Source organism: Xiphias gladius, chromosome 18 (genome assembly GCF_016859285.1).
Source record: "Xiphias gladius isolate SHS-SW01 ecotype Sanya breed wild chromosome 18, ASM1685928v1, whole genome shotgun sequence".
Taxonomy (NCBI): Eukaryota; Metazoa; Chordata; class Actinopteri; order Istiophoriformes; family Xiphiidae; genus Xiphias; species Xiphias gladius.
In genome coordinates, this window is record NC_053417.1 from 11824642 (window position 1) to 11896730 (window position 72089).

Here is a 72089-nt window from a genome sequence, read left to right on the forward strand (position 1 = left end):
GAAGAGCAAAAATAAGCTACTGTATATCTGTAACCAACTATAACACACAATAATGGCGATTATTAGGAGCAGGTATAATTGTTCGATGTATTTGTCAACAACCTTAACTCCTCCTGAGACACATCTGTAATTGATGTATAAACAGTATTCAGTATAAGATATATAATCTATTAAAATATCTCCATGTGTTATATAAATATTAAGTATATATTTATTTTTTTTTAATATTTATTTGTTCTCTTTATTGATTAAGTATTTATTCATTTATTCACCCTCCATAACTGAGCAAATTCCATCTAAACATAAAGGTCATGAGATGAGGCTAAAAACTCCAGAAGAAATCTAGTAAGTGGACCTTGAGCCTTGAGTTAAGTTTTTTTTTTTTGGGGGGGTGGTCAAACTCCACGTTTCCACGTTCAAGAACAAAACTTCAAGCTCAACATGTCTCCATGAGTGGGAAAACTCAGAAACACACTGCTAGAGTTGTTCATGTGTGTAATCATACTGTATAAAACACCGTGCATTAATTGTTTATACACCAGTTACGGTTTCATGGCTACAATGATCGCGGACAAATACATTGACGACGACACACACTGTGTATATTATTTAATTTTTGCTGCTGACGTTTTTATATTATAAATGTGACACGGGGGCACCGGCGTACAGTGGTACCAGCCCAGCCTTATGGCCACTCCTACTACTCACACCACACACTTAGGGGAAGGTATTTTATTTTTAAGTCTAAGTCCTGGATTTTTTTTTTTTTTTGATTGTGCTAAATATGTCGTGTAATGTAAAACCCTCCCTGTCAGCCAGTCTGTAATTGACCATTTATCGGACAGTGTGTGTGTGTGTGTCCTCGCCGGCAGAGGGTGCATTCCTCGGGCTTTTTATGAATCGATGCTGCTGCTGCTGCTGCTGCTGCTGCTGCTCGTGTAGGGGCGGAGTTTTATTTATTTATTTTTTTCTTCCTGCTGTTTTGTCGACGCGCAGGCGTTCGGGCATCAGGCAGAAGAGGGCAGCAGGCAGGCAGGGTCCGTCTCATCCCGACAGGATCACAGCAACGGCATCCTCATCACCCTCCATCCATCCACCCAGACAAGGACAAAACGAACCACAAAACCAACAAACAAACAAAACAAAAACAAAAAAACAACACACGGCGACAGGACAATCTTTCCGGAAAAATAAAAGGGCTGACATCGCATCGAAAGCGGCAAAAAAATGCTGGCATGTACAGAAATGATCACCATGTGTCTTCAATCAGCCAAGCACGAACACTCGAGACAGCAGCAGAAGCTTGACCACAACCAAAACCAAGGCATCGCTCTGTTTCACGATGTAAGTACACGCTGGCGTCGCGGCGCCTTGTGGCTTCACGAGTCCCCCTCCTGCACATTTCTTTTCCGGGGTTTTTTTTTTTTTAAGCAGGATCGCGTCCACGTTTGGACGCGTCTTAGGGGGCTCGTCTCGCGGGGGGGTACACAGGGCGAGCGGTTCGCCGTCCTCAGGCTTCGCGTCGGGTCACTCGCTTGATGTGCAGCCGCCCCGTTATGTAAGACCGGTGAGCGCGTGAACAACAACAGAGAATGACGGTCGTCCGACCAAACCGGCGTGTCGGTGCGCTTACGATGCGGTTGCCTTAAATCGGGCTGCGTGTGCATGGGGTCATGACATTGGTGGCGCCCCAGGTGAAACGTGCATGTTTGTCTGTAGCAAACACGCTATGGTGTAGACCCACGTCTTTAGCGAGCAGCCTTCCTTCCACGAAGCTCTAAACGGAAAATACAAAAATAGAAAGATCCAAAGTTTTGAATTATTTATCCGAGATATTGCTCACACGGTCGACAGAGTGTCGGATTTACGTGCACAGAAATGTTCTCTAACTCAGCTGCCTGGTTCTCTTTCGTTTTGCAACAGTATGAAAACACCTCTGTGTAGAAGACGGCGATACTAATGTGTACATGCAGGATTATATTGACTTGTATTTTAAAACGAAGCCTTATGCTTGGAACCTTTATGGCTGCTTTGCCTCTGGTTTACTGGGGGCACTCCAAAAACTACAACAGAGAATAAGATTCTCTGGTTCCCTAGGGCAGATCTTTGGCCAGCAAAAGGAAACATTAGACTGCAAAAAGAGCACATTTGGTTTGAACTGCAGTTAGCATCCGTTCTCTTCAGCTTGATGCTGCATTTCCTCACTGAACCTATTGCAGTGGCTAATGGGTGGTCATTTATTCTTTAATAACCGCAGAAATGTAGAGTGTGATCTCGCTGGACGGCAGCTAATTCGACCTTTCACAGCCCCTTCCCAGTACAAAGAGCAAGGAATCATTTCTCTTTCATTCCTCTTTCTTCCCTAACAACTAAATCATGCTTGTGCTCCGGTCATATCTGCAGTATTTTACAGAACACTGAGTTTCATTTGTGGTTTTCTGCTTCTGCACAGACTCATTACTGCTCACTTAGACTTGAGGAAGCTTTTTTTGGTGTGTTTTTTTGTCTCCCTCGCTCTAAAAAAGAGTTTTTGTCGATTTATGTAATTAGATGATCTAAAAGACTCATTGTGCGGTTTAACAGACTCACATTTGTGCGAAGGCTGTTAGCCTTTATATCCCTGAGAGGCATTTTGCTGCTGTTTTTGAGAGAATAATTTGTTTCAGAGACTGATGGGAAACAGGGTTTTCATATGGTGTTGTTTCATACATGGCTGGGATGCTGTAGATGTCCTCAGAGTGTCAGTTACCCCTCATCCTGTAGTGTTATTGTGTTCAATAAGACTCAGTATGGCATATTATCAGGCCCCAGGGACTGTCTGAGATATAAAATACAACCGAGCAGCATCCATATAACTAACATTGGTTTTAGAAGGTCTTCATCAGCTCTGTGGGATGACAGCACCTCCATCGACTCCACCGACCTCCCACTTAGCAGCACAAAGGAGAAATAAAGGCCAGTAAATCTCCTACTCAGGTTTCTCCAGAGCCGATGTTTATTGCTCTCAATTTGTTTCCTACATTTTATGGAGCAGCTCCCTGTTGGCTTCCTCTGATGCCTTTTAGACGGGATGCTTGCATCAGCACTCCTACGGCTCAGGCAGATCTTACAGTGACAGTAGAGCCTCCACGTTTCATCCCATCACCTGCATTCAAAAGTCATGATTCCTGCTGGTCAGTCCAGAGGTGTAAAAAGACCATACTGGTTATTTTGCATGGTTTAGCCAATTCACTACAAACTCACTTATACTTAGATTACAGCTAACCTTTCTACGTTTTGTGTTTTTTTGTTTTGGGCCCAACCAATACATCAGGTCCAACATTTTGGAAATTTTATCTTATAACAGAGATTTTTGCTAGCTTGAGCTAGCAAAAATCGTTCGTTGTATGATGTTCCATCATAGTGAACATCAAGTCTGCATTCATTTTTGTCAATGTTACATTATTGTTTTCAAATGAATCTGCCCTTAAACTAAACCACACAGTAATAGTGTAACTGTGAAATCAATTCATTTAGACTTTATCTTTCACTGACTCTGCCAATTGATTTTTATCCCGTATAGAAAGGAATGTAAAAGAAATTGACGTCTACAATTGTAGGAAACATGTAAAATGTCTAAAGCTGTTCACTATGTGTTTAATACATACAGTACATGTATACATGATTTGCAAATATATGGTCCTTTAAGTTTACTCTGGTTTGGACCATAAAGACAGACATTTTTACAGGTTCCTTAGAAATTCAGTGCAATATTTTGTTCTCTGTACATTTGTTCAGCACTACTACTTCTTGTATAGATTTTCTGTGAGTCATAGTAGATAAAAAAAAGTAGATAAAAAATAGGATGTAAGCAGAGCATGTTCAGGCCTTCACACTACGCTGTGCTTGAAAGGTGACAGCTGGATGAGAGTGCACCACTCCACTCTGATGATACAGTTAATCAGCCAGCAACTGGACTCTATTGGTCCACACATGGTGAAAAAAACAAAACAAAACGCTGAAACGAAAGAGGTGCCACTCTAATCTCGCACACAACACCCCACACTCTCCAAACGGATCTGACCTCTAATAGGTTCGGTGTTACATGGTGATGAAGCTTTTTTTTATATTAGTAATGATTTTATTACAGTGCTCACAGCTTAAATGAAAGGGCAGGAAAAGGGTCGTCGCTTTCTGCTTGTGCAGGTTTTGCACGAAACCTTGTGAAATAATTTCAAGCAGCATGATTGTTCTCAATGCCCGGAGAGGAAAAAAAAAATAAAAGCTATCATTCCAAAGCTCCTCTTGGGTGCACATAAATGTCAGCATTTCATTTCCTGAGATGTCCCATGTCTCCTTTGTTATTGAAATATGGAAATTACAGCTCCTCTCCTTTAACATTTGTGTTGCATTGTATCTTTATATTATAGCTAAACATGTAAATTTTCTGTTACCACATCAAGATACTGTATTTCCTCCTAATTGCACAAAATTTTAAATATTGTTGCTGGGGTTTTTTTTTTTTTTTTAATTTTCTGGTGTTTTTTTTTGTCATTAATGCAAGTGCTTCAGACCTAAAAACCTAAACATGAACTTCCTCTCTTATTGCAGATATTCCGCCGGGCAGACAAAAATGGTGAGTAAGAAAAATACATAGCTAATTGGATTATACAGCTAATTAAAACTCAATTAAAAGTCTTTGAAGGAGTTACACACACAAATGAGATGCATCAGTGGAAAAAAAGGCACAACTTTGAGGGCTCTGTTCAAACAGGCAGCCTGTTTTTGCTCTGAGGGGATTTATGTGACCCTCTCAGAACTTATAGTTTTGTTTTATTGCCATCTTTGAGAGATCCAGATAGAAAGGATATAAATGACCAAGGTCAGGTGCAGCTGCATGTTTTTGGTTTTGTGATGTGACTGGATTTTACAGGACTAATTCCTCCGGTGCAGCAGCTCATCTCAGTGATAGCCAGTTTTATATAGCAAATATTGCAACATAAGTATACACAAGTTTGTAGTATACATACATACATACAAATATTTTTTATTTCTGTATCATGCCAATACATTTGGCCCATCCTACTTGGGATTACAAGACACCCTATTTTACAAAACATACATCTGCTTCCTGTATTGCATATACAGAACATGTGGGGGAAAAAGAAATACACAAAAAATAATAAAAGACAATGCGAAAAAATCCCAAGTGAACTATTTGCATAAAGAACTGTTACACATCTATGAACTGACTGGATAAACAGGTTTTTTTCTCTCCTCCCAGGCTTCCTCCAGATACCTGGCTAATTTATATGTTTTACATGTGAACAGCCAACTCAGTCTTTGTGCATCATCCGTATTTAGAAAATTAATATCTTTTTTTACCGTACTAAACGGAATGTGAGGAATGTGCATGTCTTACATAAGAACAGGAGTAATGATGCAACATGTGCTGCCATGAGCAGGGGTTGCCTGAGGTGCCTCGCACCTCTGAAATGTATCTGAAATGTGGACAATTCAGATACAAAAAAACTCATTAGTTTGTCCCCCGGCACTCACATAAAGCTTCTATTTTTGACTCTCTGAAGAAAGAAGGAGGATAAAGCCAGAGAAGAGCTCTGTCGCATGTTTGTGGTAGCTATCGTGTATTTGCAGTCGAGCTCTGCTTGTTCTCGCCTTCACGCATTCTCTGAGTCGTGCACCCGAGAGGAAGTGCCTCCTTCCAATCAGCGCTGAGTGGGCTGCCATGATATGCCTCGAGCACTGCGGATTTACCACATAATGAGGGCTAAACTCCTTTCCTCCACGCTATTGTAATGAGGAATTACATTTTTTAAAAGCAAAAAACAAAAACAAACAAAAACAAAACAATTGTATGAGTAAGAGAATAGCCTGGAGCTGAGATTAGTTTCTAATATATTTATGTTGCTGCACGCTTTTTTCAGACAGACACACAAGGATTCACAATGTAACAAGATGTCTTCGTTTAGTCTTATAACACAGATATGTATGGTTTTACTTGACCTAGTTTCATCATTGTTGCTTTGTTCTTATTGTATATTTAAAGAAAACAAGCTGTTAACAAACTGGTATAAAACATAACAAGGAAAAATTTAATATGAAAGAATATGTTTTGGAGAGGTGATGTCTAAGCGCACACAGTGGTTTTGCTTTTTCTCTCTAGACACTCAGATAATAAGAATCGCTGTCACATATTTGTTCACTTGCAGTTTTTTTTTTAATTAATGCTGTATTCAGTGGTGTAGCAGAGAGGATTGTAGACCACAGCTGAATTCTCACAGGAAGCAGTGATGTAGAAAAGTGCTGCAGCTCTGGATGGAGGACAGTAACATTATCAGTTGTTTGTGAAATGCAGATATTCAGCCGTAATTTATCCCTTAAATGTTTTGGCAGCAAAATTTTTTAATTCAATTAGTCCAAACTACGGTTTCAACTAATGATTCGTTTCATTATCGAATAATCAGCTGATTATTGTCTAGATCAATCAATTGATTGTTCAGTCTATAAAATGTTAAAAAATAGTGAAAATGCTATTTTCGGTTTCTCTAAGCCCACAGGGATGCCTTCGATTTGCTTGTATATTCTGACCAACAGTCCAAAGCCTAAAGATATTCAATTTACTCCCATATAGGACAAGGAAAAGCAGCAAATCCTCGCGTTCGAGAAACCGACACCCGGGTACATTTTTAAAATCAAAATAGTTGCAGATTATCACTCGAATAATTGTTGCAGCTCACCTGGGATTTGGGGCAACGTGTACAGACAGTACTTTCATTTCGAAACAGAATATACTGCACAATGCTAATAAAAACAACTTAAAATTGAAATTTTTCTCTGTACGAGAAAAACTCTCTGAGTACTTTTTGTCTATATTTGCTCTTAAATCTATTCTTATCTCTCATATTCTCCTGAATTGCACTGTTGGGCTTTATCAATTGTTGCTGCTGCTTCAATTTTAGCACTTTTAGCTATAGGATACCGTCAAGGAAAAGTGTTCCTGGAAAGACATGAGCTTTAGCACAAGGACAGATTTTCATTTAGGTCACAGTTAGAGCTGCAGTTTTATTCAGTGTGAAGTGAGACAATTAAAGCCATTAAGCTGCCGTGCTCCTGTCGTGAGGTACTAATTTATCATGCATCTGAACAAACACAAACTTCCCTGCAGAGGTTTCATATTGACAGTTGTTAGTCATAAATCCCAGGATAAATTTGAACAGAACTGGAATATTCTTTAATTAAATCTCACTTTCTGAGCTGAATGCTGATGACAGTGACCAGCTCTTTTCGTCACACAATACCAAAAAAACGACATAAATTTTGGCTAATGGCATCGATAAAGAGACACATTGACGAGTCAGCGTGTAACATCATATTGCAACACGTTGTTAAAGTAGACTAGACCACTTCACAATGTGGAAAAGCCCTGCACAAGGCAGGGAATAAGAAGTGCACAGTTTTTAATCACTTTGAGTACAAATTAACATTCAGATTGCTTGCAGTGTGTACCAGTGAAACAAAGTGGAGGAGTGGAGGGAAATGTGTAGTCTGCTCTTATAGTAGCAAGCTGTGTTTTTATATGTAAGATAATTATAAAAGTTCACAAGATCTGTACATATGTACTGGTATAGTTATTATTTCTGCGGCCAATCATTTTTTTCATCCTTTTTTTCTTAAATGACGTAAAACTTGAAGGAAATCTTCACATTTCAGAAACTGGAAACAACAAATGTTTGACAAGTTTGCCTGATAAATGACTGAAATGGTAGTTCAATTATTGTCGATCCACTAATCCCACTAGTCCTCCAACATAAATTACAAAACAGGCATTTTGCCAACACCCCCCCCCCCCAAACAATCCATATGAGCATTTGTGATCTGGTGTCTCCATGGTTAAGGTTTGGCTAAGTTTTGCTAACTGCAAGCCATAAAAGCGTCACTCTAATTCAGTCTGTGCTCTTAAAAGACAACAGTCATTATTGCCATGGCCACAAGAATCAAGAAAACCTAAACATGAATCATTTTGAAGTGTTTGACCAAACAACCAATGCTGTAGTTTTTTTCAGGACAGTCTTACTGATTGATAATCGACTGATTGTTTCAATACTGATCGTGGTGTAGTGCCAACAATGTTTATTTCTGCACATTGTAATTGAATGATGAAATTGGTAAGATATCCTCGGGGCACAATTCACACTGGAAAGATTACTGTCCTTTAGCTTTTCAGACAAACACTGCAACTGCAGCTCTGCTCCCAGAGAAACAGTGAACACTTGCATAATCTGCCATCTGAGCTGCACTGTAACTTGCTTCTGGGGTGTCTAATCGGGTGTGAATCTACATTAAATCATCTCTGATGGAGAAGGCTGGAGAATGAGTCAGAGGTGCAACAGGCTGTGTTTACTCCTACACCATGTGGAAAGAAGATTTTTTTAAGGGGAAGTTTGAGAAAGGAATTATGATTTGTCCTCCTCTACTAGCTTCATCTCCCAGCCGAGGTCTTAGGTGGCCAGACCACAACAAATGTTCAGTAAACACACAGATTTTCATCTTAATGTAATGATGAGTGATAAATTAACAGCTAAATAATGTAAAACACTTTCCACTTTAATGTTAATTTATGTAGTAGATACAGAATATAACTTGCTGAAATCAGGAGAAAATCTCTTCTGAAAACTTATCAATGTGCTAACAAGCTTTTGCCGCAAAATGCATCATGTCCAGAGCCATCCACAGTGTGAGCTGGTAACAAGTCGCAATTACTCTTACCAACTGACAGAGGACAGGATTTACCGTCGGCTCAGGCCTGTCAATCAGAGCGCTGTTGTCTGGCAGGGATCTGAGAGCAGGGTCTCAAAAGGTTTCAGCTTGAAACAGTGGGTAAATTATTTTTAATAAGTAACTCGTTTCAAAAGAAAATGTTTTGCTCAATTAGGAAATTATTACAACTAATCATTTGTTGTAGTAATGGAGTCTGGTGAGGGTCAATAACATTCCAAGTTTAATTTAGTTCTATGTGAGTGTAGTTTATTGCCTCAAGTTCTGTCCTTGACAAAAGCTTTAAAGCCAAATAAAGACAGAAGATTTCACGACTATGCCGGCTGATGTGAATAATTTCATTTGCAGCAGCACTTTTGAGCTCATCACTGGAATTAATTTAGTGTCGTGAAGCCAAATTAGCCTTAAATTTTACTAGTGTGTCTCCTTTCAGATGACGGGAAGCTGTCTATGGAGGAGTTCCAGTCGTACTTCACTGATGGTATCCTCACCGATGAGCAGATGCAGGAGCTGTATTACTCCATCGACAGGCAGCAGACAGAGTAAGCTCATCTTCCTTCTGGATATCCTCCAACCCTGCGCTGCCATCTGTAGCCCCTCCTGCTCTACTGCTGCCTGGCAGTGAGATGTCAATGCCTCACTTCAGTGCAGATTATGTCAATATTCCATAGAGAGCCTTAAATCTGGCATGAAAGCCCCTGAGTTTGCACACTGATGAGCACAAATAAGATTGTTAAGTATGTTTATATTTGCCTGTGCCACTGGCTCACAATTAAACTCGAAAAAATTTTATTAGAATAAGAATCATTTGTTAATGTGGGCATTCTTTGCTGTGTCTGTGGGCCCAACAGTGATGAAATAAAAATTACATATCATTTTGTGCTGTTGGCATCACTGAAGTACCAACCAATCACAGTGAAGAATGACCTCTCAGGTGTTAGAGCTTTAGCTACGCAATTAAATGTGCATCTCAACTTTATTTGCAGAAGTAAAAAGTAAAAAAAGCGGAGACGACAAGAAATTTTGCAAAACAAACACTCTAGCTGTGCATTAACTTATCAAAACGATATAACTAGATATTGAATAAGGTAACATGATCAAATTAAATACTATTTTATTATTGATCTCTCTCATGAAGTTATTGAGATCTTAATTGCATATAATACTGCATGAAACAACACAAATATCCAAAGTGTACAAATATGATGTCCAAGAAATTTTGCCTTACTATGCCAATGTCCAGTAAAATAAACTCAACATTATAATAACTATAATTTTGTACATTGTAGCTGTACTTTATGTGCCGTACAAATGCTATTATGTTTAGTTACAAGGCACTGGTGCTCCGTTGTTTATTTCCTTGTGTAAATGCCCCTCTGAGATCAGTAGTGAAAATGAAAGCCTCCTTGTTTCACATGGAGAGTTACACTATTACAAGAAAACAAGAGTCTACAGCCATGCTAGTGGCTAACGTTGGCATGCTAACATTCTCACAATAACAATGCTAACATACTGATGTTAGCAAGGTACAATGTTTACAGTTGTAATGTTCACTATCTTATTTTATCATGTTAGCATGCTAATTTGAACACAATGTACAGCTGAGACTGGTGAAAATGTCCTTATTTTTCCTGGTATTTGGCCATAAACCGAAACACTATACAAATTAAAATTTTGACCAGATAGTAGCACTAGATGAAAAGTCAAAAATTTACCGAAGTTATTAGCATTTATCTTCTAAGGACCATAAAAATCTGTACCAAATTTCGTGACAGTCCATTTAACAGTTGTCAAGATATTTCGCCAAATTTTAAATAACCAGGTGATTGGTTGCATTAGAGGGAAACGTGAGGGGATAATCAAAGTCAGTCGGATTCGTTCCATGGGGGACCATGAATAGCTGTACAAAATTGCATGGCAATCCATCTAAAAGTTACTGAGATTTTTCACTCTGGACCAAAGTGGTGGACTGGCCACAACAAGACAAAAAGGCTGGACTCTCAGTGCTTTAAGAAAGCTATTTCAAGCTCTCCAATGATAACTCTTTAATCAGCATGACTCTTTTACTCTTCTTTCCATTGTCATCCCCCTTCACAGCAACCTGGACATAGACAAACTCTCAGGTAATTCTGTGTCATTCTTGCATCATTTTATTCAGCGTGCTATCAATATCGATCTCAGAACTTTATATACATTACATAAGCTTGCTTTTATGTATCACAAAAGCCCAAGGTTTCGCGGTTTTGCTCTTGGCTTCAGCTGTCTGATGACCATAGTTTAAACCCAAGCATGCCCCATCTCAGTGACTCAGCATTCAAGATGTAATTATGGCATTGGCCAAACTACTTTAATTCTGATTCATGCCATTAGTGTCAGTATTGATTATGTCCTTCTTGTGGAAAACATCACTGATCAGTGTGCTGATCTACACACAAACCATGTTGAAAGTGCTTAACAAATCTTCTCCTCCAGAGTACTTCACTCCACATCTGGGAGAATACGTCAATGTCCTGTCTGCTCTGGAAAAGCTGAATGTGGCCATTTTGAAGGCCATGGATAAAACTAAAGAGGTGGGTGATGATAGTTTCCTCTCTGCCCTGTGTTGAACTTTTCATGTCAAGACATAAGTCAAATGTAGCACGACATCAGCAGACTATTATCCATTTCAGTAACTTTCAGAACATTTGCCAGCATCAATCATTCCTCCAAGCATTCAGACAAGCTTTTTTGTTTGTCCCTCAGCTGTCAGTTTGAAACCCTATCAGAGGTCTTGTGATACAGAAGAAAAAGAAAACTGCCCAGCATGACTGACTCTGCCTCTCCTCACTTACCGTACATTTTCAAACATAAGCTCACAGAGCCTTACAAGATAAGCCGTACTTTTAAAAATGACCTCCTCTAACAAGACAGTTGATGTCAAATTGTTGGTGTGAGATACATGGCAGCTGTTTGTTTTTGAAAATTAATCATCATGTTTATGTAGATTAAAACCCGCCCAGGTAGATAAAATCATTTGGTTTGATACATTTTTATGTAAAACTGTAAGAGGAGGTAAAGCAATTTATGTGAGGCTGTACTTATGCTGCATTCATATAGTTATTCTGATTTAGGAGTGTTCACACATTATTCCAAGGTGGTTAGCCCTAGTTAGCTACTTTTGTTGCCTTATGTATTAGGAGCAATTTATTAACAAGTTAAAACAGATACAGATCCTATAAAATAAATTGAATGGATTGTATTAGTGTTAATATTGGATTTTATTCTGATGTATCTGATAGCGGTGGTGGATTTGCAGCCATTTTACCAACTGTTGTTTGTGGACATGTCTGTAGTTCTTTTCACCAAGTGGGAGATATAATCATCAATGGATTTTCCTACTCAGCATGCTATAATGCTAATATTTAGCAGGTGTCACTACATGATCTAAGTTAACCGTAGATGTGAGTTGCGCATGTGCAAGTGCAAAAGGTTTATGGCCAATAAGGTCCGACATCTTGGACAGCTACTTCTGGGTTTGACCATAATTCACAAGTCAGTAAATCACTGCATATTGCAGATTATAAAGCAAAGTATAGTAGGTTTCATATGAATAAGCAGATGCTGAAGTCTATCCAGTAAAGCAATGTAGCCAAATTTAAAATAGATTTTGTTAACTGTACTGGATTATATAAAAGCATTGACAACCAATGAGTTTTTGTATTTTCCTTTCAATTTTTCGTTCAATTTTTCATTCAACCTTTACTTCATTTTTGATTTCATTTATGCTCATCTTCATCTCAGGTAAGCTCTGCTTACCATGATTGTCATCTTAGTTTCACATGTTAGCATGCTAACATTAGTTAATTAGCACTAAACGGAATGTAAAGTTTAGGCTTATGGGAATGTCATTAGTTTTGAAGATATTTGGTCATAAACCAAAGTAATTAACAAACGAAAATTTTGACCTGATGATGGTGCCAGATGAAAAATGGCAGTAATGGAACACCAAAGTTATTACAATTCATCCTAAGGGGGTGATGAACATCTGAACCAAAGTTCATTGCAATCCATCCAACAGTTGTCGAGATACTTCACTCAAAACCACAAATGTGAACTTTACAGTAGTGCTAGAGGACAAGTCAGGAGATCACCAAAGTCAGTACTAGTCCTCTGTGCACCATCTGGATATTTCAGCCTGGACCAAAGTGGTGGACTGACCGACACAACATTGCCATCCCTAGAGCGACACTGCTAAAGTGTTTCCCATACATAGGCTCAATTTGGACGGCCCACACAGGTAGATAAATTGCTTGGGTTCAACTTAAATAAATCTTATATTACAACGCTTTATTTCACTCTTTTCAAAATAACTAATTTTTGGCAACACACCTCTCTGAGTTGCATGTGCTGCAGTAACTGAGTGGGAACTAGAGGCTTCTCTGTGCGCAGCTGCCCAGCTACCGTCTACGGATAGTCTGCATGTGAGGCGTTTAGGGGACACCATCTTTACACTGATCAGCCACAACATAACATTAAAACCAGTTTTACTGTGTGTGTGTGTGTGTGTGTGTGTGTGTGTGTGTGTGTGTGTGTGTGTGTGTGTGTGTATAAAATTAAAACCTGTGACTGCAATGTTATGGCTGATTGGTATATGTTCAACGTGAAAATGTTCTGGTAGGTTCTGTAACTTGCAGGAACACATGAATGCTGCAATATGCACATTCAAGCAAAAATCCCATTCACATGAGAAGAACATTGCCTCTAGCAACACATTGCATGTTATTACTGCTGTTAATTTGTGTGTCTTTCATCTTCACACTATAGCACAGATTGCATTGCAGTGGCCATTTGACATTACATGGAGTATTTTTTTGCTTTTCATTTAAAACCACTATTCAGTAACCAGTATTACCAGTAACATGATTTCATCAAGTTTGCATATATTTAGTTTCATTACTCATATGTTCCATCCTACATGTAAATTTAAGAAAAAGAGGCACTGGATTTGAAATAGACAAAAGCACTGATCAGTTCAAAAGAGTGAAACTTTTACACCAGTGATTCTTTTACATGTATTTCCAGATAATGAGACACAGCACCTCATCATATCGTCAGGCTGGGATTGTGAAACATGCTAATTCGAGGGTTATGTAATGTCTGTATAAGCCTGGTCAAGCAGAACTGTATACTGTATATTCCATGAGATACAGGGGGAATTAAAGACTCTGACATGTAGAGCTTTAGTTATGCTGGTTTAGGCACACATACACTTGAGATCAACATCAGAGAACTTCCACTAAGAAATAATAGCTCAGCTCACCTTTTATCGATCTCACCTAACCCTCTACGTTAAGGCAACTAGGAAATATTTATTTCTGTTTGGCTAAGGAGGAGAATCGGGCGCAGATTGTAAACAGATAGATGAATGGATTTGGACGCAGTCTTATAATGAGGTTGTTTTCTGTCGTATGCAGTGACTTATTTTCATTGCAGTGCAGGAAGTGGGTGTTACTGATGATAGTAAGAGAGCTGACGTAGGGTGCTAGTGGAGTACAGATGACAGTAACTAAGACTGACAAACCCCCCCAGCTGTCGTACTGATCTGATGTCAGATGTCCTCCAAATGACTGCACCATAAACACACAACCATTATTCATCCGCGCTAATCTCTTCCTCTTTCAGTTTCTTTCCCTCTTTTTTAACCCAAGTCTATCATTCACTCAGGTGCATACTTTTCTTCCTCTCTGTTTTATCTCCTTTCTCTGCTCATCCATCTTCTCTGACAGTGTCTCCCTGTCTGGCTCTTTTTCTCTTTCTCTTGTACTTTCCCCTTCTCTGTATGACCAGTGCCTTCAAACAGCTTATGCATTTGTCATGTTGCTATTAGTCCGTCGAAAATCTTCCTTTGCCCTGAAGAGCACATGCTTTTTCAGCCGTCCTGAATTAGTTACTTAGTCTTAGTTATTGAATTCAAAAACATGTTTAAAACCTTTACATGAACTCCAGTTTATAATGCTTTTTTGATGCCTGGGGACACAAATAGTAAAATAATGAAATCAACAGACTAAAAAGTATCTTCTGTGTTGTTGCCGTGTCCTGATTTGAAAAGAAAACATTTGCTGTATTGTTACAGCTCCAGTATCTCAAAAAGAAAGAGAGGACAAATTGAGAAAAGGACTGAGGTTCATTACTCACATAGTGCAGTATCTCTACTGCCGAGAAAACAGAAAGAAGTAGAAACAAAGATTCCAGCAAGCTTGCTGGTCATTTTTCAAACGTCTCCCCTTCATTTCTTCTGAACCCTATTTCTTTGCACCACAGGGTGCTGGTGAGGATGAAAGGCTTCGTTATCTAAAAAGGCTGAGCTGGCAAAGTTGTGTTTATGTTGAGTAGCACAGCTTTAAAAAAAAAAAGCAGCCATTACACTGAAGCTCACTGTGCTCAGAACAGTCTCTGAAAACTGGCAGCAGGCATCAATACATTATCATAATTGCACTTTTTAGTTCACGGAATACACCATTGTTGCATTGTGTGCTTTGCATGCATTAATTCAGGGTAATCTACACAGTGACATGTTCTGACCATGCATGTTTGGACTGGTTTAAAGGGGTAGGTGGGAATAATGCTATTTTAACTTAGCTCCTCTCACTAAATCACTGCAATAAGATGCCTAAAAAGGCAGATCCTATTCTTTATTGAAAGAGGGAGAGAGGGCATAATCCTAACAAAGGAAACAGGAGACATTTCCGGGACTTAACATAAGAAATTAATGAACGATGATCAAACGAAAATTTGATTTATTTTCTCTACATCATGGCTGATTCTTTTCCTTCATTCTACCCTTACTCTTCCCTCAAGGAGTATCAGGGTTCATCAGTGGTGGGTCAGTTTGTGACGCGCTTCCTGCTGAGGGAGACCTCCACCCAGTTGCAGTCCCTTCAGTCATCCCTGGACTGTGCTATGGAGGCTGTTCATGACCAGGGCTGTACAGGGAGGAGGATAACGAAGAAGCCCCAGGACCTGCCTGTCCAGAGGTTGGCCAAACGCCCCGGTAGACGCATCCAGAAGAACATGTGTCTCTCCCCTACTGACCCCTTCTCTGGCATGCTCACCACAGGTAAACTTCAGTGACAATTATCTTAAGATGCTGGAGGTAAATTTGACAAGGGCAAAAGTTTGGCAGAATACTGGGGATTTAAGGGCATATTGAAGCTATTGGGCTCAGGAGGATGCTCACGGTAGGTAATCCAAAATAGAACTGTCTTTGGTCAGACGTCCTGTGTTGTGTTGTGCTCATATTTGTTTTTGGGGTCAGGGGTCAGTGTGGAGCCAGACAACCACTGGGGTTCCCAGATCAACCAGCTGGAGCAACTCATAGACAAACTGGAGTGTGAGGTTTGTATAAAATCTGTTTGTTTTTGGTCAGAATGAGGATGCTTTTACCTTTGGATAGATCCAGGCTAGCTGTTCCCCCTTGCTTCCAGTCTTTATGCTAAGCTAAGATAAGTGTCTCCTGGCTCTAGGTTCATAATTAGCAGACAGACCTGAGAGTGGTATCGATCCTCTCATCTAACTCTCGACAACAGAGACAATCAGTGTATTTCCCAAAATGTGGAACAGTATCAGAGTGGATTGAATTTTTCACTTCAATAAACAAAATGAAGGCACAAATGGCTCAAACTACCCCCAAATTTTGAAAAAAATTTAATATGGTTACCCTCATAAGAATTTAAGTCATTTAAATACCAATATAACAATAATATTTAATCCAAAGAGTTGAGAGCCACAAGACCGGAGCAGCCCTTCACTGGTGAGGTGGTACACAAAAATGTTTCATTTTCATGTGTTAGAAAGAGTAGAAGTTGCATCCAAAAGGTTTTGCTCATGAGGCAGAATTGCTCTTTGCGCGGATCAGTTTTAACTACAGAGGCTGTTACAGGCAGAAATGTCAAGCAGACCAAAAGAGCCCTACTCTGTTTTGCAGATATAATGTGCAGTGTTTGCCCTACAGTATGGGATCTGACATGTTGTCAGAGAGGATGATTTGTACAAAGTGCAAAGCTGCATTGCACTATACACACCGAATGCCATGCATAAGATTACATGATTACATGCTGGGCTTCACTTAGACTGGACACTGAGAAGAGGTTTCAGTGAGCCGGCAAGACACAGTGGTTGTTCGAAAAATTGATACTTCACATAGATTTACAGATACTGATGCATCAGTTTGCCAGTGCGGCACGGATTCAGTCCTGATTTTGGTGCTCTGGGACAACACATGCAATAGATGTTTTGAAATTTACAGAAAGCCACCAATATTTGGACCTAGGTGCTGCTGTAGGCATTTATTTCATTTAAATTTTGCTTTTGCTTTTAAAATATTCATCTGAAATTGTAGATGAGGCATTTCTCAAGGTTAGATATCAGCACTGCAAGGATAATGGGTTAGCATGCTAACACACTTATAATTACATTTTCTTATCTTGGCTGTGCAGACAAGAATATAGTAAAACCACAGTCCTCTGAGCTGCAGTGAGGCTGTTAGAGGGTTAATATGAACATGGAAATCTCTTCCTTGTGAAAGCCAATGCTTTGTGACAGGCAGTAACTAGAGGCCATACTTCTGCTGGATTCAGCTGAACCAGTTCTGCTCCTAATTCTTGTTCAGCTCATGGTTGACTGAAATATTTATGCCCCCATTTTCAGAGTCCACATCTTGAACCTCTCAAAGAGGACACATTAGCTGGGACGTATAAATCGGTGAGTACAACTTGTGTTAAATATAGGTTCACCAATATGATTGTGTTAGATTATATATCTCTGCACAAAATCAAATATATTATATATATATATGATGCTGATACTATGTTTGAGGTGTTCAAGTGCTTTTTGTTGCATCTGATTTGTGTATGTTTTAGCTAGAAATAGCTAGAAATGACATTATTTGACAATGTCATTATGACTCTGGTTTTTTTTCTAGAACATTCTTCTGGTTCAGAGACAAATGTCTGTGAAGGAGAGGGATGTGGCGCAGTTTCAGCAAGCTCTCAAAATCTACACAGATGCCACCATCAGCCAGCTAAACAACCTGCAGTATGTCCCTTTCTCTTTCTCCGTGCCTTTTTTTGCCTCATGCAGCCACTTTGGACAGCTTCAATTTTCCCAAACATACAGGATAACCTCCACTGTCCTCTTTTTTTACTCTCTGTCTCTTTTTATTTTTAGTGTGTCAGTCCAGAACCTGCCAGACAGATCATGCTTCATCATGTATGAATTCTGGCAGGACCGTCTCTCCTGGATGAGGTAGGATCAGAGGGGCTTCATGGCGTATTAGAGCAGAAATCACGTTCTGAGAATTTCACAGTGAATTTCACAGTGTTATTGCTGAGAGACAAAATGACGGTCTGATCCTTTCCACCCGTTTCCACTCAGCTACCTGCAGTCGTCCATCACTAAGACCTTCCAGCGCTGTATTATCGACTCACTGGAAGAGCCGGAGATGGTCTCCACTATGCTCCTCCCAGGTAGGAACTAGACCTTTACACAATAATCTCTTGGTGAACATTGCAATTTCATGCACCAAATCTCACATTAATCCAGTTTGTTTTAAGTGATAGTTGTATGAACTAATTATAACTATTCTCAGTAAAACTGTGAAAATAAAATAAAAAATAACATGACCTTGTGGAAAAATATTATTACACATACTTCACTAAATGAACAGGGGTTTTCAGTCATTCGTGACAGAAAGGATTATAGGTGAAATGAACCTAAGAGCTTAGTTAAAGTCTTCCTGAGAGAATAATTTGCAGGAAAAAATAGAATTCAGGTGCATTATTGGTAAAATATACCTTTAATATTGCTATCATCAATATTTTTATTTTAACAATGGATCAAATTACCTTATGTTTCTATCTGAAAGGAGTTGCTCATAGTGTAGAGAGTAGTTCCCCTCAGCTCTAATGGGGCATTTTAGTATCTTTTAGCGCTTTGTTTTAGTTTTCCAGCCTGTAACGATACTGTTGGGTTTACTCTCACCACTCTCATCAGCATTATATCCAGATGCAAGTGGCAGCTGTTTTCAGATTAAAAGCTCTAAAATCCCAGTGTACAATCCCTGCTCAGCGCCAAACAACAGACAGACACAGTTAACAAGCTGGGGAACACAGTGGAGTATTTAGCAGCTGAAGAGCCAGTTATTTCCCACAGGAGTTGGTAGAGACCAAAAAGAGAGCTAAAAGGAGAGTGAATATTGGACTTACATTTGCCAGGTGACCAGAAACAGGACTCCAAATGCTAAGCTAATGTTGTGCCAGATCTGTTGGGTGTTTAAATAGGTGACTGTTTTCTACAGAGTTTGACATATCAATTTAAAAGGTGAAAGTCATTGCTGCATTTACAGCTTGTTTCTGCTACACCCAAGTGGCCAAAAAAAATCTGTTAATGCATGTTTATTACGTGAATTAGATAAGTCACACATTATATATTTTTTTAATGAACAGAAATAAATGTTCTTACTTTGCTTCTATTCCTTTTGTCATTTCTAATTGATTTGGCTCAAGCAAAGACCAGAAATGACAGATTCTTAAATTTTGTTTCATTTCACAGCCTCTTGGTGGATTATGAACAACAACTGACAGAGCAAAGCGGCTGATATTCAACACAATAAAAGCAGGAGTAAAAGGCGATTGTATAATTGTTTTTTCTTTTTTGTTCCTTGATATTCACTTTTTCCTCATGGCATGACCAGGATATTTTTTGCAAAGCCATAATCCAAAGTTATGAAAAAGAAGACTGCATAAACAAACTAAAACCTAAGAATAGAAAGAATTGAGGTAATGTAATATTTTATTGTGTGATCAGGATCTGTATTTCTTGCTTCTGATTTAATAGACACACAAGAAATTAAAAAAAAAAAAGATTTGCATGATTTCTTATTCCTCTGTGCTAGTTTATTTCAATCAAAACTACATCTTAGAGTAGATATAATGTCAGCGTTGCCACAAAAATACAATCATATTAATAACAACTGATCTTTCCATCCATCACTTTCCATCACTCATTCTTCAGTACAGACAAAAACAGAAATAGTGGTAGGGTTAACCTGCCTTCTGCGTTGCTCTCTCTGTGGTTTTATGCTTTGTTTGTCTTCTTCAAAAACTTTGGAACCAAGTGTCGTTTTGCTGAAGGGTTAGACAACCGTTAGATAGAATAAGGTCAATGAATGATGATGGTCCGAATCTGAACTTTTATCATCCGTGTGTCACTTTTGCACTTTAGAAAAATATGAAACATGGACCTTATTGTGAAGAAAGGACATTTATTGTAGATTGTCTATTGAAAATGTAGAATTATATGCTGTTTTAACAAGCCAAGAGCTGCAATGACATGTAGTAAGACATTAGCAGGCAATGACAATTAACCAAATAACTGTGCAGTTTGCCTGTACTGTTACTCTATAAATAAAACTCAACAGCCATGATTTTGCATTTGCAGTGTGTAATCAGAAAAGTTTAAAGGTACAGTAAACATAAATAGAAGTTTATATTTTGAGTACAGAAATAAAGCTGAAACTGTTCTGTCTAATGACATAAGATGTAAGTTGATTAAGATTGTGTACAGTAGTTAATAAAAGCTGTGATATGTAGGTAATTGTTGTAGAACACTGGTAAGTGTACAGTATAATAGTATATTGAGCTTCGGTTGGTCTGATAAAGCGAGGAATGAATGTGTTCTCTTTCTTTGAAGTGTTTATCATTTCTTTATGAAGAATATACGTTGTTATGTGGATGTTATGATTGTTTTCTGGCATGAAATAAAGTTCATGACATGTTGATGACATGAATAGATGCATTACTTGTCTCTTTGCTTAAGCTGAGTAAAATATTTATGAACTGCTATCTAATAAAGAAATTATGGATGTTTATTATCAGAGTAAATTACAGTTAATGGCAAGAAGTGGCCCACATATTGAGCAGTTTCCTCGTATTGTGTTTGTTTTTTCACTAAACAGCCTTTGTTAAATTTGTTAGCAGGAGTAAATACTGGGTTCTTATTTTGGTCCTAAGCTTTTGAAACTTAAAAAAAAAACAATTCAGCTTTAAATTGTGTTAGAATCCATGAGAGACAGCCATCAAAGAAACTGGAAAAAGAGGGAATAATTTCTCCTTCACTGAATAATACTGACAAACTGAGAATACCTTGTAAATATAAGCTTACGCTATATGCAGCTGAGACACGTCTAAAAAAAAAGAAATTTCTAGCCGACCTTGTGTTGAATCTGTGACAATTAGCTGGTTTTCACTCTTCAAAGCCAATTGGCTCTTCCTCCTCCTACACAACATGAAACAGCTCTCATCTAGACACTTTATTGTCAAAGTGTCCGCTACAGCAACAGTAGACTGCTAACATTCGCATATATTTATATCTATATTTCTCTATATTTTCAGTCTTAATTGAATGTAAACATCAGGGTATATTTGACCTCACAAAATCTTTATCCCAGAGTGCATTAGATACCAAAAATAGGCAGATTAAGGCAGAATTTTTCACTATGTGCTTGAAGAAAATCTTCCTTATACATAATCTATGTATTATATAACTCACATATGAGGATTTCTGTTTTAAGTACTAACACTATTGTTGTGCACTGACACTTTTGATCCAAGAATGTATATTCAAACTTAAAAAAATAGGCCAGTGTAATGTGTTACCTCACATTATAGTAGACAAAAGTATTACTCAGAACAGTCTAAATTAGTAGACATTCTTATGAATTACATTTACATATGTCACATGGTTCAAATAATACCTAAATATCTTGAAAACTGAATCTGCTATTGTTCAAGCAGGCAGACAGAAATCCAACCTTCCAGGTCTTTTCAAGGGTAAAGTTAAATGGAAAGGGTTTTCTATGATGAGAACTGTAGGACCTGAAGATGTTCAAGGCAGGAGGCCTTTCACAACTGCAGCCTCTCATGGAGAGAAATTCTCCTGCTGCTACAGATCTCACACCCTAATCCTTCCCTGCTGCTATTTTCTCCTCTGTGACAGTGGGACTTCTGCAGGGATGTCGGGGCCAAAACAACCACCAACTATGTCGGCTAAAAAACCTCTTATATTTGTGCCGATGATAATGTGTAAATTTCAAGCATCAATTCAGGTCTTCCACAATCCAAAATGTTATATTTTCAATCTCCCATTGAGTGGGTACAATATTTTGATGCTATTACTTCTTTTTGTGCAGTTTCCTATTGCAGATTGTGCAGAGAAGAGTCTATTTCCACAGCAAATTCAGCAGACACTAATAAATGTAAGGTGGACGGAAGAAAAAGGAGAGTCAGTCAGTATGGTGTGGATTAATTGCCTGTAAATGGATGCCCTCTGTGATGTTTGGCACCCATTAGCAGACAAGGCTTTCTCTATCCATGATGTTAATGCACCTGAGTGTCACTGCACTGCTCTTTGATCAATTAGGAGCCTTTGTGCATATGTTTGTGCTTGTTTATAATTAAGAATAAGTTAGAATAGTTGGAGACAGTGTGAGAGGGAACACACGGGCTAGGGAGCAGAGTAACATAGAAAAATGAGAAAAGGAGGATAGGGAAGAAGTGGTGTCTGAAGAGACAGGGGCACAGTGGCAGAGGAAAATCAGGGTCAGCTGTCAGAGCGCATTGACACTGAAGGGAAGCAAACCCAAGCAGAAAGCCTGAGCTCTTATTTCCGCAAGTGAAACACACATGCTTACTCACACACACCAGTGGATGGAGTTGGGATAAGCTATAGGGTAACAGAAGGCTGGAGGAAGGAGGACGAGGAGGTGGCAGTGTGGAGTTGAGGTTTCAGAGAACGCAGCGAAGGGTACAACTACATGTCTTGTAGCATTTTCCAGGCTAGCTTAGTGACAGCTGATCAAGGAGGGATTACAGCCAGCCCAAGGCACAAAATGCATTTCTTGAAATAGAAGGCGTTTGATCTGTCTCATCAGATGGGCTCCGCTGCCTACTTCCATTGGCCACACATTCGTATCAGCAGCAGATAAAACAAACATAAGCGGAGGAGTGCATCAGCGAACAAACGATAACTTCTGACCTTTTTGAGACATATTCAGTTCAGTAGATCTGAATAAAACAGAAGTGATGACATTTAGCATTAGCTTAACTCAAAGTTCCTGCTCCTGCTAATAAACAGTGAGGGATTCTGGGGGTCCAGTACAGATAAGCAAATTTGTCTTTAAATACATAATGCATCAATGCAGCCCTGAATGAGTGGCGAGACATACAGTAAGCACATCATCTCATTCTACTGGCTGTCTCAAGTCTTATGATGCTATATTATCAGGTCACTAAACGGCTTTGTAACCAATAAGATACCAAAAATGAAGACTAAAACTAAAGTACAAAATAGCATCGCTGCTTAACAAGCTTCAGGGTGCTTAAAAACAACCCTGGGATAGTTCAGTTCAGTACTTATGTACTGAGTTGCTATCTGGATAGTCTGGCTAGACAGAAAAAACACTTGACCAACCACAGAGTGATGGAAGGGTTCAAGAGGATGTGGAGCTGAAAGCACCACAGGAGAAGAGAGGAAGAAGATGATGAAAAACAGGTAAATTACAGTACAGAAAGATATGGAAGCAAATTAGAATAGAGCAGGAACGGGTTAAAATAACCTTAATTTGCAACATTATAATCTTGCAGAGGCAGAGTGGCATTGTCAGAGGAGTATGATGCATGACGTTGTGGTGAAGGAGGCCAAATGAAAAAAAAATGATGAAAAGAAATACGAAACAGAGCAGAATGTCAGTGGGTGATGGTAACAGGAGGTGGATGTTCTTCGAAGAGTGGAGAGATGGTAAATTGGCACCATGAAATACAGGACAAAAAAAGTGGGGAGAGAGGAGAGGAAGATGAGGGAATAAAAACTGATGAGATGGAAACCTATAGAATGAAAGGATATAGGAGAGGGTGGGTGAGACTGGAGTGCTTGTGATGTGAACAACGAACAAAAAATGTGTACAAGGTAACATCGCTGGGTGGAAGTAATGAGAATAACGAGATTAATAAAAAATTATTTTATAAAAAGGATGCAGGAGATCTAACCCTTGAGGAAAAACCCGCAGTATTAACAATGCAGCTACACCATATGTCCAAAAGTATGTGGAAACCCCTGTGACATACTATTGCGCACTTTTCTGGGGCCCTTTTTTCCTGTTTCAACATGACAACGCCCCTCTGCACAAAGTGAGGTCCATATAGAAATGCCAGTGCTCATGTATACAGTACATGCATGGAGCCCAGCATCATTTACACACATATTCATTCGAAATGACACAAATATTACTCCCATCAACAACTCTACACCTGCACTGATTTAGGTCACAGAGTCTGCTTTGTCTTGTTTCTTTGTATATTTCTTCTTATCTATGTTTGTTCAGTCTGCGCCAGCTTTTTTGTTATGTCATACTGCACTAATTAAAAAAATTGTTTTTAAAAAAAAGGAACGTGTTTTCCGGTTTGGTTTAGAAGAACTTGACTTGCCTGCACAGGGCTCTGACCAACACCTCATCCACCACTTTTGGGATGAGGTGGAACAGCTACAGTGAGCCAGCATCAGTGCCTGACTTCTCTAATGCTGTTGAGACTGAATAGGAGCAAATCCCTGCAGTCAGGTTCCAGAGTATTGTGGAAAGCCTTCACAGAGGAGTGAGAGTTCTAGCAGCCTATTGAACGCCATGGTTTTGACATGAGATGTTCAATAGCCACATACGGTGTTTGTGTGTCCATATACTATGGGCCATGTAGAATATGCAAAAAATATCTCAATTACAAACTATGTTGAGGGAATTGTAAACTTGAGGGTTCATTGCATTAGAGCAAATTACTTTAGGACACAACAACTCTGGTGTTCAGGCCAGAGTTGTTCAGGGGCTTCTCTTCAGGCCTTTGAAAACTGATGCTCAGTGATAATATTGTACTTTTCCCTTCACTGCATTCATCTGACACCTATAGCCAGTAGTGACACTGCAGATTTAGATGCTAATCGTTAACTTTAAATTTTAGGGTGTATTTTCATATCAGTGCAATCATGCAAACAATACATTTTTGAGCAGCTATTGCCGGATAACCTCAACAATGCAGCCTCTCATGCACCAAAGAGCTACCGCCCGCACACAGCAGTGCATGAAAGTCAGCACACTTACAGCCGTGCTGTGGTATGAGAAGACCTCATAATTGTGTAAGGGTATCACTCTTTGGTAAATACTGTATATAATAGAGAGTGTTACTTTATTTGGGAGAATTTTCTAATATAACTTCTTGTTTTTCCTTTTTAAATTCGAATCATACTCATAAAACAGTGCCACAGGAGCTGCTATGGCATGCTAGAAAACATAGCATGCTGGGAAGAAGAGCTGTATCACAGTCCTAATAGAAGAAAACCAATGGCTTTTTGATTTCGAAGACAACTTGTTTTTGTTGTCTTTAAAAAAACCAATTGACATGGAGCATAGACCATGCTTTAGCCTGGTCACTTCCTCCTGGTAGAAAACAAACATGATAAAATAAATTAGGCTACTTTTTGCATATTTGGATTAATAATACAAAATGTAACCAACAAATAAATGATGATGCATTAATTTACTTTAAGATAAGATTGATCCCTGGCAGAATAGTGAACCAGCAGTATCTACGGTAGCTAAACTTAGCCTCACCTTTATCAGCTGCAACTTTTAGTTATATACACATTAAAACATAAAGAAATTATAATCCAATAATAAAATATACATTATGCTGAAATGGGCCATTTTGCATAATGAATACTATAACCATTGGTACTATTTGGTACTAGTATATTGTAATGCTAAAACTTTTCTACTTTTACTCAGGCCTAATTAAAATTTTGAAAGCATCACTTATTTGGAACAGAATATCTCTACTTAAGTAAAAGGTCTGTCTTCCACTCCTGATTTTCAGAGGCTTTTCCCCCCCCTCCCTTTTCTTCTTCTGTCAAGCATATTATTTCGTTTAGTTAATAATATACACTTGACTACAATCATTGATTAATAATTTGCAATTTTTGTTTTCCCCTTAGGTCTACTCCTGGTTTTAAACATTAATGTACATGGACATTATTTTTACATGTGAACTTTTACAAGGAAGAGGAAGCATAATATTGCCGTGGATTCAGTGAGTTACACAGGGGGCTACAACCTGAGCCCCGTTTATTCAAGTCTGTATCTGTTTACATTTTGGAAAGTTAAAATCGCCAAATTAACTTTTAACAGTTCCCGTTTCTTGTCCAGTGCCATTGGATGTACTGACAACTATCAGTGAATCACTTTGATCCTGAAGAAATCCTAAATACCTGATGAATCGCAGGCAAGTTCTGAAGCGTTCCCATTCCTGCCCCATTAGACCACATTATCTCGTAATAAGGGTCTCGTTAATATGAGATAGTAAGTCATAATTACGCGATAAGGCCTCCAATCGTTTTTATTTCGTGAATGCGATGCGCTTCTGCACTACATAAGCAAATAGGATCTGTAAAGCAGACAGCATTTGTGGTAGCCATTTATTTGGCTTCTATAGCTTTAACATTTCCCATGATCCCTCGCTGTTTTGAGAGTTTTAATTCAAGAGCCAGCTTCTCGCAAACAGCGGAGACGATCTTTTAAAACGAGGCCGATCTTCGCAAACCGCGGCTGACATTTTGTAAGCTGAACCTTTCGACTGCGAGACTTTTCAGACACCATGATCGTGCATAGCTGTCGTCTCACGCCCTACTTAGGGTCCGCGTCCTCCATCAAACATCCGGGCATTCAGAAGGCTTGCTCTCTGGGCTACAAGCAGAGAACCCGGTTTCTCCAACCCCCGCCCAGGGGAAAGTCCCCGGACTCGTGGCAGAAAGTGCCCTGGGTAGATCCAGTGTCGGCCGGCGCTGCGCCCCTGTCAAAGCTGAGACGTTCACCCGAACAGAGCTTGGCGATCGCCGGCCGACCTTGTCAGCGGCGATAGTAATGCAAGTAAGCAAACACGAAGGCCGAAACAGAACGGGGCTCATTCTCGGAATGCACTCTTTTTTTTACACATTCAGTAAAACTAGTGCTCAGTTAGTTCTCCCGCCGCAGAATGGCAACTGAACACACACACACACACACACCTTAGTGCCGGTTCATGGTGGACTCTGGAGAACTAGATTGTGCTCTTCGTCGCCATTTCACAAAAGCCTGCAAAAGCCTGCAAAGCAAGCTGGCCGAATTTTTTTTTACTACCTCCCTCTATACCCTCTTATTAGCTTCAAAATATGTCTGTACTGCACATGTAGTTTTTAAAAACAACCATGACCATTTGGCAATGGATTATCTGAGGTAAAACGTTGCAGTCAAGATTTGTAATGGATTACATTACATGTTGAATTTATGTACGATTAGAAAAAAAAAAAAGTCAGAAAATGCATATAATTAGAATTGTGAAGATACAGCTCATTACAGAACAGTATTCCCTGGGGGGTTTTTTTTTTTTTTGTTCAAACTGACTGCAACTATGACTTTACAACACCCTCATAACTAATAAATAAAATAAATAACAAAACGAGGATTTACTCAAACTGCGTTTTAGTCAAGTTTTACCCAAATCAAACCATGTCACTGAACCTGTCTGATTTCACAGGGGTCAAGGGTCGCCACAATTTGGGTCGTTCACCAAAGCATCATACAGAGGGAACTAGTCGGTTAACCTATGCACGGCCTCATTTTCCCTCAGGTAGAATGGGACACAGCCAAAGGAGATGCTCCAATTGCTCAGGTAGCTACACAACGAATAAAGTGTGATCGATCATTTTGCTCACAAGGACCAGGGCTATTGATATGTTGACAGCAAAAATGGACCACCCGTTTCTTTGTGAAGTTCGTTTTTTTTTAATGTATATATTATGTGCATTTCCTTTATTCTACCGCATTAGGCGACTCTAAAGAGCCAGAAGCAAGTTTCCAATATGAAACGCGTTTAGACCGCCACCTAGTGGTTGAAAATGTGACGTGCAACCCATTAGCGCCGAGCCAAGTGCCCCCCGGTCAATTGAGGCAAATCAGCCTGACATGGGCTAGAATTTGGAGATAAAACGGAAAGCTGTCGAGAAATAATGTCGCAACCTCTTTCACTTTTTCTTTGTGAAGTGCTTCAAAACCTTTACACAGCAGTGCTAATATCTATATATATATATATATATATATATATATATATATATATATATATATATATATATGTTTAGCTGTTGATTTTGAGTAGGAGTTTTTTTTCAAATAGATGGTGAAACTTACATTCCCTATAAGCAGCAAGAATTCATATCATATCTAACTGATTTTTACTCTCAACAGGGGATTTTACTATCAGTAGGTCTATCACATAGACTGCTATACGTCTGTACCCACGGTGCAACGTCCTTATTATGGAGCGCCCTGAGCACATCGGCATTGTAGTGCTGGGTAGGTCCGGACCTGGATGAACCATGTCACCATGAGGTCAGCTGATAGGGTGGAAGTAAGGTGGTGGAAAAAAAAAAAAACCATATATAAAAACAATAGGTGATACAGAAATATCGTGTGCCTCAATATTATTATTCTGCTCTGAGTCAGGCCAGTGGGACTGCATTTGCTCTGTGGAGTCATTCCTTTCAGCACGACAGAGGGAGAACAAAGACACTTGTTAATTTTATGTTGACACCACTAGAGGGAGTACCAGCCCTGCAGCATCCTCCCTAATACACTCTGACATAAGAGCGCAGAAACATACACAGCCATACTGTATACCACTGGATAAGGCAGCGCACAAAACGATTATAGCGTCATGTGGTTGCTCCTCCAGATGGTGCCTGCCAGTAACCTACTTTCCCCTCTGAGCTATCCCAAAATTCATTTGGACTGGGTGTAGTCTCACGCAACAGCAGCATCACAAAGGTTCAGCTCCTCCCTGCTGCATCCTGGAGAGGCAGAGGGGAGGGAGGAAGAGACAGACAGTGGATCAGGGTCAGATGAATTCCAGTCTGAGTGACGAAGGCAGTGTGTGCAAATGAAGAGGAGAGTGTGTGTGTGCATGTGTGAGGGAGGACGAATCAGGGAGGTTTAGAGAGACAGTGCGGGGGGGGGTGGATTGTGTGTGTGTGTGTGTGTGTGTGTGTGTGTGTATGAGAGTGAGAGAGAGACAGTAGGAAATTCAGGCAAGAAGAGGAAGGGGACATAAAGGGAGGAAGGAACAGGGGGGCAGGAGGAAAAAGACCAGAAAAAGGGGACCCAGACTGAGAGGGAAGATGGCTGAACCGGAGCTGAAATTACGGAGCAGTCGGGAGAGTGTTGCCGAGGCAGCGAGCCAGGAGAAGAGCGGGGGTAGGTACAGTGCACGCTCACACTCCTTTAGATACCACATGGTGCAGGGCTGCATTAAGCCGCCATGCGCTCTGATGCAACATTACCTATTGCAAAACTACATTCCGGCTGATGTAGCTGAAGAGATACATCCTGCTGTTTTGGGTTGTGGGTGTGTCACGGTGACAGGTGACAGGTAAGGGAATGTGGACACTTGGATAAACAAAAGCACATTTTGAGTGCCTAACCCTTTTCCTGGGCCCAAAAGCACAACTACCTGGTGCGGTGGGTCTTACATACACATAAAGAGAGGTAAAATAAGGAAATGAGGTGTCATCCTAAGAAACTTGTTTTTTAACATCCCTGATGAGCCAGTGTGACCTGTTCTTAAACAGTCCATGCCACACATTTACTGAAATTGCTGATCCAGAATGTGAACTGCATGTATGCTTTGCTGCCGGAGACATGGACTGACATTAAAAAAAATGAAATCCGTTTTGCTTCTGTTTTGTCATGTGTGCAGCCATATATTGGTATTACATTCTGTTAAAATTGAACCAGTGACTGAAATGTCTCAACAGAGAACAATTCACAGAAAATGTGGCCATTGCGTTGCTTTTTCACCTCTCTTTTCTTATGATTACTGGAAACACTAAGTGATCGTACCTCAAATGTGAAACTCTCTTGTCTCATGTCCTGGTCTGCTGTCCTCTCTCCGCCAGCAGCTGACGCAAACCCAGACCAAGATGGTCTGATTGTAGAGCAGCCAGCTACTCCATCTACCCCCATGGTCTCTGGTCCCATTGCCAAAAGCCCCACTAACGGCTCACCTGCCAAAGGGGAGAAGATTGAGCTCAAGCGCAGCATCACCCTCTTCAACGGTGTGGGAATGATCATAGGCACCATCATTGGCTCGGGCATTTTCGTCACTCCGACAGGTGTGGTCAAAGAGACCGGCTCAGCTGGGCTCTCCCTGATCATCTGGTCTGCTTGTGGAGTGGTCTCTACCATGGGTGCGCTGTGCTACGCTGAGCTGGGCACAACCATCACTAAGTCAGGGGGAGACTACACTTACATCCTGGAGGTGTACGGCGAACTGGCAGCCTTTCTGAAGCTGTGGGTGGAGATGCTCATCATTCGGCCGTCGTCACAGTATGTGGTGTCGCTGGTGTTTGCTACTTATCTTCTGAAACCTCTCTACCCTAACTGTGCTGTGCCCGACAGTGCTGCCAAGCTCATTGCCTGCCTGTGTCTCAGTGAGTTGGGGTTGTTGGCTGGGGTTACTTTACAAAGACTAACAGTAGAAACATACTGTGCTGTCTTCCTCTACAGACAAATAACTTGATTCCAGGTGATTACTCCCCTAATTCCCGATTCTGTCCTGTTTTACATCTCCCTCCTCCTGCAGCCTCCCTGACGTTTGTAAACTGTATCAGTGTGAGAGCGGCCACCAAGGTCCAGGACTTATTCACAGCCTCCAAGTTGCTAGCCCTGGTTATCATTATCCTCTTCGGCTTCATACAGATTTTCACCGGTGAGTCCCACTTATTCACAATTTTGACAGACAGAGCCATACAGGTACTAAAACCTCCAAATTGATCTCATTTTTCTATAGTGTATAGTTTGTCATGGTCTTGGACTTTTAGGGATCTTTGTAAAACTATGCTATATGGTATTCTGTGGCCACAGGTCTACAAAACACAAAAAGACCAAAAGCAGTGATAAACTAAAAGTCTCATGTTCTCACTCAGCTTCATAGCAACTGCATGACTACCAGCTGGGTTTTGCAGTTCAGTCAGTTTCTTTAACTGGTATCATTTTTTTCGTTATTCCTAACTTCTTGATCACAAGTTGATGCTAAATTGAGCAGGCAAAGGCAAGTTAGAGAAGTTGATACTTTGCATTAAGAGTGACTCTTGCGAAAAGTTAATATTAGACAGTAAAAATAAATTTAAAATGATTTCAAAGTTTAGCCTGACTTTAGTGGGATGGGACATGGGCCGATATTAATATATATTTTTTAAATATTATCATACTACAATTATCTTGGCTAAATTACTCCCTAACCCTAACCCTTACACTATTAAAATATACTTTAGTGATCAGTAAAACTTATTTTCCTCTTGTTATCATAGTTTTTTAGTGCAATAATGGTGGTAATAAAAGTGTAAATAAAATAAGTAGCCTGCTAGCCTGCAAACTGTAGGTTTTATAGTGTGATATACATTATTGTTTTATCATTCTGTGTGACAGTATCTGAAACTGAGCTTCATTTCTTTTATCTCTAATGATCAACAAATTGTTGACTAACACTAATGAGCCCAACCAAGCAGACTGTCCTCATTTCAGTTTGTTTGCACAGTTGCTGAGTCTGAACACAAGGCTTGTCTGTTTGCAGCCTTGTAAGTAAGTCAGAGCCAGTGTGCGGCCATGTGCATGCGTGTCTATGTGGAGTGTACTTCGAAGTTGAACACTGTATCTGTCGGAACATGATAAGAATAGACTTAGTTATATAAGCGAAATAGCGGAAAATAATGAGACATTGATGCAAAAAAGATGCAAAATTTCTATTCCTGCACTAATGAATTATATTATGAAATGAATCTTCCAAACCACTGCCCCAAACATGGAGGGAGACAACCACGGCCGATGTGATTCACATGTGAAATGTCAACTCCATCTCGAATACCAAGAAATATATAAGCTTTTCAAATCTGAAATAGCAAAGTGACTGATTCAGCTCCAGTCTTGTCATTCAAAAATAAAAAAGCGCGGGAAGACAGAGTGGCCGTCGTTTGCTCCATGCTACATCTGCTGCCCTCCCCCTCTTTTGCAAAGCCAAGTCCACCGCCATTGTGCGCTACACTGTGTTACCATGGAAACTAGGCAGCGAGGCGTGCCGGCTGTTGTCACACTGTGGTCTTTCAGAGGACTGAGTAAGAATAAAATAATCTGTGTGTAACAGGCCTCACAGAAAGGAAAGTCATAACCATCTGAAAGTGACAGGTAGAGGGGAGAGTTACGCAGAAGCAAGACTTCAAGCACATACACTTTTGAACACACACACACACACACACACACACACACACACACACACACACACACACACACACACACACACACACAGCCTCCTGTACAGATGCCCTTGCCGTTGAAGCACTGGTTTTGGTAGCTGGTGTGAATAAATGGGTGGACTGAGGTTTACTAATCAAAAGATATTTCTGCTCATACTTAAATGTCCGCTAGGCAGGACCTGTTTATGTTTCCAGAAAATCAAAGGAGCAGTGCAAACCTGGAGGTAAAGTGCTCAGATGAAGTCCCATGTGACTAGTTGCTGGTTGAAAATGTCAAGCCTGTCAAAGGGCAGGGAGCAACAGCCTGGCGAGAGAGGTATGTTTCTCAGGCTGTTGTCTTCTTATTTTTTCTGTGTATGTGCAGGTGATGTGCCGTACCTGACACCAGAAAAGGCATTTGAAGGCAGCAAAATGGGAGTTGACAACATTGTCTTGGCTTTATACAGTGGTCTCTTTGCTTTTGGAGGCTGGTGAGGGATTTTTGAACTATTTTAATGTAATTACAGACCAGAAATAGAAACGATTTTTGTTGGTTTTGCAGTGCAATATACAGTAATTCCAGTCTTTTCCCAATCCCTAACATAGTGATGGACTCTTTTTATTTTTCCTAGGAATTACCTGAATTACGTAACCGAGGAGATGATCAATCCAGAGAGGTGACTTAAATGTGATGAAGGTTGTTTTGAGGATTGTACAGACTCTCCTGTAAATATTTGCCAACAGCATGACCACCCCGCATCCATGTCTGAGCTTGTTTTACCCTCAGTCGATTGCATGGAAATACAGTATAGAAGGGCTGGACAAAGGAACAGGAATACCATGCAATATAATGCAATCCAATCCAATAACAGCCTCAAAAACGACTTTCGAGTTGAATCCACAGCTCTCTGACAGCCTTGACAGAAGCTGATCATGAATGAATCATGATCATGATGAATTGAATTGCATTGCATGATTAGATGTTCTAATTGTTTGGTCCACCCCTTGTATGATGCCTCAAGTATTACATTTTACAGAGGTGCTTTTGATGCCTATGCTTTTAGATATTGTATTATATTATCTAGCACAACTGAATGCTGTACAGAACTAACCATATAAAATATATGAAATTGTACAGTCACGTTTGCAATTGAATTGCATGAAACTGCACACAAATTCAGTCACTGATCTCATAGATGCAGTGGAAACAAATATTACAAAAAAACAGATATTATTGGAAAATGTGTTGTCAAGAGGTTCTTTTCTCAAATGACCTCTCACCTTTCCCTCTCCAGGAACCTGCCCTTGTCTATCATCATATCCATGCCTATAGTGACTGTGGTGTATGTTCTCACCAACCTGGCCTACTTCACCACCATCTCCCCTCAAGTTATGGTCGAGTCTGAGGCTGTTGCCGTGGTGAGCATTACGCTTCTGTCATGAAGTTATGAGACTTCGTTGGTTGTTTTGTTTTTTCACAAAGTGCACGCAAAGTTTTGTTTGTTTTTTTTTGTTTTTTTACGAAATGTGAGCTGCCTTAATATATGCCACTGACCGATTGTGTTTTGCAGAGTTTTGGGGAGTACCATCTTGGTGTGATGTCCTGGCTGATTCCTGTCTTTGTGGGACTGTCCTGCTTTGGAGCTGTCAACGGATCCCTCTTCACCTCTGCACGGTGTGTGTTTACACACAGAGAATGAAATGAAATATCGATAGCATTTTGCCACTTTAATACAACAATTATGGTGCATGTGTGTTTAGAAGTTTAAAAACTACCCGGACCAGTTTTGAGCACAGTATTCCTTTGCAATTATTAAACTGGAGTCATGATCTTTTGAGGAAAGGATCCTCAATTTTTAGGGGTGAACACTCGAAAAATGTTGGAAAAATGAAGATAAGAGGGGGCTGTTCCAAAATCTGAGGCTGTTATTGGTTGGAATTTTTATATAGGCCAACTATTTCATCACAAAATAACCATGAAAGAGCTTTTTCTCTCTTCTAGGTTGTTCTATGCTGGAGCTCGAGAGGGTCAACTCCCTGCTGCTCTGGGGCTGGTTCACACAGACCTTTTCACACCAGTGCCGTCCCTCATATTCACAGTAAGAATCCTGCTCTTTACAGTGAAAATTTGACAGTTACTTTTGTGTTTTATAAATCATCACCATTAGTAGTCTTGGCTGTGAAAGTAACCCAAAAACCTACGATGACATCCAATAAGGTTATGGAAAATAAAGGTGCATGAAATCGCGTATGACCTTTCTTAAGTTCTGTCTGCTACTATAGATTTGCAACAGCATCCACAGGTTTCTGGCAGTCAATAGTAGTGATCAGAAATCTGTCCTGAAAGCTCAAAATCTAATAGATTTGTGAAGTATTTATAGAGATATTTTTATTAAACAAAATTGCTTTTGTACTATGGGACATTATTTACATATTTACACGCATGCAATGTGTAATTAGAGACGAGGCCCCTTAAAACTAGTTACAAATCTCTGAATAAAGAGCATTTAGCTTAAAATATCTCTCTTAAATGTTTTGAGGAGTACAATGTGTGTGTTTGTGCACAATATATGACTAATATTTAATATCATCTCTGTTATCATTTTGTGTTCCTTTTCCCTTATATCAGTGTTTGCTGTCCATGCTGTATGCCATCTCCCAGGACATCTTCTCTGTCATCAATCTCTTCAGCTTCTTCACCTGGCTGTGTGTCGGTATGGCCATTGCTGGTATGCTCTGGCTGCGTTTTACCAAGCCCGACCTCAGAAGGCCCATTAAGGTAACGCACCCATGTCTTAAAGGTTTTAAAGGATTTGAGTCTCACTGAAAGTTATACAAGACGGATGCAAGCCTCAAGCTCTGCCTGAATCTCCAACTAGTTTTTCTGTCTGCCCAGAACATAAACACGTCTCCTTGTTTCGTCAAGCCTTCACTATATACATATGTTTTTTAATGAAACAACCATTGTATCACTGCTCTTGTTATTGGCTGAAAGTGGAACCATACTGCGATTTCAGGATGGGAGTGGTGTTTGCACGAATACATGGCTCTTTGTCTCTCTTTCACTGTGTGATCAGTGCTTTGGTTGACCAGAGACTTTCATCTCTCCTTTGAACCTGAGTGCTTTCGGCCCATTTGTTTAATAAGTTGAAACCTGTAACAAGGAACAAATGGAGTTTTCTTCTTCATGTGGGAAACCATCCGTGAAAAAACAAGACAATTATCAATTTTTTACATCTAAATTTAACTTTGGTCAGAACAGAAATGGATTTCTCTTCATTAGCTTGCAACGCTCAGCTATAGTAGCTGAGCATCTGCATTTCTAAAATACTGTATGTACTTGTAATGACCAGTCATAAAAGTACTGCAAGATTCTCAGAATGTGTATATTTAAACTAATTAAAATCGAATAAAATGTGATAAAACCCAGATTACAACATACTCACATTATTGCAATAAAAATAATGACAATTCGTTGTTGCTTCGTAAAGGATGTAACTGTGTTAACCAGTGGTGAAAGAAAGTAGCTCATCAAAACATACTTAAAGTACCAAAAGGCAAAAGTTCTCATTATGCACAATGGCCTGTTTCAGAATAATGTACAGTATATTATATTATTGGATTAATCTGAATCTGTAAAGTAACAGGTGATGTTATGAAATAAATGTAGTGCAGTAATAAGTACAAATTTTCCCTTGGAAGAATGGAAATACTCAGGTAAAGAACAAGAAGAAAAATGTTCTTATGTACAATACCTGAGTAAATGGACTTACTTTCTAGCACGGGTTTTGATTGGTGATGTGATAATCTACACTGACAACTCAATAAGGCAAATAACTTCAATGACTTATTGTAGCATTATCAACATTTATATCACATCATCAGGTAAAGTTTCATTATCGTGAAGTCATAATGGGGTATTTGTACATGATTCAGTATATGACATTTATAGGAAGAGATACATATTTAATTTGACAAGTTCTTATATAATCAAAGGCAGCAATTTTATATGAAAAGACACATAACTTGAAATTCACTTCTCTAAAAATGCAGTAACTTTGTCAAAAACTAACTAACTAAGCATTTTATGCACTGTCCTCTTTTTTAACGGGAACATACGCATTCATCTATTGTATCTTCTTTCTGCAGGTGTATCTGTTCATCCCCGTGACTTTCGTTTTGGGCTGTGTCTTCATGATCGTCGTGTCCTTCTGGGCAGCTCCATTTGAGTGCCTGGTAGGCAGCAGCATTATTCTCACAGGCATCCCAGCATACCTGCTGGGCTACAAGTGGAAGAAACCCCATGTGGTCAAGAAGATGCTTGGTGGGTGTGACATTTTTGTTTTTTCATGGTCTTGTTCAGGCGAGGTGTGAGAAGCATTCATTAAAGTTTGTTATTAAATTCATGTGAGAATATCTGCTCTGTATCAGTGCAGCTGTGGGCACTGATACATTCGGTTTGTTTACATAGTCGGTGCGAAGGCCTCAAACCAAGGTGCTGATCCCATGTTTAATAAAATCTCTCAACATTTGATCTGCAGTAACGTAGCTAAAGAAAACAGACATGGCTAATGTGATAAGTTGTTTCTCCTCAGAAATCTTCACCATGTTCTGTCAGAAGATCTTCATGTCTGTTCCTGAGGAGAGGGAGAAACATGAGGCGGCTGAGTGATGCTGGACAGACTGCACAAGATGAAGGACTGGGTCAATATTTTTTGTATGAACATTCTTGACATGTTTACATTCATTCACTTGTGATTCGGCTAAAGCAGTTTTTTTTTTTTTTTTTAAACCTTTATCTAACCAGGCAGGTAACTGTGGAACACATTGGTATATACAAGAGCAGTCTTGAAATCTTGGTAAAGGACGGTCTATGTATGTATGTCTTGTGTGCAAAGTATATAGGCATATTTAATGAACACTACAAAGTGTTTAAAATGTCAAAAAGTCTGATCTTAGTCAAGATTTGGAATTTAGACATTTTACACTGCTTTTCTAAATTTTCTTTTCTAAATCTGTTTCGCAATTATATCTCCTTTAATGATAGAACATGCTTACGTATATGTTGCATGTTATTTAGTTAATGGAGAGTCATGCTCTGATCTTAATGTAAGTAACTGTCGTAGGCACATAATTCATTGTATACTGAAAACACAGCATCACGCTCCAGACAATATACTCTAGTGGCCTAAAACAACAAGTTTATTGTTCGCCTAAAGTTTACAAATGAGTAGTTTAATGAGACAAGAAAAATAGTTTAGACTTTCTTTACATTTGCAAAACACTAACAACCAAAACCACACATAGTTTATTATAGTTTACAGTTTTATAGAATATGAAATTATTGACCTCTGAGTCATAACTGACTAAACTTTCTGCTATGGTTGATGATGAATGGACTAATTTGAGCTAAAAAAAAAAAAAAAGACCTCATAAGAAACAATCAGTGTACAGTGTATGAATAAGGTCAGTATTGGAAGAAGAAGTGGTTAACTACTAGCATAGCACAGATTGGATTATACACATAGGCTACTAATATTTGTGTTAAATAAATATTAATTTCTATATTTGTATTTTTTGTATTCATTTGTAAAAATGGATCCGCAGCACTATCTTGAAGCACAAAAAAGAGAAAACAGTGTATGTAATGTTTCCTTAAGATGTGTTACTGTGAAGCAGGTCGTGTTTCCTGTATCATTTTATTCTCAGTGTGAGCGCTCCATACGTGATGATATGTGATGAAATGACAGTGGATACCAGCACCTGTTTGTGAGGCATTATTATAAGACACTGGAGATATGTATAGATGTCATTCTAGTGGCTGTATTCAGTAAACTCCATTGTAGTGTTAGTGTTTTCTATTGCGTGTATCTATTATCTGTGCCAGCTGTGCCAGTGTTGATATTCCAGTTATTTTTTTGTTTTATTGTCACTGTAAGACCAAAATGAATGTTGCAAATTTAGTGACATCAGCTTTTGTTTGTTTTTAAAAATAAGTAAAGTACCCATAAAAATCCTACTTTTAAACTGAATATCTGAGGTTTTCCCAAAGTTATTGCAGCACTTTCCCAGTATACCCAAGATCCCAGAGGAAAAAATTCTGAGGAAAATTAAGGAGGGTGGAATTTGAGTGGGTTGGAAAAAGTTTCTGAATTTTACACAGAATGGAGCAACAGTCCCCTTAAACGTCATCCAGGCGTATATGGATTGTCAACCTTTGCTAATTTCATTGCATTCTGCTAGGTTTTACAGGGCATTGTAAAATCAACAGAATGCTTATTCTCTGTCAGTAGCAACATCGTTTTCACGACAGGAGATGAAATGTCTTTCTTTTTTGAGAAGCGCTCTTCAACCATCATCTCATTTATTGATGTAAATTGGAGCAAGGCATCACAACAAACTGGACAATCATTAATCACAGTTTAAAAACACCACCATGCAAATTAGTTCGCAAGTAAAGGGAGAGGGACGGACATCCCAATAGCAGCATCCCCCTATAGCATATAATGTTTACAGCAGATTTTAAGAAAAAGAAGTAGATGTGAAGGTTAAAAATGGTACAGTAATCACGAATTTTTCTTAACATAAAGCACCATTTTCACTTCATGATTTTTTTAATCTTCATCACAGTCAGAAAATTGTGAGTGTACCAAAAGACAGCACAATGCTTGAAGGAAGAAAAACGCATGTGGCCTTTATCGAACAAATCTGATTAAATTAAAACAGAGAGCACACGTGTCTAAAGGCAAAACGTATATCATGGATTGCGACTATGAAGACACATGGTTTCTGCTGGCCTCATCACATTTTTTTATGTTTGGACAACATACCGGATCTGTGCATACCAAGTATTACTTTATGTATGAATTGATAATGCCTTTAATTGTATTTGCCAAATGAAATGTTACGGAAACAAACAAAACTCTAATAGCATATTTTTTAATCTTAAAAATTGAAAGTACCTTTGTCAGTTATTGTAACTGTTGTATGTCAGTGACCATGGCAGGTACCTGTAATAATAAAAATATTTTTGTTCAAATCTTGGTTTATGTTGTGTAAAGCAGGTAGCCAACAAAAGAAGTGTTCCTCAGAGGGTTAAAATCTGATTCCTCGCTGCGTAAATGCCTAATATACTCGGATCAGTTAACAATAGGCCTTCAACAACAGCCCCTCTGCAGATAACAGTTTCAGATAGAACAAGCAATCCCAAAACACACGACAGCTTCTACCCAAATGAGGATGCTTCACAAGCACGATTTTCTCAAAATGTCGTCCAATGGCGTTATCATCTCTGCCATCAAGTCTGTGGGCAGTGATGTGTATGAAATGCTCTGTCCCTTATTGTTTGTCTTGTCTTGTTTGTTGGGTGGCAGACAATGAAGCTGCTGACGCCTGTACTGTCAGGAGAGTTCATATCCGTCTGAAGAGGAAATGGGAGGGTTTGATGGCTACTGATGTACCAGAGCTCCTGGAGACAATATTAGTGATGGGAGATTGGAAAAGCAAAGAGCCAATAATGCACAAGTGACGTATGAAGTATTTTGATATCATCTGTAAAGAGGGAGGGAACCAAACAGGGACTTTAATTCTTCATTCATTTAATTTGTACAATGATAAAGGTAAAGCCCAGCTTCAGTGGTTTCAACTGGGCAGTTTTTAGAGTTAAATCTAATGTTAAAGCAGGTCTGCAGGACTCGGTATTGTCACGGACAGTACACATACAAAACCAGGGTATGAAAGGTAATTTCTTAAAGCAGGAGTCAGTCAGATTACACTGAAACAGACTATGAAATAATAAATAAAATAATAAATTCTTAAATTGTGCACATGCATTGCCAAATCACATTTTAGTCTTTTAAAAAAATCTTTTCTCATATTTTAAATAAGTATCACACACAGCTAGCTTTCTGCGTTGGGAAATAAGCCCTGGGCAAAGCTATTAATGAAACATGGAGTCTCAATTATTTATGACTAGCTGAGGTGAAACTCACTCAACATCACAGAAAAACACATCATCAACATCAATTTGTACACATAATTTAGTTGTTTGTACTGAGCCTTCATGATTTTATTTTTCATAAGAGGAAGAATTCTGCAAGTGGGGTGAAATAAATAAACTCATCCCCAGAGCATTTTGCCTGATTTCAACCATGTTCTCCCCATAAAAGTATATAGTACAAAGAAATACTTGAAATACTGGACACTTGATGTGAATTTTTTTTTTTTTGTCTTTGAACAAGTTTTTATCTTCGGGCAAAGTTGTTTGCTTCTTTTGAGAGAAAACACTATTACAATTTTTTAGCTTTAATAATAGACTTTTGAACTGTTAATGTTCAGTTTTAGCAGGCCTGAAATGGGATTTATCATAGCTAGGATTACACAAATCAGGAAATTGCGTTTTTCTTGTCATGTATCCAATTATTGTTTTGTAGCTCTGAAAAACAAGTATGTACAGTAGATGTTTAATTGTTTTTGAAGTTAGAGCAAGAGACTTACCAGACATAACCAGCAGATGGAGATAGAGGAACATCGATAGATGGCAAAACAGTAGAGCGGTCCAGTCCAACACTTCACTGCTGTGATACAATTGCAATTAGACACAGCAGTGTATGTATATAAAGATAATACAACATCTGTTTTTAAAGGTATGTGCAGTGTAAAAGCTTTCATTTATTCCTTATTTTTTGGCATTTAAAGGATACTCTGCTCACATGATGTCACTTTAAGTGTTCTTGAGTTCCTCTTATATTATTTTATTTCAATTTTTACATTTATGAAACCAGGGTAGCAAACCAGAGCAATGTCCCCCTTTTTTCAAGAATGCCCTGTTCAAACATTCACACCTGGAAGCTCAGCTGCCCTAGAACCACAGTTATGGGTTGAGAGCCTTGCTCAAGGGCACCTCTGTAGTATTAAAGATGGTGAGGCAAGGGGCTTGGATGTCCTTTATAATCATTAAAACATATCAGTATCACACTTGACCACCAGTCTAACTGAAGTCATTGAACTGTAATGAACTGATTCTTTCTGTCTTTGAGTACAGGGGAACTGAAAAACATGTGGCAAGTTTTATGAATAATCTCTAGGGGGCACTGCGTCATCATCATCATCACCATGGAGGGAGAGAGAAAGAGAGAGAGAGAGAGAGGGAGAGAGAGGAGGGGGAGGGATGATAGATTCCATTTCTATTCTACCTTTAATCCAACTGTGAAATTTGTAAGTAAAAGGCAGTCTCTTTTTCTCCTCAGGTAGGTCTCTGAAAGACCATGTACTGTTGCATCAACTGAGTCGCACAGAAAACGTTGCTTGATTTACTATGTTAATCGTGTCTGGATTTAAAAAAAAACCCCAAAACAAAACAGAAAAAGAAAGGAAAAACTGTTTTAAGGTTGAAGTTCATTAAGTGAAGATAAACTAGGAAGCTTAAATGTCTCACCTAATGAGCCGTGTGACAGCAGTCACATTAACTTTTGGAACATCAAAGATAATTCTCCTAATTAACCTCAGACACATGCAGGGGGAAAGCAGAGTTATGTTTATAGGCTCCTGCAGCTATCAGGTGCTACTCATCAAATTACTAATGAATGTGCTGAGACTCAGTAATGTAAACCATAGTAAGACAATCCAAATAAGTAGAGACGTGCACGTCCACTTCTCCACTTTAAACATTTTATTACAGACAAAAGAAAACAAAAGAAGTATTTGTGACACAAAATGAATCTAATGCTGGTACACTGGTATTGCACCAACAACAATTTCTGAAAAAATATTTATTGTTCTAATAATCATGTTGTTTGAGCAATAATAATAATAATAATAATAATAATAATAATAATAATAATAATAATAATAATAATGCACCCTGATGAAATTAAGCCAAAATGTTACTTCATATCATTCATAAATAGATGTGAAACCTGCAACCAAATTAAATAGAATGACCATATTGTAAAACATATGATATTCAACAAAACAAAATGGGTTCTCTTATCACTGGCTTTACAAATTAAAGAAGTACATTTGGCAGGTTTATACACAAAAAATTATAATATCTACCCCCATGACCGTTCCTCCGAAACGCAAATCCTGCTACAGTGAAAAAACAAAATATCTTAAGATTTTTTTCTTCACAAAAAATGATAAAGATGAGTTCAACACAATTCTAAAACACCTAATAAAACTAGTCAAAAACTTTAAAACCCACTGTTATGTTTTTTTTTTCTTTAGTAACATTTCACATTTAGCAACTTTTTTTTAATTCACCTGTACAAGTGGTGTCAGGACTACGGGATGGTGGGTGGGGTTACAGGTTGGGGGGGTGGTCCTTATTGACCGAGAGGAGGATGAGCTAAAAGGAGAGGTTTCAACCTTTGACCTCTACAGTTTTGTAAAGTCCTGAGGCCATGTGAAGAGAGTGACACTCTCTATCAGAGCTCCGCCACTTGAGGAGGAAATGGAGCGTTTTTCAGTCTTTGCATTTCTCTCTGGTTTGGAGAGAAATAAGACCAGTGAACACAGTTTCAGCACAAGTTTTAGTGTGTGTATTCCCTCACTGAATCCGCCTGCACGAAAATCACATAACCAAACAAAAAGAATGTTAAAAAAAAAAAAAGAAAGCAAGGGACTCCAGCTAAATACACACATAAGAGGGATCCATTTTGGTGATATTTACAATCACTCTGTGACAAATAAAGGAAACAGGGAGTTCGTTACTAGGGGCAAGGAGGATTTACAAATGTCTTATGTGTTTGTGACTATCTTCATAAAAATTTCACTTTCTTTTATTCAGTCAGGGTGTTTCAGTCTGTCCTGAAGTGTACGCACCCCTGCTGAGGTGACTATATCCTAGTTTCCTGCATTAGCTTTTCTACCCAAGACCCCTACACTTTGAGCATGCTTAAAGCATTTCATCTCCCCAATGAGGGCAGTCCATGGCAAACACAGAGTAATGGAGTGAAGAGGAAAGAAAGCATCTTTAAAAAATTCAAAACAAGATGAGAAGACATTTTTTTTTTTTTGGTCTTCGTTTTCCAGTATGTTGGCACGAACTTATAGCTCACTGCCCCGCAAAAAAATGGAGAGTTCACTGATAAGGAAAAAAAAAAAAGCAAAAAAAAAAAAAAAAAAAAAAGCAAGAGAAGTGCCTCAGGCTTCTGGCTGATCTAAGTGCTTGGCAAATAGGTGAAGTTACTGTAGCAGTCTTTGGGATTTTCGAAATCCATCAGAAAAAAAAAGATAAACAAAATGGTGTTGAAGCAGATACATCGATGATGTTGTTGTTATGTTGGAAAGCTCCCTGGAGTCTGACATTTGGAGTTCTTTCAACTTCAAGTGAGGTAGAGAGGCTTGTCCCGGGCTCCCATGCCACTGCTGAGGAAGAATACAAATGTATTAATGTATGTCTGGAGATATGGATACATGTGAACGCTGTGATACTCTGACTACATGTATTTCTGTTTATCCTATGTTTCACTGGGAAATCCCAGTGAGCCCATGAAATCTTTGTCAAGGAAGGCGTGGCTGAGAAAGCGGCTCCAAAACAAACATAAAAGCTGCTGACAAACAACATACATCAGTAAGCATGAAGACAAAAACAAAAGTAAAAATTTGCAGATCACTTGATACTCGACATGTCAAACTCAAAGCCTGTTCTCCAGTTATCTTTTCTGACACACTGCAGATAATTCAGTACCCTCCAAAACTCCAAACTACAATGATCTGACACTGAGGGAGAAGGTTTAACCAAAGGCTCAGTCTACTTCAAAAAGCATCAAAGATGATTTGACCCAGGCATGATCCTATTTGACATACAGATGAATCAGCTCTAAATACAGGAGATACTGACTTTCAGCTCCATTGCCTCTCGGAATAGCAACACCAAATTTGAGGTGTGAGACAAAACAACATTCCTCTTGTACCTGCTTGAATAGCTTGATTCAATAAGGCAATGCGCACTAAGCAAAACACAGAGAAACTTAATTGGATGTCACACTTTTTCCAAGCTCGGTAATAGCATTGTTCTACCGCCGAATTACTCATTTCAATTTCAAGGAGATGCTTTGCTTTAGCAGGAAAATCGCGTATTATGATTAATACTGTCTGAGTGTGAAAGTGAAGTGGTTTAGGGCAACTCATTTGGAAAATAAGTAACTGTCAGACAAATACTCTCTTTTTCTCAGCAAGAAAATGTCCTGGATAACGTTTAGCTTTGACCATTTTTCTGTGGTTAATTTCTTCTTGTTTAGCCATCATGTCTACCACACAACATTTCACCACTACCATAACACAATACGGGGACTGATGTGATGAGCTCACCCGCAGTGGTTTGGTCCACAGTCCCTGTTGCAGTACTCGCTGTCCCATTCGGGGTTCTGGCCGTGCACTGGGTTAGGGGTCCCTGGGGACTGTGAGCCCCCAACACTGTTCTGGTAATCAGCCTGGATATGGGAGAATCCCTGTAGATCGGAGCAGAGGAGACGAGAGAGGAGAAGAGGTTATATTGTCCTAACTTTGCAATGCCCAGCCATCAGCCGTTTGCTGAGCCATCAGACTGTATGAGGCCAAATGTTGTCAGTTGCTACTGAGAGTGGGAAACAGGGATAGCACTTTTTTTTTCTCTCTCTCCATTTACTCTCCTTGCTTGGTTAAAATGGATCTCAAGATCACACTTATTAGACTGACATGACACCCCCCTGCTGGACTGGACACATTATAGACTCAGAGGGGAAGGAGAAAATAGTTGGTTTGCCACTAAAAGGGTGAAAAAAGCAAAAAACTAAAGAGTAAATCAGTGTTGTTCTTTTTCACGTATACGCTAAAAGAAGGATTTCCCATTTGGAAAATTGAAGCAAGTGATGAAAACAAGACAATATTTTAATTTCAAAGTTTTATGAAATATCAATAATGCTTTTAAGTGTGATAAATATATAAAAGTAATTAACACATTTAAGATAATTAGTAATATAATTACAGGTCAGAATGTCTGTACAGTGATCATGAACTTTGGCAGATGCACATGGAGTTTAATTTCACAGACTTTAATAATGGTTAGACCAACCTGTTGGCTGAGAGGAGGGGAATGCAGAGATGCCTGGAGCCCCATTTGGTGTGAGATGATTGGCTGCGACTGCTGCATGCGGATTGGCTGGTTGAGCAGGGAGCTCTGGTGCAGGGAGAGCTGGGCATGGGGGTGCAGAGGCGGGCTAATCTGGAAGGGAGCTGGGGGAGAGGCACTCATGTTGGGCGGCAGCATCTGGGATTGGCTGAGGGTCTGGGCCAGGGTGTGACGGGGCGGACCGGCGTAGCTCTGGAGGTCCGACAGGGGGAAGGAGCCCGGCGGGCCCAGGTAGGGTGAGGAGGGCTGGGGGGGCACACTGTACAGGGGCTGCTTGGGGGGAAGCAGGTGGGAGGGCTGGCTGGTCTGCTGGGCACTTTTTGGTTCAGGGTCATTGTATGTCTGTGGATGAAAAATACACCATTTTAATAAGACAATGAACTCTCCTTTAATGAAATGTGATCTTGAACCTGAAAGCCTCAAAACATCACAACAACTCATTTATCATCATTCATCAAGCTCTGATCACAACACATCTCCTCTCTCATTTTTGTAATAGCAGCATCCATTACACTTAAGACAAAACTTTAGCCCTTTGTCCTGTATCTTAATGGTAAAACCCATTCGTCAACCTTGGTCTTCTTATATGACATGTAAATCAGCTGGCAAGTTGACCAGGAAGCTGCAGGGACTTTAAGGAACTACTTTTTTTTTTTTTTTTAACTTTTTGATGGATTCACAAACAAGGGTTTAAAGGATAAGTTTTGGAAATATGCTTATTCACTTTTTTTTTGCTGAGGGGTTAGATGAGAACACTGACAGAGCCAGGCTTGCTGTTTCCCTGTTTCAAATTTTTATGCTAAGCTAAAATAACAGGAATTTTCTTTTCAAACATGTCTCCATTGCAATCCACTCCACTGGTCCATTCTGTCCAAATTCTGGTCAGCTGCTTCGCCACAGAGCTACTTGTTTCCTGCTTGCCTGGTGTGACTGTCCGACATAAATTTAATGGGAGACTTGAGACTCAAACCTCCCAGAAGCAAATCTTTTTCAGTAAATTAATATCACTGTGTAATGAGACTGTATATATTTAATTCTCAGTCTATCCGCGGGTCTGAGAGTTTTCAGTATTCATTTTGCACCACTTTACACACACATGTAAACAGGCTGAGAGATGGGGAAACAGGCTTGAGGTTGAAAAGGGCTATAGTGCTTAAGGGAAAACACCAAAATCACCCAAACTGGACTTTTAGTCACTCTGGACAGCATCACTCTGAGCAGGTGCAGCGCCGACAAAATACCCCACCTCCAACTCCACCCTGCCCCACCCTCTCCACGCTTCTATGATGAGCTGTCAGATTGCTCATCTCCAGCCATCAGTGTTGATTAGAAGGTAATGGAGCCCATTTGTATGAATAGAGCAGTGGCCGAGGTAATGATCAATAGACACCTTGACAGATAGATGAGAAAAGGAGAGGGACACACACACTCACACGCACACACTCACACAGACATGTATGCAGGACCCCAGGCAGAGAAATGAGGCTGTTTGCCTGCAGAACAAATGGAATGACAAAAGGAATCTTCCCCACACTACATTGTGTGTTGTTAATATAAGACGGCACTAAACAATGCAATCCACCGCCCTCCTCCTTGGCTTTCTGTATTCTCCCTGCTACTATCCTGGTGTGCACAAGACGCCATCATTCACTGGGCAAAAAGGATGTTATGGATCTGAATTAAAGTTGTCAGGGGTGGAAACAGAAAGAGAGCCAATGATCGTTCGCGTCGATTTGGATGTACTTCCTGTTGTAGATGATGAGATGGAGGAAATCGATGAGCTAATGAGCGACACAGGTGCCTCTTGGTGTAAGATAAATTTCCTATTCTTTCTGTTTTCTAAAGTTAAATATAAAACAGACTTAAACTTGATCGCATGTATGGCACACGAGAGAGAAATCATTTTCTATCATCCACTTCTCATAGATGTTATGGCCATATGTTTTTGTGTTCTGATTGGCTGACCCCTCCCCCAACCCTCTATCACCGTACCAGCTACAATTCCCAACCCCCAACATCTGCACCCTATGGAAATCAGGTATTATTGTTCCAACTATGACCATACCAATGCCACCACTGCCTCATCCCAAGGAAGCCCCGCCCAGCCCATTAGCAGGGATTTTCCATCCAATCTCTCATCAGTCTTAGCCGGGGCCTGTGTGTCATAAGCGTTACCTTGGAAACCAGACTGGCTCGGTACGCGGCCAAGGCTTTCAGGTACTCTTTCTTAGCTGCCTCGGTTTTCCTCTTGTACCCCTGTGAAGAAAAAAAAAAAAAAAATCAAAACAAGAGGCTTCGGGTGAGAGGAGAGGTTGACATGCTCATGAACGTGCAGACACACATCTCTCAATACACACGCACACACAAACACACACACGCTTTTTTATCTCACTCTAACACTTTCTTAAACACATCCTGCACACACACACGTGCACTCACACGCACATGTCCTTAATGTTTCCCTTTCCATCAGAACCAATGGAACAGAACACCTCTATTTCCTCATCACAGCACTAATACTCCCTCATCTCAATGTGTCTCCCTCTATTGTAGCAACACATCATTTCCATTCCAATCCACCTAGAGAAATGAACTGGAACCCCCCCCCCCCCCTTTTAGCTCCACAATAACACTCCTATCAGCATTCTGACATTAGTGATATACCAGAATGGTTGTTGTCATTTGGCACATTAGGATGTGTTCCCTGCCGGTGTATGAGTTTTGTTTGAAACTGCCTTCCATATTTTTACAGTGATGTACGAACTTCTGCTGTCATACAACTACAGTAACTGCTGCTGCTGCTATGTTTGAATGAACTCTGTGCATTTGCATAAAGAGTGTGGGTTTATGCATGCATATGGACATATGAATGTTTGTGTTTGCGTGCAGGTATTTTTTTTGGTCTATAAGGCACATATATAAATTTCAGCGTAGGATGTGGCAGAATGTCTGAAGAGAGGGCTATGAGGGCTATAGGCAAAATCATGTCTATTATGCAAAAGAAAAAGGAGCAAAAAGTGTCTTTGTTAGTAGAAAAAATGTATTTATGTATTTTTTTCGATACTAGTGCTGATACGAGCACCTGTATGGATCAATCAATACCGTTCTCTGAAGGATATTTTTTACCAAAAACACACAACATTTAGCAAAAGAAGCCACATTTCTCAAATGTATGTTGTGTCAACACAGGAAGCCATGCAAGAACTTTGCATAAATAAAATAGTGTACAAGTGGCAAAATTTTGACGTAAATCAGAAAATATCTTTTCATACAATAAGTAAATAAGGTTTGAGTTTGATCTTAAATCCAGTGCTAGCTGTTGCTTTTATTACATGACAGTTTTTGATATTAGGTGATATGGACACTTTTCAGTCGGCACCACAAAGGCACTGAGGTTCGAAACCCAGCTCTTTTGTGTGGTTGATGTACAAGCTACTGCACTGAAGCTTTTTGAAGAATATGCAGTAGTGTTTTTAAATGCAGAGTATGGAAAGGAAGATTGACTTCACATGGTATAGTTTCTTAAAACTAAACCTTGCTCATCTCAGGAGGATCTCTAATAGAAAAACAAGCTAACAACCTTGTTTTTTTCTCGGTGCCCATAAGGAAAAACACCATGACCTCCCATAACTCCGTGGTCATTAGCATTTCCTAACTATTTCTGCTGAGCTAGTGATGACGTTAAATACCAACAAAAACAATAGACTGCTCCTCCTGGATAGCCAAGATGCCCTTCAGTTAAATCCAAGGACGAGACGATAGTGAAGGGAGGATCACTAATTCTGTATTCTAGGCAGGATCAAAATAGCAGGCTAGAGATATAAATAAAAAGAGTGGAAATGAGAACTTCACACATCCCAGCTTGTCAGAGGGCCAATGAAGATGCATGGTGTGGAGGCATCAGCTATGGAGGCTTGCTTTACACATGTGGTGTGGACTGCACCCTGGCCTGGAGCTTTGTGGGAGTTTGGTTTTGACAAAGAAGATGATTTTCACTTATTCTGCTACATTTTTTGGAAAATCCTTCGTAGTTTTGATGGACACTGCAATGCTAAGAAAAACTCAGAAGATGCCTATGTTTTGTGACAATTGGAAACATTAGATCAACAGTGTGGGTATGCGTGTCTGTGTGTTCGTTCATATCTGACTGTTTGCTTTTGCAGCACAAGGGTAAGAATGTATTTACCCATTGCATAACATATCAGTCCTAGACCCCTGAGATCTCCCAAGGTGGTCTTATATTTTTCCCAAATTGACCATTTCGTGCCTGTAATATGTCCAACTTTGTTAGCTTCAGACTGTTTTACGGCTGTCGTTGCACAGAATACTCCCCCACCCTTTCCCTCCTTCCTTTTGCTAGAATTAAATTTAGAAAGAAAATCATTTAAATGAGAGTCAGGGGAGGGGGGATAAACGGATGGATTATCTTTAGAAAGAGAAGAACTAGCTCATTAAGGTCAGGTGTATCTCACAGCAATGTGGTAATGTGGTAATGTGGTAATTAAACAGCACATAATGCCAATGAAAGGCTGCGTGCCTGCTGCAGCGCACATGCCATCCACTGGTGGGACCAAAATGTGGCTGTACTGTATACGTGTGTGTTTGTGTCAGTGTACTGTTTTTTTGCATGTGCGCTTGTTCCAACATTGTCTGTATAAGCATAGAAAATGTATGTAAAATTTTATGTACAGAACTATATTTGTGGACATTTGTGCAAAAATGTGTCGCATGCAGTGGTGATAGTAGTTCCATCCACTTAACACTTCCTTTCGGCTAGTCAAGAAGATATACGTTGAGGTTAATATGTCAGTCTTTTCTCTTCATCAATCCCACAACAATTTTTACTGCATCTGTTAGAGATTCCTGTGTGTTTCCCTTTGTTATTGTTTCAGATCTTGCAGACCTGCATATTTTTTTACCTGCTTCTGTTCCTCTCCTAGGCTGTCCCACATGGAGGCCACAATCTTGGAGACGTCCCCAAAGGTGGCATTGGGGTTTTGGCCCTTGATGGCCGCCTGGGTGTCTCTGAAGAAGAGAGCGTAGGCCGACACGGGTTTCTGTGGCTCATTTGGGTCCTTCTTCTTCTTCTTCTTTTGAGGTTTGGGTTTAGGCTTCATCATTTCTGCTGAGGGCCGCTTCTCACTGCTTATCTGGAGGCAAAAAGAGGGATGGAGAAGATGAGCGAGAAAAAGAGACATTGCTGGTCATAAATCAGTTGATGAAAATAACTATTTACTACTATTTACAGCTACTACAGAAAAAAGCTTGAGGGGTCTTTCAGTATGCATTGTAATTATGGGCACGATACACTGAATGGACATGATACTCTAGATTTTTGCAAGGTTGGTTTATATGATATATAATAAATATAGAAAAAATCTCAGCATTAACCACTGCGCATGCGATGCTCAACATCAATAAAATAGGCAATATAAAATTCAAAGAACGCTTGAGAGAGGGTGAGAGCAGCAGAGTTCTGCGTAGAGCTGCCGCAGCTTGTTCTGAGAAGAGAAAACAGATCAATTTACAGACATGGGTGAATGAAGACTAACAGGACGTCAATGGCCGGGTAGGGAGGTGTGGTTCAGGAGAAGCTGGCCAAACATGGGCTGGAGGGGGAGAGAGTCCTGGGCTAATTAAAATCTCATTGTTATCAGTTTCACTTGGTTTCACATCGGCACTATTTTTCCTGATTTTCTTTCAGTCTTTATTTAGTCTCTTTCATGTAGATCACAAAGAATTCAATTACACGTTCTGAGAAAACCATAACAAAAAGGATTAAATTTATATTTTTCATAGGATGTGCCCAGTTGGTTTGTCAACAACAACACACTGTAACCTCACTTTATTTTCAGGAGGCAAAAACTGCTCACATCTGTGCGATGCACTCGATCCAATACACTCGAATACATTTTCATTTTCCTTGCAGGGCTTTGACGGGGAGTCAAATCCAGGTCACCTGATCCTGGTTGTGATTCTATATGGAAATTGCCTTCTTTACTGAGGAGAGAACACATCAAGCACGGGAGAAAGAGGGAGAGGAAGGGAGTGGGGAGTGAGACAGAGAGAGATAAGGAGAAAGGGAGGGAAGAGGTGCAGCTGAGGGAGGATGGCGAGGAAGAAGTGACGGCTTGATGTTGCCATTAGTATCAGTGGAACATCAGTTAACCTGATTTCTTGGTTGCTATAAAGGCAGGAAAAACAATCCAATTTCCATCCATATAATAGAAAAGATAATGACATACTGAATATCTAATGATATACACTGGTATTATGTGAAATGAAGGATATTTATGTGCCCTATTTATGGTTGAGGGGCTATGGAGAGTTACCTAAATGTTGTTAAGGGCTTTGAGTGAAGTGAGAGTGAACTTCTCTCTTATTTTGGCAAAGAAAGCCCATCTCCAAGGCCAAGTTCCTATTTCATCAAGCTGCATTTTAGAAATTTTAAACAGTTTTGAATGTTCTCTTTCATAATCCACTGATTCTGGGTTTCAGTGTTAAAACTCAGCAGGGGGGAGAACAAACCAGGAAAAAGATTTGTCCCTGCACGAGTATCAAAAAGCAACTTGAGGACATTTAAAGACGTTCACATCCGTCTAATGCATACTTATCACGGGATTAAGCAACAGCCATGTTTTCCCCTTTAACTGTCAATTGGAAAACAGAAAATGACTGCCTTTGAAAATTGCATTGTTTCAGCAAAGCATTTGCCAAACAACACACTGTATTCCACACAGCATGAAATTAACTAATCAAAATTCAACGTCCAGGAGCACATTTGGCAGCTAAAGAAAAACTTCAAAATGGCTTTTGTGGTGTGCGGAAATGAATGGATGTTCCCATTCAGGGTGATGTGAAAGTATTGCTTGTCTATTTCACAGATTACAGGTAATATTAATTTTTTTTGTGTGAGTACGCCTGGTTTCATTAAAAAATAATCATCGCTCACTTTTAGGCAATGAGGCAGAAGACAGGCATTTGAAACGACATCTGTTCCACCCAAGCCTTTGAAGTGAAAATAGAATATACTGAAAGTAGAGCTAATGGAATGACAAAATAGAAAAAAAAAGGAAGGCTAAATAATCTCCAGGAAAATGCACATGTATTCATTCGGAGGAAAGAGTGATGACACACAACAGCTCACAGCAGCATGCAATCAACCAGGAGAACAAGGGGCATATTTTTCATTTCTTTCTTTATTTTCCACCCATATTGTACAAGACTCATGTTTGTGAACTTATACCGTGGGAGGCTGACAGAGGGAGATAAAATATCAATGAAACTGAAACACTGAAGAGAATAAAAATGGCTTAACATATCTCCAAAGAGAGTACAATAATGCAGAACTCTACTCACTATGTTATAATAGTATTAATAATTTTCCGTCACTACCTGTGTTACAGGAAAAATCCACCCTTAGACACATAATCACTCTGGGATTTTTTTAATTTGTTCTCATTTTCTGTCAGCCTGTTTCATCTACATCTATTTTTGACACTTGTTTCCGACATTTCCCAGAACACCTTTACAAAAAAACCCGAGTGGGTGTTAACTTCACTGCAAAAAGGCCAATTCGAGAAAGTCATAATGCCAAATTTAGGATGATTTTTTCTTATCTGATAACATCTTGCTAATCCCCATTTTGCATTACAATATTTAACTTATCTCAGTGTAACTGGTTTGGCTGTCACTGCTTTCAATGGCCTATATTTGGGCTACAGATGACAACAAACAAGTGTGAAATGGGAACTACCTGGCTGTCACACTCATATCCGAAACATCTATTATGAGAAAACTACATGGCTCTGTTTATTTCAAGAAGCAGACCAATCTTAAGTATAGGAATGACGGGCGTCGAGTCGTCACTGCAAAAACTATATATCTACAGTAAGGAAGCGTAATAATTTGAACATTCGTCACACATTATAGACTAATAATCTGGTTTCAAAGCCCTTTATCTTGAATTTCTGAACATCACTGCTTATATCAAGTCTTTTAAAACTAGTTTTATGGCAAATAGCATTTTATAGTGGCCTGATTTCTAAGTTAGTTTCAAAAAATCTTATAAAGCAATTTTTGATTGCACCTTTTTGTTAGGTAATAGCAAATTTCTCTAGATTCATATGTTGCTTGTTTATAGGAGGGGAGTTTTTGTGACCAGAATAAAGTTCATATCAGATATCAGATGTTGGCTATTATGTGTATAAAATTACTCCAACACTGGAACCAGCGGTTGCTTTTGTTTCTTCCCCTTTCCCTTAATCACAAACATTTTCATCAGAGTGGTTTTATTTGCTGGCTTTACAAATTTCAGATGGTGGCTAAACAAATACCTGCCACGTATCCACTATACAATATTGAGTTTATTTTCCTTGGTTCTCTCGTGCAGGTGCAGAGAACAGTAATGATTATGACAGCTGTTGTTGTCAGTTGAGAAAAAAGAGAGTCACATCCCTTATTCATAACACAACGTCTTGTGGCTACACTGCATTCTGGCCTATTTTCTGATACTGTCAGTGGAGAGATTGGTATCTGGTTCTCTTCTACGATGGATTTCTCCCTGTGCGACTGTCAGTGCAAAATGGTAAGTCTGTAAAGTAGCTCTTTGATTATGATGTGCTGACACTGGGTCCTGACGTTTACAATTCATATTTAAGACTGCTGGACATATATCTCCTGTCCTGTACCTTCATTGCTTATAGCAATTTTCTAAGAATTTGAAATTCAGGACCCATTGCCCAAGTGATATTCACTATTAAAGGTATAATACTGAGTGTCAAATCATGAGCTAGATACCTTGTTACAACAGCAATATAAAGTGCATTGGGGCAGAGGTCTGCTTTGGGTCATTGTCCTACGTTCTCACCTAATTGTAAATGGATAACCAATACCAAACAAATTGTTAATTCTTGACAGATTCAGTATTGTTAGGTTTGAGTTTTGGTGCTGATACCAAAACTATACTACGGTATTTTTCATTTAACCAAAAAAAAACCAAAAGAAAAAAAACCAAAAACAAAACAAGAGCTCTCAAATATTATATTTTGTTAAAGTACAAGCAGATGTATTAGGATTATGGCTGAATTTTGTCTCTGAAAGAGACAAGAGACAAAATTTTGTACTTTTTGTTCGCCATGATAAGACCAGAGGATATGAAATACATTTTTTTCTTTAGTTTAAAAAACTGATTTTCTCCACACAAGAGGACACATTGCCCTTTTACAAAGCAGACTGAAAAAAAATTGTATATTTTGAAGATTGCAATGTAGAGACAGCACATGACTGTTGCTAAGTAAGACCAGCAAAAAGATAGAAAATAGAAAAGTAGAGTCAAAATATACTTTGTACAGTTTTCTAGTTTACTAGCCAAAGACTGAACTATAGTGTCAGCCTTAGCTTGCTCATTTCATCAGCATTTCTGTTGTCAGAGAGAGAGAGAGAGAGAAAGAGATAGAGAGAATGAGAGAGAGAGAGAGATAGGAAGGGGTGGTGGGTAATGGGAGAGAGATAGGGAAGAGGGGGTAGCTGTAATTCTGAATGGACAGCACTGCACTGGCAAGACAAGATTAGAATTGACAGCCTGATAACTGCGTCACTATCAAAACAGCAGAGAAAGAGAGAAATTGGGGGGGGAGTGAGAGAGGATTGGAGAGAGTGAGATGCAAAGGAAAAGAGAGAGAGAAAATTGATGTAAAGAGAACGGATAAAAGGAGAAAGGGAGGTGGAGTGGTGTAGAGAGAAGAGGGTTGATAACAAGAAGAAGGACGGGCGTGGACGCAGAGACCAACAGTGTATGAGACATGAAAATTAGACAGTAAAACCGGGTAATAGTTATGGCACTGTGTAAAAGTGTGTGTCGAATCACAGCCTCCTGAACACTGTATATGCATCATCATTGTCACCATATACTGTATACTAAGCAGCAAAGTGGAGAGTGCTGCATGGTGCATCGATTTCAAAAGGCCATAAAAACAATCAGGAACTACTCAGAGGTGATGCACAGATACACTTCCTCTTTACAATGATGGTCATTACACCAAAGAATGATGCAGATCCTGAGCGCAATACTACATTAAATCTGAATGCCACCCACTTCCAAAGTCCATATACATTGTTCCATGGATTTCAAGCTAAAGAACTGTATGTATAAATGGGAAAACACACACAGAACACACACACAGCACTAGCTTTCAGTGTGTGATACAGTTTGTGTAAGTGTGTAAGCATCAACAGAGAATACATGGCATACCCATTTTTACATGCTATCTTTTGCAGGAAAATACTGTCTGAATGTGTACTGGCCTGAGGAATGAGATAAAGTACAAGCACTAGCAGTTCAAGAACATCAATCAAAACCTGGTAGTGAAATAATCTACCTCATAAAAGCAGATTTAACTAGGAGATTTTTCTACCACACTTAGCATTGATTTTCTCAGTAGCTACCGTACCGCTTAAATATTTTCTAAAGTACAAACTTTTTAAACTACGCCCTTAAGAGGGAGGAAGTAAGGTTATGACACATGCTTCAAATAAAAATGATTAAAACTATTGCTGAGTCCGAAAGCACTTCCTAGAGTGTTCAATGAAAAATCCCCAAATACAATGTGGTGCATTTTGCAGATGCAAAAATTACAGCCATCCAACACTACCCCTGTCAGTGATGGTGCCAATTGATGATTAATACGTTGCTCTCAATTTAGTGCTCACAGTTGAGTGTTTATTACGAGGGACTGATTTCGCACAATAACTTTTACTGAACAGTGACCACCGTGGTCACAAGTTGCAATTACAGAATAATAGCAGATTTAACATCCTTTGTTAAATCTTGACTCTTGGTTCTCTGGAGTCAATTGCTTTAAAAACATCAACATTCGGCAAAATGGCTGTTTATCTGCAACATCCTGAAGTATAGTTTAACAGACCCACAAGTCAGCAAACTGACTCAGTAATGTCAGTTACACAACAATATCGACCTAGGGTTTGCTACATTAGCTAAAATTAGCCACTATTAGCTACTGGTCTTACCAAACCAAATGCGGTTGTAGCCTCAAAATCCTTAACTGAACCGAGCAGGCATGCATTTTACTGGTCATCCCTAGATCGGCAATAACTCTGAATGATTGATTTTTTTGGCCACTTAGGTGCAGCAAAGACGAGCTGTAATTACAAGACTGACACACTGTTATTTTATAAAGTTGCTATGACAAACCAGCTAGAGCACAGTTGCCTAACTATACATCTAGCAGCTCCAGACCAACATCAGGTTTCATCAGGTTTCATTATATATATATATATATATATATATACACACACACACACACATAAAATCTCTATATGTTTTAAAGACACTGACTAAGAAAATTCATGATATCATTGATGTTTGTACAAAAAATGTGGTATATGTGGTACAATGGAACAGATCTCTTCAACAGTACAAGCACGAACCTCTCCACACCAGCATACTGGAAAGAAGCACAGCTTAGTGCAGCTGTTACACACTGTAAGCCTTTGTGGGTTTATAAATAGATAAATGGCCATGGTTGGAGTAGCAGCAGTGAGAATAATGTAATTTCAAGATGCCATATATAATTTTTCGGCAATTTTCACCGCGGCCTTAAGGAAAAAGTGGGTTCCTGACGGTTGTACAATGCAACAAAAATATCAGAACACAAAGTTATTGCGGTACACGTCTTTCATGAGTGGCTACAAAGTCAGCTGGTTTAAAAATGTAAAAGCTTGTTTGTCAACTGAATCATCTATCCACTTGTTTAGCTGCAGCTTGTAAAGATACACGCAGTACAGAAATGGATGATGAACGATGAATACTATCCAGAGTTTTTCCAGAGATCATTATGTGTTTAAAATACATTACAACATGATGTCAGTCTTTTCTACCTGACTGTATGATCAGATAATTTTGGAGCAGAAGAGAATCAGGCTGGAGTGGGTTTTGAGAAAAAGGGAGCAAGTCTTTGTTAAGTTACTATAATTTTAGTAGGGATCACGTGGGCTTGCATTCTGTTTGTTATTAAATGCATTTAGTCGTTAGATATCGGTTTCAGCTAGCACCTGTATGTAACGCTGTCAGGATTGTTGCCTTACAAAATGTTGGCAGGCAAGATGAGAATGTAAACAAAGCTGTTTGAGCTCTAAATGATCCAACTTTCTCCACAGTAAGACTGCCTGTTACTACCATAAATGGAATCCAAAATACAAGATGGTAGTTAAAGTACTTTCTTACACTCTGTGATAGTCAAGTACAAGTTCCTTTAAATTCTTCTTATCTTATACCACCTGTCAATTACTTTACAATCACCCCTGTGTTACTCTTGTCTTTGTATAGTCCCATCATTTAGTTCACAATGAAAGCTTGATGGGTTAAAGTATGTCTTAAAATATATACCGTGGCCTCCTCATCTGGGAGCTATTACAGCTCCATGTCAGACTGCCCATCTGTAAGCAATGAGCGCAACTGCATGTCAAAGCCGCCGCACAGATCCCTGAGTAGAACCAGGCACTCGCCCAGAGAGCAGCATTCATCAAATGAAAATACAGCCCGACCCAAACAGTAATGAACCGGAAGTGCCAATTCATGGTCGTGATCTAAAAGACATGAAAGGACATCAGTGGGAATCGTATAGACCTGATCCATAAAGAGCCCATTATGGAATTTGTATCCAGTTTTGGTACCATGCCCTTACAAATTTACAGGGTCTTTATGATGTGGGGTATTTTGTCAGTGTTTTCAGATATGCAGAGTTTCAGTACTGGGCTTGCAATGTTGATCTTACTTCAACCAATATTCCCAATGCAGATATTTTAATTCAAACTCAAGCCCACAGCCATAGCTGAACTAAGCTGCATGATTTAACTAACTCTGGAAAATGACTGACAGCTCTGAGCAGCTCCTCCCTACAAGCTTTGACTACCAGCACTGGACATACTTAATCAGCCTAAATTGCAAAGTCTAGGCCCTTGTATTTGGTAATGTGGTGAAAACAGTGGCAAGTGAGAGCTAATTAGATTAATGGTAGTTTAACGAGCTGTTGGAGGGGCCCCCGCAGATTAGATTTTAATAAATAGTGGCAAAAGCATCTGCTATGCACTTCCTGGCTCTGCTGGCATCCTAATTGGCCCCAGTGGGTTGCTGTAGCTCAGCACTACACCGTGCAATTTAGAAGGGGAAAAAGGCAAAATGCTTATCATCAGTCCAGGTAAATCTGGGAAACACAAGAAAAACTAGTCTTTATGATAGTAGGGCTTGACAGATGAGGCTTTAACAACATTAATACAACATTAATGCATTTTCTAAGACTTTTATCACAGAACATCCACAAAATCCCCACAGAGCAGGAAGTGAGAATCTCAACATGCAAATAAAACATACTTTGACATATTCATCTTTTCCATTGTTTGCTTCAAGATGAAATGTTCCCATGATGAGGTCTTTGTAGAGGCAACAGCACAGAAAGGAAAAAAAAAACAATTAATCAAACATGAATGAGTGACCATAGCAGGGTTATTTCCATAGCAACAGCCCAAGGGGACAATTTGAACCCTTTAATGTGAGCTGGTGATGTCTCTTTGTAAACATCTGCGCAGCGGGGGGAGAAAGCCAATGAGAGAGCCTGGCAACAGAGGCATCACAGGGCAGCAACCTCTTGGTATCAATCGAAGTATCCATTATCTAGTGCTGAAAGGACCGAAAAGTGCTATGATGTATTGCATTAGGGAGCATTTGGAGTTGATAAGCGTCTTTGTACTACTACTTTTAAGTGTCCAAAAACACCGAAGGGGAGCCGGTAGCTGCTAAAATTAATGAATGATCGGGGATCAAGAAAGAGCGATGTTTCAAAAAATAAGTTCATTTTTGTGGACATGATTCACCTGCTGACATCAAAACCCTTTATTCAAACATTTTCTCTTGACATTATTTCTCTTACATCAGGCAACAAATCCCAGTCATAATCTCTCTCATACTCATGCCTTATGCAACCTGCAACCAGTAGGCGCTTTCAGCCTCCAGCTGTGACCAACAGCAGGCAGTATGCAAGTACACAAACCGTACAAAACAGCTATTATCAAGGGTCCCTTGTTGGAGGCCATAAAAGCACTGGACTAATTGTCATTTCGCAGTTCCCAGATAGGGGAGGGGGGGGTATCGTTTTCAAAGCAATTTGCTTTCTTCGTCCACTGACGTGATGAAAGATTTTAAAGGTACAAGAGCTGCAGAGAAAAAAGGAGCCTTGTCCGCAAAGCTCAGAAAGTAACCTGATTGCAGTCTAAAAATGACAAGAGCAGCATAAGTATACAGTAGCAGAGTGGTAATTCAGTCAACCACAATGCTCTCAGCATTTAAATAGGGGAAAAGAGCAGCGTTTTGTTCTCAGTGGTTCACACTCAAGTCAACAACCCCTTGTACTAATATTCAGTAAGATCTCAGTGAAATGCACAAGATCAAATCTCCCAATATTTCAGAGACAACAGAGTCAGTAACAATATTTAAAACTATAGAAAAGATATGAATAAGGACTTTTGGCCCTCCCTCTCCCTGCTGAAACAGCTCATTGGTGATGGGGCAAAATGTGGAGCCTGGCAGCAGCACCACCGCTGGCAGGAGCTGGTATCCATAACCCTCTTACAAACACTCTCCTCCCAAACCTCAGTGGTTCCTTGGGCAAGAGTAATGGCTTCTTTGCGCCGCGCTGCGCAGTGCTATTGTAGAATCACAGAGCGGTTAATTGAAACAAATGACTCTAATAATGGGACATTATCCCCACAGGCTGGCTTTGTGGTGGGCCTAATTAGCGTTGCGGTGGTGGCGAGGAGGACGAGTCACCATGCTGATCCCTCAAAGGAGGAAGCCGGGGCCCCCTTTTAAGTGGGCAGTACGGGATTCTCTTACTTGCAGTTTGTTAGGGTCCCAGGCTTTTTCAAAACAAGCGTGGCAAAATGTAAACACGTTTAGTCACCCCTCAGGTCCGTCTGAGGATGAATCCCGCTCTGTTAGGTGCTGTGCTGTGGCTGCTTTTCTTTCCCTGCACTTCAACCCTTCCCCTTTCCAGCCAGCTCGAAAGGTTTGAGGTCACAACAGCCAAATAAATGAATATTTTTATTACTAAATTTGATAATGGTTGCAACATAAGATTCTTTTCTTTATTGAAGAAACTGGATTTGTTTTTTCAATTAATCAATTAATAATTTGCTCTACAAAATGTCAGAAAATAGTGAGAAATACCCATCACCATTTCCTAAAGTTATATTTTCTTCTCTTGTTTTGGACAAGGAACTGTTCAGTACCCAAAAGTATTCAATCTACAGTCATATAAAATTGAGAAAAACAGCAATTTCAAACATTTCGGAAGCTGGAACAAGCAAATATTTTGCATTTTTGCACAATAAATGACTGATTCTAAAAATGTTGTCGATTATTATTCTGTTTCAGTAATAGTTATGATTCTTGTCAACTCTTCACCCTTGTCCTCTTGCATGTCATGACGTTCTCTTTTGGCTTGCTAGGGGCCAATAACTACTATGACGACTTGAGATGTTGTTTCCCAGATGTATTTTGATCACCACTGAAATCTGTTTTCGGCTATCTTAATTGTTTACCCTTGTACATGATCATCACAGAAAGTCAGCTGTAATGCAGTGTTCAAATCTCTGTGACCAAGCTGTTTTAAATATTCATTAGTCGTAACAGTCGCCTAAGGTTATTTGAATTACTACCATGAATATTCATGAACTGCAATGAATGTGCATTTGTTTTTAATGCTCAATCCGTTAATACTCCTCTTCATTACTTCACTCCGAACCCTGCATAATAAGCTGCACAAAACAAAGCTTTACTTTTTTTTAAAGCACAGTTCTCTTTGGAAGCCTATTTGTTTCATTTTGAACGAAACAGGGGTGCCCTACCAATTATCCCGCTGTCATTTCTCTTGACAACTACAAGACACATTGTTCGCCTCTCTTGTGGAGTGTAGCACTGAAGGGCATCCGTCTTTTTGTGAAATGAAAAGCCACAACAGAAAACATTTCTACTGTTACAAAAAGTGATTTATCTGGGAACGTCACCAAGATGTCATATCTATCCCTGTGAAAGGCAGTAGAGCAAGCAGGTCATATGAGATATGTCTTAAATCTTCACTGGAAAAAAAGATTGCTGTTTCAATTTAAAACACAAGTAATCCAGCTGCACTGAGCATGTGAACTCAAATGAAACTGCAATTTTAAGTGACTTTTTTTTTAGATAAAGTTTATTTCAAGGCAGTACTCATTAGATAGCAGGCAATGGATGGCACCGGGAAAATGGAAAAGGTGATCTTCCAGGTTCAGACATACATGATGTGCAACTTAGGCCACTGGGTGGATTTCATTGCGTGAACAATATTAATATTTACCCTTCTGCTTCAGCATTTACAATTCTGGATATATTTTGCCCTTCTCTGACATGTTTCACAACAAAGATTTGGGTACAGTATTGCTGGTCATATTCTGCCCTTTTTAATGGCTTGATCTGACCTCTATCTAACTGTCCCTGCACTATCAATAATGTTTTTATGTCACTGCTTTAAAATAGTTACGGCCTTTTCCCTCAATGTCTATGTCCTAAATGCCAAGTGATGCAAAATAAATTTCCTTTCGCAGATTAAATGTAGTCAAATTAAGTCAAGCTCACATAACATTGTAGCAATCAGTGACTCTGACAAAGACTGATCCCGGAAATAAAGGCACACACATACATGCAGTAAACACTCTACTGTACTGTACCATAGATGAGCAAGCTATGCAGTGCAAACACTCTGTACTAATGCACTCAGTATTTCTCTCTCATACTTTTTAATACAGGCCAGGATGAGGTGAGCTTTGTTTTCCAAAGTTAAAGCTCCACTATCATCAAGATTTTCGATTTTACCAATGAATCAAATGACTATAATGTGAAAGAGGTTGCTCACAAAAAATTGTCAGTGCACTCTTCAGCTTTTTCGGCTCTTTCAGTTCGTTATTTTGGTATTCTGTCCTGATAATTTAATATTTCTTACAGTCTTACCCTGTTACCTACCCCAGTAACAGTAGTTCTCAGCAAAGAATCTGCCTGAAAAACAAAAGAATATCAGCCAAAGACCCAGGATATGGTTGTTCCAAAACCAAAGCTAAAAAGAGAGTAAGTTTTGGATTTATATCCAACAGGTGACCATCTTCACAACTACACAACTCTAATTTAATTGTAAAAGTAGTCAGAGATTGCTGCATTTGCAGATGGGCAATAAAAACTGTACAAAGTAATCTCAGGGCAGTGTGTCAGTTGAGTTCCTCTCCCGGCAAGTGGCCAAAGAGACAACAGCAATCAATTTACTAAAAATCTGTTATAAAAGCCTTAAAAAGAGACACTACCTAAATAAAGCTGATCGTTTAAAAAGGCTTTATCCACACATAACACATCCTTGCAAAAATATTAATCTAGCACCATGTGTTTAACAAAACTGAACAAAATTCCAGTCAAGATTTATCTGACTGAATGTATGACACAAAAACTGGAAGCTGCTTTTTTGGTGGCAGAGGCTTTCCTCCTTCCTAACCAGCCTTATTACACCAGTAATGAGACAGGGGCTGGTGCTCTGTTTCAATATTTAAACACGCTGGCGCCCCTCAAAGCTCCATGTTGGGGCCTCTCTGCAAACTCCTCCGCGACCCCTCATTACCATCTGCTGGCGAATGTCCCTCCTCCTTTATTTTTTCAAAGAGATCGTTCTTGCTGGCATGTCCCTCCGCTGTAGCCTCAGCTGGACCTAAACGATTAGGGGCCTTGTTGAACATGAGACCCCTGGGGGCCATCTCTTTCCCGAGTGCCGGGATGGCAGAAGCGCTGACAGCTAAGGTTGAGGCAGGGATTCTCCCTCAGCAGTGAGCATTCACACGACAACATGTTGCATTTCAGAAAATCCAGTCATCCAAGATTTGGTTCTTTCTGCCTCAATTCAAAGAAGCTGACAGAGCAGGCCAACATTGTGGGGAGGAGTTGAGAGAATTTAAGAGCACTTCTGATTGACAGCTTTGTCATTTAGGGCTGATGTTGATCCTTCTGCTTGTTGGAGTCCTTGTAAATGGTGCAATTTCAAGTCTGAGAAATGGCTCAGAACTAGCAGTTAAGACTATTATGAACAACATACGACTGCAGCAGAAAGGATCAACCTCTACTCCTGAACAAAGCACTTGATTTGAAAATAAAAATAGAAAAAAAAAAACTTCAACGTACATCAAATGTACAAGCTCTGAAATTTGATTTGCCTAATACCCAATGCATATGACACCTGTTTTTCCCACCTGCTACACATCTTTTTGATTTACCAGCTAATATTTTTTTGCTGCCTGTGGAGTCATAATTGATGGAAAAGAGCAGGTTGTCAGAAGGAATAAGTTTAGTAGGAATAACAGGGCTCTTGCAGAGACATATGTCTTTCTGCTGGTCAGAAATCTCAACATTATTATATAATCAACTCTAAATGAACTGAAATTACAGACTTTAAAGCCACGAAGACGGACCAATGCAAAATTATGTGCCTACGCAGCACGATGATGGTCAATCCACTGCTCTAAATCCTGTAATGATTTAACTCTGTTTGCTGTAGGATCGATGTGCACTGAAAAAGAGAATCCCAAAGCAGGGAGAAGTTTACAGAGCTTTAGCCTCAGGCTAAATGTTGTACAAAAACCAGCAACAACATCCCTTGAGATGATGCGTGTCTGTTGCTCCAGCTGAGCTTGTACTTTGTAGGAGGTTTAGGAAGGATAGCTTTTATTCAAGACAAGTGTATCCTTAAGGTAACACTGTTACACTTTTTATTTGCTTCTTCAGCGACGGTGAAAGAACACTGTTGAACGATTAGCGTTTTGGTTTTCCAGCTATCTCCTCCAATTTTGTGGGTTTACCGTAAAGGCTTTTGTCAATACAATACAACAAAGGTAAAGGCTTGTCTCTTCACTTCCATCCCCAGTTACACTGGGAGTCTATTTCTACCCTTGCTATTCTTTAAGCATTCAGCAGGCATATATTCAATCTTCCTTATTATACCTTTATCAGTATGAAATTAAGGTTAATTTACTTTGTTGGGGAAACATCAAATGAAACATCCCTAATGGAACCAAAATGAAAATAACGTCATCTTCAATTGCTTTAAAATATTTCTCAATATACAAGCCTACTTTCCTATTCTTCAGTCTCAGAAATAAGCTCCTCTTGTCCCAGGAGATAATAAATGAATTGAATCCCCCACTCCAACACCCCCACCCCCCTCCTTATCGGTCATCTATTTTTCCAGAGTAAGCTATTACTTGCTGGGGTTGCTAGGCAACAAGAAATATTAATAGCAGCTATTATTAGCCAGGCTCTGCTAGAGTAGTACTAAAATGTGGAAGTGGGAAACATGAATGTGTTACATAAATCTCTGGACCTTTCACAGTGTGTGCAAGTCTCTGTTTTTACGGTGATTTATTGCAATGACGGTTCATTTATGAGAAAAGGGGGTGTGAAATAAGAAAATGGAACATTACCCTGAAGGGCTATTTGAAAATAAATAATTGCAAAGGTGAAACAAAAGCTGTTTAAGAAGCAGGCACTCCCTCTCTGTTTCCTTCTAAAATGTTATTGGCCAAAAAGGGCTTGCTTTGTTACATATACTCCTGTATAAATGTGTATAAATACTGCATACATGCATCCAGAGACAGTTTATATGTTGCCATCTACTAAAATCAACTTATCCAAATGATTAAGGTTTGGTCAAACCAGCCATCAACACTAAAAACCAGATCAACTATAAATGTTCCAGGCAACAGCATCTTTCTCCTGCTCGGAGCATATTCAGCACAGCAGCCAGTGGATTGTGACCTAATCCTGAAGACTGGCTTTAATGGAGGCCTTAGCTAGTACCCACGGAAAAAAATGGAGCCTGCAACTTATGCAGTTTGATTCTGAAAATCACATAAGACCTGATTAACAGAGGATAAATGCCACGGATGCTCACATTAAAGCATAAATATTCATGATGGAGGGCAGAGAGAAAAAAGTAATATTTATGTCAGATGAAAGTATATAACGTTGAATAATTCACCACACAGCCCATCTATAATTCATCTCGTTCGATCCTATGATTAAAGCATTTGAATGTGTTCGCCAGGGGTGTTTACATGTTCAGTCTGAAGCATGTTTAACACAAGAAAAAGTCCCTTTACTGGAGGGAGGAGTGGGGGTCCTCAGAATCCTTCTGAAAAGAAAAAGTAGCTGACAAGGGATATCCCTCCTCCCCACCAAGATTTTCTATTCAAAACCTTCCTCCCTCTCCATCCCTCCCCGGGTTCCTTTTTCGCTTTGCCAATCATAACGAATGAAAATGTGCAGCACTCAGTTTCTTGCCCATTTCTTGGCTCACTTTGAGGCAATGAAATCTTTAAGTTGTGCAGCTGAATAGATATTAAAGGAGCTCTGCTGCAAAGGTCTGGGTGTTAAGGAGGCAACAGCTCTCTGTGTTTATAAATGTTGCATGTATAGACTCTGGCCTCGCTTAGACTTCACTGTCTTAGCTTCCTTGGCCTCTAATCAGGGTAATTATCACCGCAATAGAAGAATGCTTTGCCATATGAAAAAATGATCTGAGAATATTGCCGGTGGCAGACAGAAGCATTAGTCATTTTAATGCTTAATTGCTGTTTATATGAGTTTATAGCTGTAATCCAGTATCACAAGATTAATCATTTTTTCGAAACATTTTGGAGAGACTGAACTTTCCATGACATGAATATGCGAAACCTGCAGCGAAAATGTTCTCTGCCAGACTTGCTGGCTCACCCATTGTGAAGGCTAACTGCCTACCACAGTGCTTGACTGGCATGATCACAATGGGCTGCAGCAAAATAGGGACAGACAAGAAAACGGTGAACTCACTGAGTGCATAGGCCCTGATAGGAGGTGGGTGTCCTGACCCAGCATGTTGGACATCATGAGGGCAGGCAGCTCAGGGTAGGAGTAGGTGTTGAGCAGGCCGTTGTGGGGCAGGGAATGGAAGGGGTAACCTGACTCGTGCTCCATGAGGTGCAGCAGAGACGGGTCGGCGTGGTTTGGGGGAGTGATGGGAGGAATCTCGTAGTCTTCATCACCGGCTCCTCCTCCTCCGCCACCACCACTGTTGCCTCTGCCCTGACTGGAGTAACTCTGGAAAGGCAGAGAAAAGAAAGAAATACATTTTTTAGAAGAGGCTGAATCTGGGAAACTTAAACCTTTACTAGTTTTTGCTACATTTTCAAGTTTACAAGGGGATCATTTGTTCCTAACGTATGTTAAAAAAAAAGAAAGAAAAACACCAGGACAGGTCGCAGATAGAGAGGCACTTGCATTCATATGTATGGACAATTTAGAGTCTGTAACCCGGCTAGATTCACTTGCATATCTTTGGAACGAGGGAGGAAGCAAACAGGTAGAAAATCACATGAACACTACAGGACAACATAAAAACTTCTTACCTGCTTCTAAAATAGTGCCACATTTAGTGCATGTATAAAATAGAAGGCCGGTTTCAACACAAGAATCTCTAAGAAAAACTTGACCATCAGATAATCATACTCCTACTATATACAAGATTTTCATAGTAAACTGACTTCAGTAACAATCTGCTAACAAAGGATGTTCCAGAGTAATTAAAATGCTTCATTATTGGCTTTTAAATGCACCTGTTGATGTTTTCTGTTCAGTTTTGTGTTTGCAGCAGACACTGTACTGCAGCAGTCAATTCAGGCTGTTTTGCTGAAAGTGAAAATAATTAGAAATGCAAATTGCAGCGCTTACAAAAGTGTAAAGAATTCATTCATACACAGCAAATTAATTAGAGTTAAACAACAACAGATGCTGTACAGAATAATTTGCTTCAGAAGTCTTGACAGTTTTAAAGCAGCAAACTGTCAGCCTGCACACCTATAAAATACAGTTAATCAAATTCATTAATGGAAAAACACCATTGACAGGCTATTTATAATCTCATTACTATAATGCCAATCAAATTTTTAGAAACAGAAAAATGGGACTAAACAAAACCTCACATTCTTCATTATGAAATGTATCCAGTATGTTTCAAATGACCCCCCAACTAGGCAACATAGATCTTATAGTACTAATAAGGTGATACATGAGCAGAGCCTGTGGTTGTCTTTTCCAATGACTGTCTTGACATAATATTACGCTGAGAAATATGGGTTTGTGCTCTCAAAAAGCATACTGAAGGTATTCACCAGGGAATGAAAAGCAATTTTGTCAGAGGCAATCTGATGCCAACTCCCCTTTATAATGACTGAAGAAAATTAATCATCAAAAATAATATTCCAGTGTCAGCCATTCAAGAGCTTTTTAATAGAATTTTTATTATTCATGTCTTGTGGTACACATCAACTAGTCCGTTCTGCAACATTTCAGAAATCAATTCAATATCATCTTCGTGTAGGCTGTCATCTCGCCTGCCAGTGCAGCAATTCATCTTGCAAACAAATACTTTTAGCAAACAAATGGCAAGAAACGTCGAGGAACAGCTACAATGTCCGCACTAGCGGAACTGGTGCTTGAAGATAGGATAAAAGTCTCATAATGTGCACTATCATTAGGGAGAAAATAATAATAATAATAATAATAAAAGGCAGTATGTTTACTATCAGGGTGTGATGTGCTATTTTCTTTTCCCATAACACTCACTCTCTTCGCCTGGTGCTTGCTCAGAAATATTATCACTGACATTTCCTTTTCCCCTGGTAAAGGTTTTGAAAATGTTTGTTCCTTTGTTGTCTAACAGTTATTAGTGTTGTCATTTGTTGTTAACAAGCATATGCTGCAGATTTAATTTAATAAAAAAATATATATATATATCGCTGGTTTGTGCATCTATCCCTAGCTATATAAAGTATGGCGTCTGTCTAAGTGTTCATACATTAAATGGATGAAACTGAGGCTGGAGAGTAAATCAGGTAACTGGAGAGTGACAGGCTCAGTCTGTTGATCAACAGCATGTGTCCTTTTAGTAGCGATTTCCTGCTCGCTGAAAGACACCCAAGAAAAGAGCGGCTAAATGGTAAGAATAAGTCAACAGATAACAGAGAGGAGCCTCAGCATGAGTGGCCATAACACTGTCCCTTTGCAGCAGTGTTTCCCAGCCTTGGGAATGCAAGATTAGAGCCCAAGTTATTATGTAATTACAATCAGTTGCTAATAACAATGACATCAATTAATTGTTTAAGTCATTTTTGAGTAGTAATGCCAAAAATGAGCTGGTTTCACATATGAGCATTTTCTGATCTGATGCCCCCTTCTCATGTTCCACTGCTATGGTGCAGGTTTGGTTAGGTTTAGATGCAGATGTGCGTGCTTAAGGTTAGAGAGAGCTCTTGATCGTAGTTAGAAGAACTAGTGTTGTTATTCACATGACCAATATTGGTCTTTTTCAGGGAAACATCAACAGAGGCTGATTCCATTTATTTGATCAAACAGCTCATGCTTTTGTTTTTCATGTGAGAATATGTCTTGGTAAGTTTTACCTTTGCAGGATTCTGAAAACTCTCCAACATTTTGAGAGGGGAACTTCACTCTTTGGTTGAGCTGCTCACAGCTCATAGACATAGGCACGTACAGGATAGGCACTGCCTGGCTATACAGGGTCACAAGCCAGAAAAAGTACAGCTGGGAAACTATACTTGGATCACATTTTCGAATAAAATCCTGCATGTGTAGCGCTTATCAAGCCCTCATGAAAAAAATCCTTGTTTTCTTCATCTCTAGCTCAGTCATATGTTAGATGCCATGCTGATGCTAAATAGTAAAGTATTTAACAACAATATTATATCTCTACAGCCTTAATGAAGGTTTTTGTGGGACGTAGAAAATTTGGCATTGATCCAGTGATCCTGTAGAACACATGATGCATTTTGGAAACTTCCTCTCCCCGAGATGAAACGTAACTGTTGTCATACACGTGTACCAAGATTTAAATGCTGTCGGAGGCTATTTTATGGCCGTGCCTTCCATCGCTTCTTAAATCTTTTTTTTTTTCTTTACAGCTTCTTATGATGCCCTTGGAGATAAGACACAGGACAAGGACATCACAAGTTTAATATTTTCAAACATAGATAAATAATTCATAAATATACTGTCTTTCACAGACATGGAGGAGAGTGGATAAAAGAGAGAGGGGTCAGGAGGAAACGCCAAATGTTGATTCAGCCTTCTCTTGCGCTAACCTTCAACCCCCACTCCAGAGGTGAAATTTAAGCAAATGTGTCATTTTGACAAAAAGAGGGAGATGAATCACCCCATGGGATCAGTGTTGAATTTTTTATCTATGGAAGATCCAGACTGACCAGCAGTGTGTATGACTTCTGATGTTCTACACTAAGATCTTAAAACAAAAACATATATAAAAACTGGTTTAAAGACCAATTCGAAGCACATTTTTCAGTATATTTACTGTTTGCTTTGAACTTATGATGAAATTATTCACATCGCAATGTTGAATTTTTAAACTATTCAGGTGTTATAGGCTCAATGAATCTACTTATGTTAATTCCGTCATACAGTAGCTGCATAGTCAGGAGCTATGAAACGGAGATCATGTCTGGAGGCATCTGATAAGATGAAGATGACCAGTCGTCTACCAGGAAAACATTACAGTACATGGCTTTTGATAGCAAAATGGACGTGCACTTTTCACCTATTTGTAATACTGTGGCTGGATACAAAAAATGGAAAAAACTCCTGCACAATAATAACCCTTTTCATTGAGTTCCAAAGCAAACCTGTGCCACTGAAGTGGATCCACCACCATGATCTCAACATTCTCCACAGCACAATAGTAGAGATTAGTATTGAACCTCTTTTGAGGGCTACCTGCATTGTGTTTGTAGCAGAGTTAGAAAAAACTGTCAAGTATGCAAAGATTCACAGTCTTGTTTTACTTCAACGTAACTTTTTTATTACTGTAATTTACAGGAGCACACAGTTGTTTGCTTCTAAATGCAACACCAGCTGAAAATCTTTCTTTTTCCGACCTCTACAGGTTTAACTCCTCACCTTGCTGATGCACAGTAGAGATTTTACACCCTGGTGTGTCATACACAGTGACATCACATTTGGGTAGGTTACAGGTGCAACACTTCTGACAACACCGAAGACCCACCCAGAGGTGCAACAGAGTCGGAAGTTTCAACCAGAAAGGGCAGTAAATCACCTGCTGTTAAGATACTCTGGGAGGCAACATCAGTCACTGATTCTTAGCAAATCTTTAGTTGATTATATAAATAAGATGCTTTTTATTGAAATGTGTTTTTTTCAGGAAAATAAGGTATCGCAAAATGTATTGTTTACGTACAGAAAGTCAGGTACGACAGAAAGATACCCAGTCATGTAGTTTCTAGTCCTCTCGCTTGCATGTTAACCTTTTCCTGGTTTGAAACTGTCTTTCGCTTGGTTTGTGGACAAAGCATATACACATTTACATCCTCAGAGCCTGTTAAATTCACAAATGAAATTACACCTTAAATTGTAAGCTTGTAAGTTGAAAAGTCTTTGCAATCAGCCATAGCTCCACCTTGTCAAGTTATCTTAAGTAATGAAGTTATTCTAAATGGAAACAAATTAATCAGCTCAGCTAAAAGTCTGCCTGCCACAAAAGGTTGGGAAGATGAGATGAAGTTATTAGCTTGGTGATTGAGTCTTTCGTGGCCTATGAGGTGTTTAGTGGAAGACAGCTCATCTGGGAACAGTGATGTGTTCGTCAATGGGAGGAGAATGAAAATGTTGCACAGTACACCAGAGAGCCTGTTATAGCTGATGAGGGGCAAACTGTCCAAAGACAAGAGTTGTCTGTCGTTAATGGACTTTGTTATAACAGCTTCAGTGACTGACACACTCAGTCATATGTTTCTGGTAATACAAAACCCCAGAAAGGTTTGAAAAAATAACCAATCAGAAAAAACAACTCTTTTGATTCATCAAACCACATAACTTTGAATGAGGATACAGTGTCCTATGAAAAGTCATCCAGCCATATGCTACTTTGTGAAAAAAATGACAGAGCGGCCTGGTTTTGGCGACAAACAACAGCTGGCCATGCATGCATAAAGGTCTTCCCGTCCACTTTGTGTATTCCAGATAGATGGATAGCAACAGTAAATCTTTAAAACATCTTATGGGGAATTTCAGAATTCACCTTCACAAATCAACCTTCCAAAGAAGAGAAAGGGCAGAAATCAAAAACCTCACTAGCGGCTGTTGAACATTTTGCTGATGTGTGCTGCACAAGTGACCGTTACAGCGACAGTCTGCGGCATCCACGAAGGCTATCTGACCTGGCTTTGAAACGACAAGGAACTCTATTTGGGTGACGCATCAAGAGAAGCAGACATTGTAGTACAAAAGAGGGGAATGGAAAAGCAGACCCACAACGCTGAGTGACAGCAAGACAGAACTGGGATAACTGAAGTGTGCAAAGGAGGGGTGGGGGTGTGCGTGTGTGTGTGTTTGGGGGGGGGCTCCGATAGTAGCTCAGGGTCATTGCTAGTGTCTGTCACTAAAAGACAGGTGGGCTGTGGTGGGCCTCAACCAACAGCAAAGGAGTGGACTAACCTCTTCCCTGTTCCCCCATGCACTGGTAATTCTCTCAAATGTCACATCAAAATGGATCTCATTTAGGTGGGTAAAAAGAACCTGACTCTCCATTACAGATGTGGGTGGACCTGTGGTGGATTGCACCTGAACTCCAAAAACACAGCTGCAAAAGAA

The 72089-nt window shown here is 39.5% G+C and overlaps 3 protein-coding genes across 6 annotated transcripts in view; 2 read left to right on the top strand and 1 right to left on the bottom strand.

Annotated features, from left to right (window-relative positions):
- The first annotated feature begins 941 nt into the window (after positions 1 to 941).
- On the top strand, positions 942 to 19660 carry LOC120803670 (N-terminal EF-hand calcium-binding protein 1-like). The gene is made up of 12 exons (XM_040152392.1): positions 942 to 1344; positions 4591 to 4615; positions 9209 to 9317; positions 10873 to 10898; positions 11248 to 11345; positions 15613 to 15871; positions 16070 to 16149; positions 17461 to 17514; positions 17735 to 17847; positions 17980 to 18057; positions 18187 to 18278; positions 19363 to 19660. The coding sequence occupies exons 1-12, from the start codon at positions 1228 to 1230 to the stop codon at positions 19389 to 19391; spliced, it is 1080 nt and encodes a 359-aa protein (XP_040008326.1). The 5' UTR covers positions 942 to 1227; the 3' UTR covers positions 19392 to 19660.
- Positions 19661 to 29033: 9373 nt separating this feature from the next.
- LOC120803669 (large neutral amino acids transporter small subunit 1-like) lies at positions 29034 to 36932 on the top strand. 2 transcript variants are annotated; one of them, XM_040152390.1, is made up of 11 exons: positions 29034 to 29134; positions 29836 to 30369; positions 30522 to 30647; positions 32552 to 32657; positions 32799 to 32843; positions 33462 to 33585; positions 33738 to 33841; positions 34169 to 34265; positions 34796 to 34945; positions 36316 to 36490; positions 36762 to 36932. In XM_040152390.1, exons 1-11 carry the CDS (start codon positions 29059 to 29061, stop codon positions 36836 to 36838), a joined length of 1614 nt encoding a protein of 537 aa, XP_040008324.1. In that variant the 5' UTR covers positions 29034 to 29058; the 3' UTR covers positions 36839 to 36932. The 2 variants fall into 2 exon arrangements, with proteins under 2 accessions (XP_040008324.1, XP_040008325.1); XM_040152391.1 differs by having other exon boundaries at positions 29839 to 30369.
- Positions 36933 to 43283: 6351 nt separating this feature from the next.
- The window catches only part of LOC120803430 (TOX high mobility group box family member 2-like), a 77223-nt gene continuing 48417 nt past the window's right edge, over positions 43284 to 72089 (bottom strand). For all 3 annotated transcript variants that reach the window (XM_040151867.1, XM_040151868.1, XM_040151865.1), the window contains 6 exons: positions 66225 to 66491; positions 50200 to 50430; positions 47456 to 47536; positions 45224 to 45622; positions 44482 to 44621; positions 43284 to 43536 (listed from right to left, as the gene is read on the bottom strand). In XM_040151867.1, coding sequence (XP_040007801.1) covers positions 43494 to 43536; positions 44482 to 44621; positions 45224 to 45622; positions 47456 to 47536; positions 50200 to 50430; positions 66225 to 66491 — 1161 coding nt within the window. In that variant the 3' untranslated portion in view covers positions 43284 to 43493. The remainder of the gene's footprint in view (positions 43537 to 44481; positions 44622 to 45223; positions 45623 to 47455; positions 47537 to 50199; positions 50431 to 66224; positions 66492 to 72089) is intronic.

Bases quoted from the DNA above. Each gene is read 5' to 3' on its own strand.
- LOC120803670 (XM_040152392.1), top strand. From the start codon at position 1,228: ATGCTGGCATGTACAGAAATGATCACCATGTGTCTTCAATCAGCCAAG. The intron at 1,345-4,590 runs GTAAGTACACGC...CTCTTATTGCAG, and splicing joins GCATCGCTCTGTTTCACGAT to ATATTCCGCCGGGCAGACAA. The intron at 18,279-19,362 runs GTAGGAACTAGA...TTCATTTCACAG, and splicing joins CTCCACTATGCTCCTCCCAG to CCTCTTGGTGGATTATGAAC.
- LOC120803669 (XM_040152390.1), top strand. From the start codon at position 29,059: ATGGCTGAACCGGAGCTGAAATTACGGAGCAGTCGGGAGAGTGTTGCC. The intron at 30,370-30,521 runs GTGAGTTGGGGT...CTCCTCCTGCAG, and splicing joins CATTGCCTGCCTGTGTCTCA to CCTCCCTGACGTTTGTAAAC. The intron at 30,648-32,551 runs GTGAGTCCCACT...GTGTATGTGCAG, and splicing joins CTTCATACAGATTTTCACCG to GTGATGTGCCGTACCTGACA.